Here is a 72,089-nt window from a genome sequence, read left to right as displayed (position 1 = left end):
ACGATTTATCTGATAAATCAAATTTACATTTGTAAATAAGTGTAAAACTTCATAAAAAGGAGAATAGACTGGCCATTATTTTCGTGTTTAAAGTTACATTTATGGGATTAAAGCCTTTAAGGCCCTTTTGAGTGTACATTTACACACTCAGAGCCACTGAAAACTCAACTTTGGGAAAACGCTCGGACTCCGTCTCTGCAGACTACGAAAATACAGCTACTGCACATGCGCACCACAGCCGTAATGAATACCGGTAGTTCTTTTGCAAATGTGCAAGTAAGATGAGCAATAACAAAAATGGCGGCTTCCAGAATGTCTGTGTACTTGCTATTGTTAAAGTTTATAGTGTATTGTATTCTGCATGCATGTGCCATGACTGAAACAAACAGCATCCACTCATGGCCTGGCATGCTCACTACATCCTCTCAGCATTTCTGTAAATGCTAAACTTTTCTGAAACCAAAAACGCGAAAAGAATGCATTTTCACTTGAAATGTGTCGTGTAAATGGGGCTTCAAACAAAATATGAGATAATAAATAGGTTGAAGAACAATATTATTTCTGTCTAGTCTAATATTTTGGACAAACTCACATAATATCTCTCACCATGTTCAGCCATGATGATGTTTATGGAGTATCTGTGGAGTTTCCCTCGTTGGACAAATTCAGACTTAATGAAATCATTCAATGTCGATAACATCATCTGATTGTATGTGTGATGTTTTCCCCTCAAAACAATACAGAAAGTACAGTCTGTCATGAGAAAGCCGAGGGGCATTTCCACCTCCAAATCTGCTTTCCTGTGAGGAAAATGACAAAGTATTGACCTTTGGAATTTTGAGAATGTGCATAAACAGGATGGATTTTCCTTCCTCAGAAGGTAACAAGCATTTTCAGTAACAAGGTTCACTTAGAGAGTCACCTTTCCCCCAAAGAGTTATGCGTACTCCTGATGACTGTTTACAACACTGTGCGTTTCCATTAGAAACACCTCTTCCTACAGACATTGTTCCTCCTCAACGTGTTATGCAATAGCAACATGCAGTCAAACACAATACTCATACCTTCTCATCTCCTAATATAGTACTTTATTCTTGCAGAATCTGACTGTAAACACAGCGAAACAAAAAGAAACAAGCATGCCGGTTAATATAGGCCATGTGCAAGGCTCAACTTCATGACATCACCACTAACATGGCACACATTTTAATCTGCTGAGCCAAACACGATGACTCCGTGTGGTCACGCTTAAGCTGCCCTCGGACCAGTGTGACAGCAGCCGACCGGGCTTTAATCCGCTGTCCGTCGAACAGGACGCTGGACTCGCCGTCATCAAGGTGAATCAGAGATTGTGGGGGACAGGAAAGGGAGGAGAGTTACCATCAGACCTGCACCTGTTTCATGTCGCAGTGCAATAGAGGGTTTGACACAGAGGGGGACTCACCTGGAGTTCCAGGAACAAGACAAGGGGAAAGATTATAGACTAAGACGGTGGTGAAGACATCCTAAGCAGTAGTTTTGTAATCAGCAATGGATTGTTGTCAATCCGGCTGATGTTTCTTTAAACTAACACTGAGTCACTGCTGTCTGGATAATAATGATTCCATTAAACAATGTTTGTGGTCTGCAATAAGGCTCAGTAAAAGTGTCAGTATACTACTACTTTTACAATTTACATCAGGCAGAGCGTAGCCTCTATATAGTCCCTTAACTTCCGGAGGTTCTGCATTGAGGTTGTTTACGCCGCCTTAATACTGGGATCAGCTGCAAAACCACATGAAACTCGTTGGTAGTGTTCATTTTCTGGTCATAGTGAACAATTTGGAACAAAGTGCCAGTACAAAATAAATTGATGAACATTTACAGAAATCCAGCGTCCAATCACATAAAAAGAGATGTGTTTGAAATTGTGTTCTCATAGTGTAAAAATCTAAACAGCAAATTGTGAAATAATCACGAATTAACACGAACCTGCCTGTATTTTAATAGGCTCCCTTCAATGGTTAAAGCAGTATCGGTGTTCATAGCATAAAATATCAGACATTACCCAGTTTTATGAGTCTATAGCCTGTATGTCTGAATATAGGACCGAAGAAAATGTGAGAATTGTGACAGAGTCTGACCGTGTGTGTTGTTGAGGCACAGGAGTCCCTTTCAGATGCTGTCACTTATTAACCAGCGTCTTTCTGTCATCTCACCCGGGGGAATTCTTCGTCTCTGACATCAGGTAGTGGACGCACCGAGAATGAACAAAGGCACAAATGTTTCAGGAAAATGCTCCATAAAAGGACATCAGAGTTGCTTTCTGCTTCAGGCTACTACCATTAAAAAAAACCAAAAAACAACTTCACCTCCACTTCCTCAGATTGTCTTGAGGATGAGTAAACCGGACGGTCAGTGCCGGTCACCTCGGTATTATTCAGACTGGGAAAATAATTTGCCTTTGTATTTTCAATTTGACACAAGAAGGAAGTTCAAGTTCACTACATGTATTTTTCTGGGCTGTGATAAAGAGTTTCGCTGAACCATTATGTGAGGCATCAGTTTCACAATCCCTTTTTTCAGAACAATTAAATAACTTTTTTTTTCTTTTAATTTGCCAATAAGGATATAAATATGACATGTTTAAGTCACGGAAATATACAATAATGAGGACACATTTCAGTCTTTAGGACTAGTGTCACCCTGAGGAAAGAGGTATGTTGCAGTTTGAGCCGTCATTCCCTCTGAGAACCGTTTACAGTCTGATCTATGAGAAATAGCTTTGTCCTGAGTTTGATTACCATTGTTTAAGAAAATCCAAAACTTTTGTCACATTTTTGGTGTTGATTTAGAACAAAGCATTGCTCAGAGCCACTGACAACACAACTTTTTGGAATGTTATCGTGTAATTAGGGTCTAATATTAACTCAGACGCATCTATTTCATGCGTCAAATTTGTTAGGTTTGTTGTCCGATGGTTCTACTATAATCAATACACCAGGAACTGGTGTATTGATCAGTGCACATTTTCAGGTGCACTGAGGAATGTACCAAGTTAGACTGTCAAAATAAAGATTTTATTTTTTAAATGTACCATCTCTCAAAAATATATCATGTCATGTTTTGGGAAATTTGCATCATTTCATACAAAAGGACTGGAGCAATGGTGTATGAAGGAGTTATTGAAAACTGTTAAAAGATGTGTTCATGCTATAAAACATTAAAACACTGTTATGCTGACATATCACACTGGGTGTGGCCATATTGAAAATTAAATTTGAGGTCTTCAAAGTTCATCCTCTGGATTTTACCTCGGGCTGAGAACAGCTTGCATCTGGCATCTGGACAGGATCAAAAAATAGACTGTGAATGTGCTATTTCTCTTGTTCGAAAATGCAGAAATGACATTGACGTGTATTACGTAATATTTAATCCCCGACAGCCTTTTTGAGGCTTCATATTAGCAGTCTTTAAAGACATGAGGAAGCGTCAACAATCTCAGTATTTCTAGCTGTATTTTAGATTCTCAAGAGGAGAAAATAAAATATTTGCAGTTGTTGTGTTCACCAGGACTCCTATTTCGGGTATCTTCCGAAGATTTAGTGTTTTTTATTGCTGTTTTGTTCCTCACTAAGGGCATTTTCACTCGATTCCTACAATCGTAAACTGTCAACTACTTTGACTATTACATTTCCTTACCAGAAAAGAACCATTGATAAATTCACCCAACTAAAATCACGTAAACAGACATGAGTAAAGTCTGTCTGTCATTTCTTTTGTGCAGTAAAGAAGAAAGCCAGATCTTATCTTCCAATTTGTATTGTTGCATTTCCATGAATCACTTTATGATAAGACTGTTCTATAAATAACAAGGACTGTGTACTATGTAACGATAGATACGACCACATCAAGAGCGATTTAGACATCGTAAGAGGTTGTAAAAATGCTTTTAGACAATAGGCCTTCTGAGGGAAAATTTGACATATGTCTGTATTAAATCTAACCAGACAGGCTGACTAAGACCAGACGGTTCCTTCTTTTTTTCCCTCCACCATAACCCGAGGGAATGGAAATCACATTATCACCAGGAATTTGCCAGCAGAGATTTGCTGTTAACCACCAAGCAGCTGCTGGATCTGGTGTTTTTTTCTTCATTTATATATTTATTTATTTATTTTTTAACAAAATGGGACTTTTGCAACTTTTCTTGACCTCATTTAACTCTCCCTTTGGTTTGACTTCACAACCTTCAAGCCTTAACTTGAGCTTTCTTGATCGAACGCACACACAGATGCAAGTGGGTGTGTCAGCGAGCTTCAGCTGCAATGGCTATGTATGTTCATGCAGCTATGCATCCCCACCTGGGTGCTGCAGACACCGCAAGTCTTCACCTCTCACCTCGCGGCTGCACCAAAGGGAGTCTCCCTGTGAGCTCATGTCTGGAGCTCTGCCATGGCCTGTCTACAACGGGGGAACACCACATTGTTTTTGACAAAAACGGCCTACCAACAAACAAAAATAAAAATGAGAAAAAAGTATAATGAATCATAATTTGAACAGCTTTGACACTGACTTCTGTATTCAGGAGCAGATAGTTGAGTATTTTTTCTATTTGTCAACGTGTTCTTTTTCAGCATTTACAGTAACTTGTGAAGTCGTGCAAACCCCTTTCAGTTGGTGAAGCATTGGTGCAGGATACCAACCACATTTTACAAATGACAAGAGCAGAAAACCTGCAGCTTCAGGAGCCACAAGCTCCATGAAGCTTTCAGAAAATGTAAATGAGCATTATTTATTTATTCTTATTTTTTAGTTTATTTACACATTGAACAATGTTTCAAATGAACTCATCTGGTAAAAAAAAAGATGGTAAAATAGTCAGAAGCTAAACTTGTTGTTGCTCCAAGAAAGGCTATAATACCTCAAATCATTACAAAAAGTCAAAAAGTTAAAAGCTGAATCAACTTAAAAAGTCTGATAAAAAAAAGAGAGATAGATAAATAGATTTTTTACTTAAAGTACAGTATATAGTGCCTTTTCACCCGCTAAAGAGTGGTACACTGGCAATAAAATCCAGCTATTCCCAAACACGCCGATGGAGGCAGCTGCCATGCAAGGTGCTCAATCCATTCATTCGGGGCGAAATGCCAAATGTACTATGCAATGTAGGGGATAGATGGGGAACTGAACCTGCAACCTTACAACTCAAAATCAACCACTCAAACAACCAAGTCACAGTCACACCAGGCAAAACAGGTAAATTCGCTAAGACATTGAAAATTGGTAAACGGCTGAAATACCGATACAATAGTTTAAACTGCTGGAAAAAGTAGCCTGAAATAGACAAAAACAAGCAAAATGACTAAAAAGTCAGTAAAAATGGGACAAAGTTGGAGTCGCATGAGAAATCACAAGTCGATGAGAGAAGAACATGCAATCTTCACATGGAAAAGGTCCTGAGCCTCAAACCGAATGATGGTCTTCTTAATGTGAGTCAACAGTGCTCACCACTGCACCGGTGTGGATCTACACATCACATGGAAAATGACAAGCAAAAATAACAACAGTCAAGAACATTTACCTGACAATAAACGTTACATATTTGCTTGTTGGTTGAATTGAACTTGTGTTGTCAGTACATGAGCACATGCAGACAACATGCACATAAAGTTCCATACGACGTTTATATCGCAAATATTGCTATTTAAATCAAATTGAGTTGGATGGGAGAGTCTGTTTGTGAGGAAACTCAAGGTACTGACAGAGGGCCGGACCCGGAGATCTGGATCCACCCAGAAGGACTCACGCAAGCCTGTCAATGGGCCCATTGATAGATGAAAGGCCACGATGGATGGAGGGAGAGTGTGAGAGGGCGCGAGCGTCTGAGTGCATGAGGGTGAGTGTGTGTCTGAGGGTGAGAGGGGAAGAGATTTACGAGAACAAATGTGCCAGATGCGGAGTGCGAAGCGAGCTCCAGACATTCGTGTTTGTCCCGGGTCACGACCTCCAGGGGAGTTTGATTTTTCCATGACATCCAAACAATATTCACAAGCCTCAACCATCGCAGCTGCTTTCCTCACCAGGGCAACTTTAATCATTTCCTTTATTGTTCTGCAAATGTTAAATCTAAATGGCATCGATAAACATGAGCTTGTTGGGCTAAACTGGCATGCAGATACTTCAACAGATTTGCTGTAATACTAAACGTTGTATAGCGCCAAATTGGAAGCATAACAGAAACATTTTGGAAGCATAATTTTTGTTGGTAATGATCTGAATGAAATCCTGCAATTGAAGGTGTAAGAATGTGGAGCCATTAAACAGTAAATAAAATAGGCCTAAATAAACATAGTAAATGGGTGAAAGTTGCAAAAACGTAAGAAAATGTAGGTAATTTTTTTGATTTTATGGTGTTTTTATTGTACTGAAAGACATTTCTAAGTAAGCCAATGTCCTATTTGCAGTTTGTGGTGTCCATGGAAATGAACGTAAATGTAATCATTTGAAAACTCTACAACTCCATGTCCTTGGAGACAGGGGAAAAGGCAACATTTCGAAAATGCTCAGTTACCATGGAAACAGGAAAACACAACCTTTCGAAAAATGCAACTTTTCTGAACTGCTGCTACATGCGTACCATGAATGTAGTAAATAGTTCTTCTGCACATAAATCGCAGATGGACGACTACAGCCACAGTAATACTACTTGGTTTGTCCCTACAAATGTCTGTGTACCCGCCATTGTTCATGTTTACAGCGTACTGATCTCTGCGCTTGTTTGTGTGGTTTCATTACAAAAAAAACAAACAAGAGCACCCACTTGTACCTTGGCATACTGACTAAATTGTTTTCACAGAAGATTGTACACAGAAACGATGTGTTTTCACTTGAAATGTTGTCGCGTAAACAGGACCTCTATCAAACCGCACTAACATAACAGAGCAATTACAGACAACATGTTAAGAGAGGAGCCGTGGAGCCTGAATATTGGTGGTGTTGGACTAAAGAATGAGGTCTGGAAGACCATTTCACAAACATATTTCAAGAATGAACGACTGACTGACTTTGGCAAAATGTGAGCAGAAATATAAGTAGACAACAAATAAAGGATAACTTGTGATTGCACGGATAAACAATGTAGTGAGCAACACAGAGTGGCAAGAATGTGCTTCACTGTCCATATTGGGTCTGGACATGAATTAACAGGTCTTTTTTGATAAGCTCCAGAATAGAAGAGTATGATGTGTAAATTCATCACACTTGAAGACAAGGTAGAGCGCATACGTTTTGATTTCCGACACCCTTTTTTGGGGGTTTTTCTGTCCTTATTTTCCCGGTTGTTCCTGTCAATATGAGTATACCTATTCAGTATCGTGTTTTCACCTTCAAGTGAAATCAAAACAAACTTAAAGACTGACTATTGCTCAGAACAGATACTGGTCGATCTAATCTAAGACCATTTAAACAGGTTTTGTTCGATCACAGCATGCATTATTATCAATAGCAGGGATCTCTTTTCTACCTCCTGCTCTTTCCTGTCTGGTCTGTCACCTCAAATCTGTCTCATCTGAGTTCCTTTTGCACTTTGTCTGCGCTCGCTCTTCCACAGTAAACTGTCGGCTCGGTGTGTGGAGTCAGCTGGCTGTGTTTTGATTTTCACTTGTTGCTCAGTGTTTCAGTGCTACCTGAACTGTGGCTGACACTTCATTTTTGTCTGACATGTATGCACGCACGCATGCACGCACATACACACAATCTCCGCGCTCACCTGACCCGCCCCCCTTTGCCACTCTCAGCCAATCACAAGCCAACTCGCTCTAACGGTATGTTCAGGTAGCAAAAAACAATTGGAACTAACACAATATCATCAATAAACCTTAATGTTGCAACAATAACAACCACAGAGGTATTACACTATATTTGTATTTCCCCCCCTCCCCCCTTTTTTTTGCAAGACTGGTTGTGATTTTTACATTGAAACGGTGGGAGATGCTGTCAGCAGATGCTGAAAGTAGCTTAAAAAGTAAATGTTAATTTAACTTAGTTACTTTTAAAGCCAAGTAATCTGTAAAGTAACATTTACCTTAAGGAGTAACTAGTAATCAGTAATCACCTTACTATTTCAAGGTAACTGTGGCATCACTGATCAGAACAAACAAAAATGTATCAGACTACAAAAATGCTCAGAAATGTAAAGTCCCCTGTATTATGGAATTATGGTATGTGTTTGTGTCCAAGTCTGTTCTTGCTCTTATTTATTTCAACATCAGTTGAGGTAAAATACATTTCAGTGTATACAAGTATGGTTAGGGTTAACTTAAGGTTAGGCTGCTTCAGAATCAATTTGCAGGAAATGATTGTCTCTCAATGTCTGTGTGTGGGATTGTATTTGTTATATTTATTTGGTGGGATTTGAAACATCCCACCAAGAAAATATCAAATTTGCTAGACTTAAGTTTAATGAGCTCCCACTATGAATCAGACAAGCCTCTTCACTGTCCATTTTTAAAAACTAATCTAAAAAAACATTTTTATTCCTTGGCTTTTGACGTACCTTGAGACTACTCGCAAGAAAAGTATCTGTAAATAATTATATTAATATTGGTAGAAGTCTATTCAGACACTTCCCTGTGATTCTTCTAATGTCAACTCACTGTTACATTCTCATAATATGGGACATTTGAAAACATTAGTGTCATTGATAACATTGTTAAAACAAGCATGCATATCACAGCACATCATAAAATGATGTTATAGTTAAGTTGGAATGTGGAGTTACTAAAAAAGATTAGAAGATAGATTGTGTTGGATCATGAAAATATGAAACAGATTTGACCCTATTGTTCTACCCAGTCATGCAAAGACCAGAGTTTAATTAAAATTAATTACATGGGAGCTGTAACTCTTTCATTTTGTGATCCAATAAGGTTTGGAAAATCATCACTTGTATTAGCCACCGGTTTGTTTCTCTTCTGCCCCAACTTGTCCAAGCATCCATTTACCCTAATGAACAAATCACTCGTGCAAATACTCCTGTCATTGCTCGTCTGTTATGCTGGAGTCTTTTGTTACTTGGGGGCATGCATGTTGAGTTGGAAACCACTGATCTAAGATTTCAGCTAATAATTTCAGTGTTTTTTTCTTCTTCTTTTTTTTTAAACTAAGCTTCTTAAGTATCACAGGTGGAGTAGAATTGATTAAAAGTGATCCCTTTTTAAGCCTGTTGTACATTGTAGGTATGTGGCTGTGGCATTGACTTGAAATCAAGTTCAAACACATAACAGCTCAACCTCTCTTTTTCTGATTTGGACGTAAAAAGTCTGAAACCACCAGAGACTCTTCACATACTGTATCTAAAAACGGATCCAAAAACTCTTTCCAGCCATTTGAAATGGAAGTTTAAATATGAATGGGTGCTGACGTTTGCTGTGATTGGACTAAAACATGGTTTTTGTGAATTATTTACATAATCCGGAACTTCAGCAAACTGAAAATGTTAAAAGTGATGAAATGCTTTTGTAATGTAATTTGGATTCCAGCCAAACAGCTCACAGATAAAAACGGGACAATTTCCAAGAAGAATCAGATTAGTTAGTCTGTGCTCGGACTGAGAGTGGAATACATGGCAAGGTCAGGGATTAGGTGAGCAAAGTGAAGGATTTCCAGACAAGAGAGTAATCTAGACGTGTCAATATTCATCTTCTGAGGGTAGAAAAAAAAAAAAAAAAACAAGCCAAGGAGATTATCCGGATGGCTATTGCATAATGTCTGCATATAAGTGTGAGTGTGTGTGTGTGTGTGTGTGTGTGTGTGTGTGTGTGTGTGTGTGTGTGTGTGTGTGTGTGTGCGTGCGTGCGTGTGTGTGTGTGAAGTCACTGCCTGTGGGCATGACTGAGTGAGTGACTAATTGTGTCGTCTGCTCACTACGACACACACACACACACACACACACACACACACACACACACACACACACACACACACACACACACACACACACACACACACACACACACACAGCAGGCATGTAGCTGCAGAGAGCTCCTGCACATAAGGACACACACTGAACCGCTGATGAAAGAGCTGAAACTTTCCCAGTTCAGGTGGAGTTTTTACTGGCTTTTTTTTCTTTTTGCCCTCAATCCTTTTCATCCTCTTCATCATCTTTAGAGGAGAATTGAACCGCTTAAAAGAGACTGACGTCACATTCACACCTAGAGATCTACATTTAGAGTCAACAATTATCCTCAAAAGCATGACTTGAAATGTTCACATACAGGAGTAAGCCCACTCACAGGGAGAACTCAATAAAAACGACTGGAAAAAGGAGGAAATGGACCTTATCCAAGATTGAAAGGACAACACTGGACTATGAACAATGAGAAATGTATAAACCTTTAAGGCAGGTATAAAAGTAAGGCACTTGTTCTCACGTTTTGAGTTGGTATACATGTTTACATATGAAAAAATGTCTGTTTTCTCAATCAAGATTTACAGTAAATTGGAATTTTTTTAATCAGCGGTTTGTCACTAAGGCCTGAGTAAGCACTTTGATTAACTATATTACTGCCTCACTTTGTGGTTTGCCAGTGTGATTGTACAGCAGATCAGCAACACTTAAAGGTCTCATATTATACAGTTTTTCCAACTATTTCGCACAGATGTCAGAGGTCCAACAACATTGTATTCAAGGTGTGTTTCCTCAAATCCAGCCTTGGTCCTGAATTCCAGCCAGTCTTAAAGTCCCTCCTGTGAGTTCTACTGAGAGCTTCTGTTTCTGTGTCTATCCACGTCTACTCCAGCCCGTCTTGGGGAGGAGAGCTTTCCAGTGTTTCAGATTAAGTGGTTTCCCTGTTAACTGGTGACCCTTATTGCTGCTAACAACAGATGTTAAAAAACTCAACAGAAATCCCTACCTCTCCCGATGAGTGCCGTTCAACAGCATTCAGATCCTTTTCACCCTTTTATCAACTTTTATTTCTACTTGTACACTGAACTGCCTTGATTATTATGTGCATCACCATTTCGCTTCCATAATGATGTCATCTTTTTCCAATTACCCATCTTCTCCTCATCTTTCTTTCTTCTTTGTCTCACATGTTCGTTTCTGGACCTCTGACAACCTCAGTTTGTGGCTTTAACTCCCTCCTTTGCCTCCATTGTTTCAGTGCTGTGGATTCCCCATCTGTCATGGTGGAATAGTCTTTTCCATGATATACAATACCCCATTAAGTGTGTGTGTGTGTGTGTGTGTGTGTGTGTGTGTGTGTGTGTGTGTGTGTGTGTGTGTGTGTGTGTGTGTGTGTGTGTGTGTGTGTGTGTGTGTGTGTGTGTGTGTGTGTGTGTCACTGTTATGGAGATTTGTTGTAATCCGCAAAGTCATTTGAGGTGAAGTAATGCCGATGTAATAATTCAATAGAAGGATCTCACAGAAAAGGCATACTGTACATGCGTGCGTGTGTGTGTGTGTGTGTTGCTTGAGATCACTATTTCTTAAGGTTGCATAAAAATGCTAAAACACTAGAAGGCAGAGATGCCCTTGTTACATTCTAATGCTGGTAAGTATCCATGACTTTGAACATTTTATGGGTAAACTCTTGTGTTAATTAGCAGTCATGGAAGTTTACTTTTTAATTGCATTTAAATGAGGCGTAAGATAGTCACTTGGAAATGCAGCACTTCTGTGTGGGAGTTCATCAGAGCTTATCAGCTTATTCCACTCTGCACTGCAATCACAATTATGTGCCACTAAAATACAGTTCATCTAGAAAAATTGTAAATGGATATTTTCAGTTTGGTGGTAAAAACACATACTTGTTAAAAGAGGATTATTTGGCACCGCTTAGGCTGGTTCCAAGATAGGTAGAAGGTTATGTCAAACTCGAAAGTAAACAAATCAATTTCTTTTTACAAAGATGTATTCTTTAATGTCAGATAACTTATATTGTGCTAATGACCTTTGCAAAGGTTTTTGAATTGATGTTTGGAGTCATGTTAGCTGTCATGTTGTGTCTCCTTTCAGGACTTTGAATTCTTGGTTCTGTCATTAAATCACATCTTCACAATTTGTTTACATCCAGTGTTAGAATGAACTCATATTAAGTGATACGTGACTTGTTACTTTTAAAGTTTCAGCAGTGTTTAATGTAATTCCATGACTTTTCAATGTGAGTAATAATGAAGTGTACATGACTCATATTCATGATATTAGGGTTTAAGAGCCTAAATAAAGAAATTAATCAGGATTTGTAATTTTTTTTATGGAGAACAAAAGAGATTTGAAAAGTCTTTTTTAAATAATAATGCAACATCCTGTATGGCAAAATACAAATTACTCAGCAAGAAATGGACAATGGGGAACCTCAAATCTCCTGCTGGCTACATTAACAGCCGTGCGCAGGACTTTGTTTTAATCTGTAAACACACACCATACAGCTGCTTCACAGAGCTCAATGGGACCGTATGAAGATCTGGACTGCCATTATTATTGGATTTAGAGGATTAGTACACACCTGCATGGCAGGACATTAGAGAGCTCTTGAACTGAGGTGTGTGTGTGTGTGTGTGTGTGTGTGTGTGTGTGTGTGTGTGTGTGTGTGTGTGTGTGTGTGTGTGTGTGTGTGTGTGTGTGTGTGTGTGTGTGTGTGTGTGTGTGTGTGTGTGTGTGTGTGTGTGTGTGTGTGTGTGTGTGTGTGTGTGTGTGTTGATATGCATTATGTACTAACCCATTTTGAAAGGCAGTGAGATGAAAGATAATTTGGCCATTTGAGCCACTCTGACTTTCAGCTTCCTGCTCTCTGCCATTGATCAATCCCTCCGCAGGGACAAAGAGCCAAAAAGAAAGCCGGTGCTGCTTTAATCAAGCTCTGGCGTTATTTATGGACTTATCTGGATCCGAAGAGACACAGAGAGGGAACATAAGTCCAGCCAGAGTTTGGGCGGAAGTCTTTTCATGTAAACAGGAAAGAGTGAGGACAGTGGCACTGTCAGTAGTGTGTGTGTGTGTGTGTGTGTGTGGGGGGGGGGGGGGGGGGGGGGGGGGGGGGATTGAGACAGGGAGTGGAAGTTCATCAAATGTCCAATGTCAAACTTGGACTCATCTATATTGAATTATCAGAAAACCTCCAAAGCTTTATCTTTATCTTTATCTCGCTGAGCGGTGACGGCTGTGCTCTGGATGCGTGTCTGCGAAGTCCTTCACACAGAGATCCAAATGGCTTTTGAAGCTCACCCGGGCCTCTGGTGTCTGACGTGAAGGAACGGCGTTCCATGCTCGTGATGGTGCAACGTTCACCCGAAATACTTGAAAATCTAAATTAAAAATGTATTCTGGTACTATTTTACTGGTCTGACCCACTCAAGATGAAGTTGGAATGCATGTCTCTCCTCACCTAACATGTGTTTGACAGTTCTGCACTAAATTAAGGCCATGTTTACACATAGACAGATATTTATAAAAAGCAATATTTCCCCCTCTACACTTTCAAAAATAACATTGTTCACATCAGTTCATTTACACAAACCCAGACAAAAACCTCGTTAAGAGCTACCACGAGGATTCCAAACCTATAGGGGACAGTGCAATGAGAAGCATAAAGTGAGGCGAGCCAATCAGAAACCTGGTAAAAAAACACAACAAAGAATGGTATGAATGACGAATAATGCTGGAGGGTCGTTTGTTTGGATGGATAGAGGATTGTAGCTCCTCCTAAATGGAGCATTAGAGGACAAGACAAGTAAAATACAAGAGAATATTGACTGGGAATCATGTCAATCAAAGTTTAAGCACATATTGGCAGTATTTTTTTTTTTTAACAGTAACTAAACGCCGGCTGCATGCACATGATGCTGATGATGCTTGTGTTGCATATCATGTTGTTAAACTTCATCTATCCCTGTCTACATACAAATGCAAAGACAGTTTTCAGGTAGAATCATTTTCCGCAACTTGTAGCTGCATTTCCATGTCAACGAAAAATGCAAACGCTTTGAGATATCACAGTTTTTACTTGTTTACCTTGTTACATAAATTAATGGTCAGTATCCTATAATGTACACACAAACGGTCGTTCAGGTATATTCTTTAAATAAATTGTGCTGCAAGTAGCAGAGGAATGAAATACGTGCTCTAATGCATTCATAGAAATGCATTAACATGCCAACACTGCGACACACCCAGCAACACAAAACATTTATAAAGTGTATATAGCTCCTGGCAGGAGCACACATGAATCAGCATGCACTGTAAAGTATTAATATCAAAGAATGAAGGGAGCAGGGGGGCAGAGAGGGAGCAGGAAGTCCCCTACATCAGATAGTGTCTGTGGAGAAAGACTGGAAACTCAATGCTCCTATTACCTTATCATGCCGCGTACAACACAGCTCGGTCCTGCATGTGTGCGCAGTCTGGTTACACTTTAAGTAAAGGTGCATACCAGAAATAGTTTAACCCCACAGTCATTTTCTACTTTAGTTTCGGCAAACCTCTTACATCTTTCACTACCCCCCTTCACCTGCCTTCCTGTTCTGACCCAATTTTCCTCCTCTGGGTATCAAAGAATTCATGATTATTGTCAGGCTGCCGAACCGAAACCATGGCTATTGATCTGTTCTGCTTCTACAGGTTATACATCTCTTCTTCCTGTGTTTTCTCAACATTTCAATGATTTTATCGGAAATCTAAAGCACAGATTTCCAAATACATACATCAATATGACAAATATGTGACCTTCTCCAAATGCAACACCCATATTCAGAGATCAGGTTTGGGTGCAGTTATTTAGCTCTCCTTTCTTATGAGCATCATGTGATGTTCAACCCTGTGCTTAAATAGGAACTTGTAAATATAAACAGGGTGCGGATATGTTCTCTTCTCATAAACAGCACAAAGATAACATAACAGATTTCCATTGATTTATTTTTAGTGTGATATCAGCAACACACCACAAAGTTGGGACAGGAGCAGTAAAAAGCAGGGAAAATGTTATTGTGTTGAAAAAAAAAAAGTGAGTCGGATTAATTACACAAGATCCATTACATGAGAGGGACTATTTTAGTTTGATTTAAAAGACATGATTTGTAAAGAAAGACGCGTTATTAAGGTCAAGAAATAAATTCTCGGTATGTTAAATCTGTGCAGTATACAAAGAGAGTTGTTGAGTCAGGTACCACAGTGATGCAAAAGAAGCATATCAAACACATTTGAAGAGAATCATTGGCTCAGGCAAACAAAGTGAAGGACATAAAGTGCACAGCTTGTGTAAACACAAAAAACACCTTTGTGACAGCACAAAGAAACAACTTTTAGTAATCACATGTTTTCCTGACGAGTTGTTTGAAAGAGTAAGACAATGACCCTGACTATACAGGGTCAGACACACTCTCACACACACTCGCAATATACGGCCGTGTGTGTGTGAATGGATGAGTTTGTCCTGAGAGTTTAGTCTTCCCTCTCGGCTGACGCATTTCCTCATCTCAAAATCTCCGTTCACATTTCTCTTTGCAGCCCCAGTTGAAAAGCCACAACTGTGCAAATTTACACAGAAAAACCACCAGAACTTCCACAGATGGCCAGTTTGGGGAAGTGACTTTCCTTCTTGCTCTGCAGCATGTACAATGCGCCCCGAGTAAATGCTACTTTAGTGTATGTCTATCCGTCTGTGCCCATCATTTGCACCAGATTGCTTCTTATTGGGGGGGGGGGTATGCTTATTTCTAAAATTAAGAATTACAGTCAGAGGTTGTTTTCCTGGTTGCGCTCAGGCTGGAAATAACAAACCTCAGCTGGAAAGACCTGTGGTCACATCTCACTGAGAGCCGTTCATCTTCAGAAAAAGCTCTCGTACAGGAATCATAGACATGGGAAACACAGGTGCAGGAGTTATTTCAGGTCTGACCCAACGTTCACTGTCACTCTTTCAAACAGTCAGTAAATCAGAGCATCCCACTCGCGGGTCTTGACCCTTCTTGAAATGTTTGGGGGCAGTGGGTGTTGTAGTCCACAGCCTTTCTTTGGGGGCAGTCTGGGAGGGATGTAATGACTGGGAAAAATATGTTTAGATTTTTGTACAGGCACTTTGAGACATATGTTTCTGCAGAGTTTGGACTTGTTAGACTCTACATATAATGATCTTTAAGTGCAATCTTAATCCTGATTGTTTCTTTAGAAGGATAGGTGTCACTTAATGTCAAACTAAAATGTCTCATGACAAATAACTGTGTGTTGAAGTTGTACAGTTTTTGCTTGCGAGATCAAGGGTTCTTAACACTTTCAAGTGACACAGGAAAACTTTTGTTGCATTTGAGTGTCTGCTTCAGAGTCACTGAAAAAGGAAACATTTGGAAAAACAACTCCCAACATAACAGTTTAACAAAGTGCTTTCACTCCAAGTCCATGGAAATGCAGGAAAACGCAACTTTTCCAAAACACTGCTACTGTGCAAGCACACTATGGCTGTAGTAGACAATTCTTCTGCACATGCATGAATAGATGGACAATAACGACAATGGCGGCCTCCAGTGTCATGACTCCCAGTCTATATTCTCCTGGAACTTGGTAGTTTTAGAGTTTAGAGTCACTGTGATATAATAGCAATCCAACTTCATCTGTCCCGATATGAATGTCTGAGTACTCGCCATTCTTCATAAAAAAAAGTAGTTTCATATTGAAATAGGACTTTTCTAGTGTGTATTATTACAAAAGTCAATGTAATATGAAATAATGTTTCTACAGTATTACCTTTGTTGTTGTTTTTGGGTGCAAATGACAACATACATCAGAAATGGAATAAACCCTTGAGAAACATCTTCATCTCTCACAGCAGATATATTTTCCAACATCTAGAAATTGTACCTTCAAGAATAACATAACGTAGCCTGCATCCAGAAGGTACTTCCTCTTTGTTTTGACAACACAAGATCCTATCAAATTATCACTGTGTGAATTTGCAGAGTACTTTGAAGCCCCGCTGAAAGCTCCTCTCTTTACCTCTTCTTTTAACTCTTTGACTTCACTCGAGGCCACTTGAAGTGACAAGGACTCCCATTCACACTCGACAGCTCTCCTCCTTCGACATCACAGTGAAACACGTTATGGAAATGCATAAAGGGGACGTTTGAAGTGTGACACCGAGACCTCATGGAGGACCCTATGGAAAACAGTCGGTGGGCTTGAATGTGGAAGGATCACAGGGCAGCGAACAACGAGGGGATTGAGTGTGACTGCAAGAGGAGGAGAAAAGGAAGGAAAAAGTGATGAGGAGGAGTGCGTGAGGGTTCAACCCTGAAGGACAAGCCTTCATACCCGCTGGCAGAAGAAGTTAAAAGAAATAAAATAAGACCTTTTTTCTCTTTCTTGGAAGGTAGAGGAAGCTGTGGACCCTCCTACAGTGATATGAGGGGGAATTCCCACCGATAGAGCAAACCACAATACAGATCAAAGTATGTGTGTGTGTGTGTGTGTGTGTGTGTATGCACACATACATTAATGTGTTACAGAAGCTTCACTCCTTAACTACTGAGAGTGAAAGAAATTAAATCAATTAAATTAAAAGGTAGCATAGAGCAGGTAGTACAAATAAATAAATAGGGCAACAACAGACTATAACTACATCTCAGGGTAAAGATATACCAGTAATCATAGAAATCTGATAATAAAACCATGAGTCAGAAATAAATTCAGAAACAAAGAATGAGAATATGTATCAGCAGGAGGCCAGGCAGTGATCAGAACTGAGTTTTTGGGAAAAGCAGTTGTCATTTTTATGTTGAGATCAGGGGGCGTGTTGTGGGCAGCTGCTGGAAGTAACTAAAAAGTTACTTGTAATGCAACTTAGTCACTTTAAAAAACAAGTTAGGGTTAGGGTTAGGGGTAACCCTAACCCTATTTTACCAGCCTACTCAAGATGAAATCGGGTTGTATGTGGGCCCTGAACCAAGTGTCTTTGACACTCTAAACTGTAAAAGAACCTTATTATGAGCAAACCTATTCGTGACAACCTCAGAGTAGGCACAGTATTGGCCACCTGAAGCGCCCCTCCAAAGGCTAAAGGTCACTAGGTTGGGAACTTTTGGAATACAGCATCAGACTCCAGGGTGAGTTCTTTAGCAGCATGCTCTCCCACACTGGTTCCCTAGACACACAAGTGCTGCTCCTTGATTGAGTGTTTGAGATGTTATGTGCCTGATCGTACTGACCCACTCAACCGTCACTGAGTGTCTGCTTCAGAATGCCGCAGCAGTCGAACTCTGGACAATGTGCAGCCTTAAGTCTCAAGGAGTCATTTCAAAGTTGAGAATTTTGCATTGAGGGTTTGCGACAATACAAAAAAAAAAAATCAAAAACACAATCATTTATATTCCAATATGGTGCTCATTCGGCTGTGTTCACACATGTACCAAGAAACAGTGCATTTGTTGGTTTCAGTATTAAACAATAAGCTGTCTATAAGCTACACACTCAACGTGGTTGGATTTTCTCAGAACGTGTAGCCGGTCAATGATAGCACATTGCGATCAACTGAACCGTAAAGGAAGAAGCATAAAAATCTGTGATGCAGAAAGACCGAGGAGAACATGAAGGGTGGGTTTGTACTGTCTCAGATTAATAAAAAGCTTAACTGTCTAAAACAACAGTGATCATCCACCTTCACTTCATTAACTGGACTCTTGAGCTTCCACACCAGGCTCTCACTCCCACACTCCCACGCAAAGCCGCCGCGGCATGTCTGCAGATTTTATACAACACGCAACTGTGTCAATCCGTTTTACATGCGACTTTGTGATTGCATAATAAAAAAGTAAAATATTACTATTTTACACTTATATTACTCTTTTTTTTTAAAGTTGTTCATGCATGTGAGAACATGTGGCTTTGTTGGTGGCCCTGAGAGTTGCTGCATTTTTATTGTGCGTCAGTTCTTTTTCCTCTTTTATGTCAGACTTTAAGAAGTCCCCCTCCAATCCCACCCCACACAACCTAACCCCCATCACACACACACACACACACACACACACACACACACACACACACACACACACACACACACACACACACACACACACACACACACACACACACACACACGCTCATGCAGTCTAATTTGCTGACTGTCTAACAGTACAATCGGTAACTTGGCTGAGGATGCCATGACAGCTCAAAGCGAGCACTCCGACAACTACTGTGCTTGTCCTGAATTAAGTGGGATGAAAACATGTGAATGAAAACAATTAGGTGGTGTGACACAAGTCAAAATACAAAGAGAATCAGATGACTGTTTTTAGTGTTTATGTTTACATTTGGTTGAAAGAGAAGCCACACATTTTAAGCCAGCCTTTGAACCAATAACTAGTACAATAAGCTGGAAAGGACATGGCACAGTGGACAGACATTTGACTGCAGATGTCTTCTGTGATTTACTTACAGCAAGCCTGATTTACACTAAGAAACATAAGGGTTTTAAAGCCTAAACAAGAGTGAAAGTAATCAGTTGATGACCGAGTGAATGAAAATGACATGTTTGACTCTTTACTTTATTTCTATTGCACCTTACATTTCTCTACCTCTGGTTACATCCTACAACAATCCATATACAAGCTTGCCAGGTCTTTGGTGACTCAAAATTCTTCAAATTTGATCAAAAGTTAAATGAAGTTGACCAAAAATACCAAGGACCTTAACTCAAGACTCCAGACAGCAAAGCAATCATAAATGAAGCAATGAGACAAAATCAAAAACCAGAATCAAAAGACATGAAAAAAACCAAAAAGGGTAGGACAGACATCTGCATGTAATTGGCTAGTACTGCATTCGCTTATCTGATTGACTGACGAGCCAATCAGCGCAGGGCTAGTCAATACGAGGCAAATATAGCTAACTGATCAATTCTATTCAAAATTATGTGAGAATGTGTGTGTGTGTGTGTATGTGTTGGACTGTGTGTGCAGGTGATCTTTCCAGGATGTACCCTGCCATTTGCACAAATCCTTGCTGTGATGGGCTCCATGGTGCAGGTGGAAAAACCCAGACAGATACTACACACCATTTAGGAGCTACTATTTGACAGCTTTAGTAACCTGTTAGAGATTTGACACACTGGACTTGACGCATTGAGTTTTATAATTACTCCACAAGTAAAGGATTAAACCAAGAGATTTCCAGCACTTCTCACTTCTGAAGTCAACCTCAAGCTGTCAGGACCGCACTTCAGCCATCTGGTGAGTTAACAGCGCCACCGAATGTGTAAAATGTGTTCCCCCACCTCTTATAATATCACATAGATTATTCTCCACAAAGGTTCCAAAGAATACACTTTTCTCCTTATACAACAAACATTTCTATATCTCTTTAATGTATTTACAATTCTTGAGTTGATCATGCCAATTGCTCAAAACTCTTGTGGTTTTCACTGTGAAATACTGCTTATTTAAGGATTATCTGTCACCAACAAAAACCTCCAATGGGTCTGTTATAAGAAAACATCTTACCAGAGGTCAATGACATTAATGCCCCACCACTGAACTGGACCTCCCTGTGGTTTGGTTTCTTTATACGAAACATCAATCACTGCGATTTAAACTGCAGTTGTATAAGTTTATAGTTGGATTATGTTCATTTTGTCATTCTGACTACGTGTGATTTGAATTGTTTTTGAAACGACAGATAAATGAAGGGAAATGTAATATGTGTACAGATATTCAGTACTGCTCTTTCTGTATCGCTTGTAACTTTGTTTTTAAGCCAAACTGTGATTAACATTAAAAATATGATGCAGAGTCAGTATTTTACCTAATGAAGGAAATTGTTCAATCATCTGATTGCACTGGATTCATGTAGAATTAGAGAAGCAGCAGCTGTAAATTCATCTCTTTGTCTCTTTGTGAAACGAATCATAATTCTTATATAATTACGGGAACAAGCACAGCTGCTGAGTGAAGACCAGCACCACAGTTCATTAACTCGGTGAAAATATCAGCAGTGACATGACTACTGATCGTCCTACAAGGAAGGCTTCAGTCTGCAGTCAATTTTGGGAGCAATTCTGATGAACCGAGACATATCATCTACGTGAAAGACGCAGAGTTGTAATACAGGTAAATAGGATTGCTAAGACAAAAGACCGAGAGAAAAGAATGATGCAGCTGAGAAGAAGGGCAGAAATGACACACATACTGTAGGCCAACCGAACAATGATGTTGTATAGTCATGCTGCAGTCATGTGTTTATCACTAATCAAGTCACACAAACAGGTCCGTAAACAGTCATAACTGCATCCGCTGTTGCCAGGACAATGAGGGAAAATGTCTGCCGCACGTCTTCCTGTTTTTCCACTCACTTACTACATGAGCTAGACGGCCAATCATTGTCATGTAAATGGGGCCTGACAGCGGGAAGTTACAGTATAACCCACCCAAAACAACAAGGTTATCACTTCTGAAATGCTGCTCCATGAACCTGCAGCCTGTATGACAGGGCGACTGTGGCTCAGTTTGCAGAGTGGAAATGGAATGTTGCAGGTTCGATCCCCCACTTGTCCATATGTTGTCCAGGACTGTCCTTGAGACATCAAACCTGTTTTGCATGGCAGCTGCCTCCATGAGTCTGTGAATGTGTGCATGAATGGGTGAATGTAACTGGCATTGTAAAACCCGTTGGGGGTCAAATCAGTGGAGAAGTGTGACAAAAGTGAACTCCATTTACAAAACCAAGGTGCAGAGCCATCTTGTCAAAGTGCAAAGTGCAGTTGTTTAGCTTTCTGACGCTAAACAACACACCAACTGGTGGAGCATTGCGTGTCCGTAAACGCTCCACGAAGAATGTCTTGTACACGTGATGAGGAAAAGAAGAAAAGACGAATCGAGGGAATGAAGAAAGAAGTGCGCAGGTTTACCCCGACCTGAACATGAACATTTTCTGAATGTTGCAAAACCAATACAGTTAAAACTTGCTCATATCATAATAAAATTGTCTTTTCGGTTGAATTGAGAGTTTTGTAGAGTGCGAATCCTCAATGAATAAATATGATGCACATCTCATCCACTGTCTAGTTTTGATATGCAAACCTCACAAAACCTGCAAAATAAAGCTTTCTTTCTTTTGTGATTCTCTTAATATTAAAGAATCTCCAAATTCATCTCAGGTATTATGTTATTGGCCGTTCTTACAGTATTTGTTATGTTTTGGAGTTTTTAATTATTATATTGGACCACTTTTAAAATCTTAACCGAATAAGCCACAAGTCATAGTATTTTCAAGTGAAACTTGTGACTACGTGAGGCAGCTGGTGCACACTGCAGTGGTTTCTTTCACCCTACACATACATGACAGCGGAGACGAGGACCACCTCTTCGGGCCTTGCCACCCAACACGCCTTTAGTATATGAAGTGTTTACGGTGTGAAATGTGACTGTTATTAGGTGAACTGGCTGTATATTATGTAAAGCCGCTGATGTGTTGTCGAAGCGGCCGTGCCACCTGTCTGGATGTGTGGGCGTATTTAAATTGCGTCGTGTACTCTCCGTCAGCTCTTCCTGTGTAAATAGAGGGCGGTCCTCGGCGTTTCGCACACACCCGGACCCGCTGACAGCCATGTTCCACAGCTGCTCCGCACTCGCTTGCCTCATTGTGCAGTTTGTATATTTAGCTGCTCTGTTCCACTTCCTCTGCTGTTGATGCTGGGAAAACACACAACAATACAGCTGTGAGCTGCACCCTCCCATTTGGAGTCCCCCTACTCCTCCTCCTCTTCCTCCTTCAAGCCTTCCCCGGTGTCCGTGGTTCCCTCGTTCGCTTTCCATCTCATCAAAGTGAGAAAGAAAACGTGAAGTGATTCACAGAGGCGCAACAATGCCAATGGGCGCTCATGATTTCCTGCTCATACTTTCATCCCATCCAATTCAAATACAATACGGCGGCACAAAAATGGAACAGAAGGTGATAAATTCCAAATCAGGACCAAGAAAGAAAACACCATCATACTCATACTCACAATCTGGTGAAGTTATATCCTTTTCTATCTGAGTGTTTTCAAAAAGTTGCATTTTCAGTGGCTCCGAGCACCGTTGTCATGTTGGACACCCAAAATGCAACATAAGTTTTCCATTTCACTGGAAACATTTTGTAGGGTCTTAGTTACACGAGAATATAAGAAGTATTTATTTTTCCATGTACAAAAGAAAGAAACTGCACTACTGATAAACCTCAGCCAGTATCTGTGAGGTCCGCTCGTCTTTTATTGTTGAACTCACGATTAGCTCACATTTCTCACAACCTGAACATCTTTCTGCTCTGTTTTTGATTTTGGCTGCATGTTTTATTTTGTTAAGCTAGAATTATGTTTTTCACATGTCCGTCACATGAAATCTGGCTGATGTGCAATTTTTGACAAACAAATTCTAGTACTCCAAAGGAGTTTGGAAGGAAAAACTTGACTCAGATATTTGTATTTTCTGGGTCGATTCCTGACATGTATTCTAGGATTCCGCTCATTAAACTCATTTGTTTGGATCGATATAACACTAACATTTGTAGTTAATACAGATTTAATTCTTAATTTCTTTTCATTATTCCTTGGAAGGACTGACTAAGAGATCTGGCCAGTATACTGTATATTATGTGTTTTGGTATCTGCCTGTCAGAAATATTTCATGAGGTGTTATTTACATCCTGACAGCTACTAAATAGATATGCGAAGTGAAATGTACAACACAAGAAGATGCATCTTCACACTCCGTCTGTGGAAAAATACCACAATCGGTCAAATATGTCAATCTAATGAGGATTGACATCGCATGCGTCCTAAAATTGAACAAAAAGACTGTTTTGTATGCTGGTATGTCAACATCACCAAACAAACCTGCTGACACATCAGTGAAATAAAAAAAAGAAAAAGAAAAATTTGATCAATTAAACTTGATTTGTCTTCAGATGTACAGTAAAACACAGGTTTAACTGTTAACACAGCATAATGAGGGGACAACCTACCTGATGTGGACAACGGACAGGTTTTCCTGGCAAGTTTCAAGCTGAGCGACACTAAAACGGCCAAAATACTTGGGCTGGACTGGATTGTTGAAATATTCAGACATTGTGGTGTCAGGATATTGGTTTTGAGATCTGAATAATCGCTGCTTCCCCACAGCACGGTGCTGCTCTGTGAAGCTCCTCTCTGTCAGTCCCAAATTAAATCTTATTTAATAATTATTCTGTATACATCTTATATACATGTGTATATATGTATTTATATTGCATGCATATTTGTATTGGTTCAGTTATGTGCTTATAAATAGCCATAACATATTCGGTGTTTCTTAAAAACTTTGGATAAATCCTATTTATACACCCCCACCCCCTTTTTTTTTTTTTTTTTTTTTTTTTTACGAGTCTGACATTCAGGTTTTTATCTTAAACAGTTTCTGGTCAGTTTGATGAGTCTGGGTTCAGGGAGTAGTTTAGATATTCCAGGTCTGGGCTAAAGAGTTTCTTTGGGCTACAGTCTGATGAAAATACAAACCTAAAATTCCTTATGAAGTCTGATATCAAGTGAAACTTCCTCTCAGAATATACATGCAGCAAATGATCCCACAGTTGACTTTCACTGTCGATCTGTGTGACTTGGCAGCTCCGCTTCACTTGGATTTAAAACAACAAATATTTGATGCGTTTTATCCGACCTGCTGGTAAAGCTTTAACCAGTCAAATTTTAAGTGTGAGTGGTAATTCCCATCTCTCCATGAGACTCCATCAGCCGACATTTGTGTGTGCTTGGCACCTTCGATCAAAAGACCCTTTATATCCTTGTGTATTTCATTACCTATGGCTCTTCTCTCATCAGACTGGCTGATATAGTGTAAATAATCCAAATCAAAGCTCGTTGGCTCGTAACCCAATGGGATTACGAACATTTGCCGAAAGATTTGGTGAGATCTAATAAACACTCGTGTACACAGAAGCGCTGTGGAGACGCTGCCGAACAAGCTGCAGACGTCCTTCGAAGGGTCTGTGACCCGAGTTTGAACCCCGGTTAGAGGACTGTTTGCCTCATCCTGCAGCCGTGGCTGTGGTGACAGAGGAAGTAAGCAAGATGAGAGGAGGGAAGAAATTCAGTCCATTAATTAGATCAGGATGTAGGACAGGAAGTTAATTAACACACTCGCACACACTCCCATGGACTGCAAGGTTGAGCAAGGGTAAAGAGAGAAGTAACAGTGAAGAAACAGGATTCAAATAACCACAAAGTTTTGGGCTGAACAAAATGGAGAAACATGACTTCCATTTGTCGAATCGCTGAAAGTTACGTACTTTTCATGTTGGGCCACTGCTCGGTTGTGCCGTTCACCTTGCCCTGTGATGGGCAGTAAAACCCTCCTGTCCTCAGACCCTGCTCTGGGTGTTAGATTATAGCAGAATAGATTGTAATAATGAGATTGTTTTAACAACGGTGCAAGACAACATCCAAGTAAAATAGTTGATTGATTTGAATTGTATTTGAATTCATTAAAATTAATTAAGATGAATTAGAAACTGGTTGAGCATGAATGTGTCCCACACAGGGCCAGAGTGGGACTCATTTTCAGCCTTGGAGTTTCATACTGCAGGCCGGCCCACTTCAGATCATGGCTTATTAAAATCATCTATTTCTAATCTTACATGTCTATAGTGCTAGCTATAGCGCTGATCTCTAAAGCCTTGTAATTCAGTGTATTTTACTAAAATATTTCCAATTCAATGCAAGAAAGGGTTGCTTCATGATGGAAATTTATTTCGACATAAGTACATCAACATTATACAATATTCCTTCCTTCCTTCCTTCCTTCCTTCCTTCCTTCCTTCCTTCCTTCCTTTGCTCTGACATACCAGGAATTCCACGTGGTGGATGGAGGACTGACAGCAAAGCAACACTATAAACCTGATATGTTTTCACACACTCGCTGTGCCGCTGCTCGGGGTCACGCTTCATCCTGCCAATGACGTCTCTGCAGAGCGTCCCTTCAGTCTGCCACTCACACTCTGCACTGCGAGGAAGTGAAAGGTCAGCATTTGAACTGGTGGATGTGTGTCTGTCTTGTCACGTCTTGAATCTCCGTATCTGTGGTTAAAAGATTTTGTGGTTGAGACGCAGTTGAAGGAGAAAGTTGAAAAGGTTTATCTGACGAGTCAGGTACAGGTTATGTTTAAGGGTTAAAAGAAATACATGTCACTCCCTGTAACGTCCCCTGAAGGTACGAAGACATGACACGTGTGTATGTGTGTTTGTAGTCCAGGAATAGCTCATGGGGATGCATGTTTCCTCTGTCTTCCCCCTGCAGGGACGAAGATCCATCGGTGGCGACCCGTCTAGCCGTGACCTCGGAGTGAAACAGGAAACGTCCTGGAAAACACTTGCTGTCTTTCTCTGGAAATGAGAGCAGATTGGTCTGGTGATGCTGTAAGGTCAAAATAAGGTATTAAAGAAAGAAAACTGTGGCTTGTCAATAAGCAAAGCAGAGACAAAGGTTGATAGGAGGTGTTTCTGTTTTTCACATGCATGATGTTCAACTTGTAGTGGGGGGGGGGGGGGGGGGGGGTGGGGGGGGGGGTTGTTCTGACTGACACTGTCTACTGAAACAGTTGCTCGTTGGTTGGTTGCTGGTTTGGTCTGTGTCTGTCCCCTTTAAGGGCAAAGGGGGATACAAACACTGCATGCAAAACATACTGGATTAAATTAATTCAGTAAAACTACTGGTTAAAAACACAGCAACTTATAACAATATAAATGTAATAAAACTTGCAGCAAAATTATTCAAACATGAAAAAAATAACCCAGTCGCATCTAAAGCCACATTTACACGACAACGTTTTCAGGCCGTCTGTTTAGTGCTTGGAGCGACAGAAAACACGATTTTTTGCAAACAGCTCCGAAGGTGGAACTTCTTGAAAACACTGATTCCTACTGGAGACGGTGGAAATGTTGCTACTGCACATGTGCACCATGGCTCTATTAAATAACGCTTCTGTACATGCATGAGTAGATGGACAATAACAATGTTTGCCTCCAGGGTGTCATGACTCCCAGTCCATATTCCCCTAGGATAGTTGAGAGCCACCTGGAATAGCAATACAAATGTTGATGACATTTATCAGGATACATCATGAAGTCTGACCTTCAACTGAAAATGGCTACTATAGTAAGTGTTGTGTGATTAAAAATCCTTCCTTACGTCGAGAATATCTCTGGTTCAAGTACATAATTTCTGAACTGGTTTTGCATGTTTTCATTGTGTATGTTTATTTTTAAGAATTCTGATTCTTCCCACAGTCCAAAAACAAATGCTTTAGTTGAGTTAGGAACTGTGAAATTGCTCGTAGGTGTGAATGTGAGAGAAAGAGTATCATGTGTGGCGTAAACCTACATTGAGCGAACAGAAGTCAGTCTCACTTCCACATATAGATCCTCAGTGATTTAACTGTCTTGTCCACAGTACCCACGAATACAATCATTTGCCGACATGGATCTACTAAAGATCCGTGTATATAGAAGTAATGTTTCTGATTTACTTTGGGGACACACTATGGATTACATCTAATTCATGAATGAATAATTTCTCCCAGATTATGCAAAACATTGTGATGACTTTATGTTAGTAGATTCAATTACAAAGCAGTGTGTGATTCATTACCTTTGAAATTTGCATTTACTTTTATTTTATATTATATTATTTAGATTTATGAAAATTATATAATTTAAAAAAAATTTTTATGAATTTTTATAAGAAGGTGTAAATCACCTGTCTTTAGCAGAGGTGCTGCTCCTCTCAAGTTTCAAGTTTTAAGTTTCAAGTTTATTTGCCATTTGTGGTGTGGGAATGTGCAAAGAGTTCAGAAGGTGCGCTGTCAACATTTAAAAGACAATTCATGATAAGAAAACAAAAAACAACAAACAAACAATCAGTGCCACATAAAATTTCAATTGTTAAAATACTGTGCAATAAAAGTCCCTGTAAGATAAAATCCAAGTGTCTTAATGAAACCAATCAAACAAACAATCCATCAAAGCCTTATAAAAAAGTATAAGTTAAAACTCCAATAAAATGTCCATACAAAACTAAAGTGCCTTGTTTAGAGTCATCACTGCTTGTCGGGACAGATGTTTTTATTTACATGTATTACGAGTTATTGGCTTTAACTTTAGGAATGATCATTTTGAATATTACATCTTTCACAGATTTGCTGTTGTGTTCAGAATTTTTACCTACCTAAGATCTGATCTGTTAACTATATAGCTCTGAGGCAATGCTGACGACGACATTCGTACATATCAATATAATCAGTATAACACACACACGCACGCACGCACGCACGCACGCACGCACGCACACACACACACACACACACACACACACACACACACACACACACACACACACACACTTGAAGAAGCAGAGCAATCAGTTATTACAGTAGAGTCTGCTGAAAAATACAATCACGGGATTGGTAAAACTTTTTAAGTATCTTTATTTTGTCCTTTTCCCCAAAAGCCTGACCTTCATCCGAAACAATAATCCAAGCAGATTACATAAAGCTTTGAGTCTTTGTTGTTTTTACTGTAATGGCCATTTGACTGATCTCTGACTCATACATTTGTAAAACAATATAAATTAAATTATGATGTAAGGTTTTTGTTTTTGTTTTTTATTTAACTCTCAAGACAGAACTAGAACCAATTTGTTTTCACAACTAAAAAGCATCACACTGGATGATTTATACAGTGAAGTTGGCCATGTGGAGGGAAATCTTTCACAAAGATTTGTTGAATTTGTGCAAGCAGATACTGGAAAGCTAATGCAGCTGCCTCAATATGGCAAAAATGTACTCACTTAAATAAGATTCCTAACTGACTGCAATGAAAAGTGAAAATGGTGGCGCATGAGAAAGTACAATTTAAAGCAGAACTGTTGTTCTGGATGGATCACATGAGACTGTATAAAAGTCCCAAATGAGTGTCTCATTGTTGTTATGGAAACATGTACTTTTGTAAATTAATAATAACATACTGTAATTACACAGGACTGTATAGTAGTTCAAATAAAATTGTGGATTCAAGAAAAAATGTCCAACACAAACTAAAACAATATCTTTATTAGCATCTGTTTAAATTCACTGCATACCTTAAACTGTATTGTGGTTATTTAAAAATGATATTTCTTTAAAATGCAGACGTATGTGAATCCAGATTACAGATCCAATATTTCCCTTTAAGAGCACCCATGGCCGTTTAGGTTCACTTACATGGAATACAGAGGTGGTAAGACCTTCCTTCCTTCAGGGAAAGACTTGGAGCAAATTCAGGGACCAGAGTCAAGTATGCACAGTGGAAATAGACACTTCCGGGCAAAACCGACCAAGTAAAGTCACTTTTTACTATCAAAATATAATTTACTTAATGTATTAATCTGCATAAGATGTATTATAATTTTTTAGTTGATTATTAACATACTTTATTGACAACATGATTGCATATTTAGGTTGATGTAGAGTTAATAATTTGTAAGTAGTGCTTGGGTATTGCTCTTCTCTTCTCTTCTCTTCTCTTCTCTTCTCTTATTACAATCAACATGCAACACAGTTTAAGTGAACTGGTTTAGTTAAATTAATTATTTAAATAAATAATAGATACATTAAACATATTACATTTCTTAAATAATACCTTATAGGATAAAATGTATGAATTACTGCGTTTTATTCGTCTTTGTATTCTTCAAGTCATTTTAGGATCAGTGTTATTTTAAAAAACGGCAGTTCAATGGCAGTGATTTTCTTATTTTGAAGTTGAAGTTCCGGTTGGACTCGATCTTTCACACTCTGGCTTGATGCGTAAAACTTGAGGAGGGTGGCGGTGCTCCTGTTAGGAAAAGCTGCATACTGCTCCAGACGCAGCCAGAGAGGAGAGACGAGAGTGGCGAGAACGAGCTGAACCGAGCGGATGAGCTCTGAGACGCAGAGAGAGAAACGACAAGAACGCATATGCAAGTGTGAGATACACAGGAAGTCGGTTATAGATATAGAAAAAAGATGCGTAGATTACGCACGCAGGCACTTCGCTGTTTGCTGGGATGACAAGATTCTGCGGAGTATCCGGAGAATTACGCACGGAACTCCTTCATTCCAAGGTGAAGCAACTTTTGCGCAAGGAGCTTTTGGAGATGCAAGGTGCTCGTGGTCTCCAGAAAGATGCATTTTTATTTTCAATTTTTTGTGTAATTTGAGTCGGGAGCGTACAGTCTGATCATTCCTGAGAGGGATGTTCTGTGGAAACATTGAAGCATTTTGGCACATGTTGACGCACGGTTTTGAACCAGGGGCTCGTTAGGAGTCTTCTGAGCTGAGAGGACCTTACGCGGCTGTGCGCGCCGTCGTGCGTCGGGACGCACTGTGCTTTTACGCACTTGCCGCGCGACCCTTCACGTCTCAAAACAAGTCGTGTGGACGGAGTTCAGACGTCTCGCCTGCGTGTGAGTCACCCGTGAGCAAACATTTGGACAAGCGGCGCTCGTAGGCAGTGACACACACTTGAGCGGTGCGCGCAGTGCACGGCGGGCTGAGGACGAGGCTCGGTGCTGCCTGCGGGGGATTGGACGCCGAGGTGCTAAATGCCCAGCCGGTCGCTTGCGACTCCTCAGGCTGGGCGGCAACATGAGGTCCTGGGTCCTGCTGCTGCTGCTGCTGGCTGCGCTTTTGGCGGCCCGTCTGCGGATCGGCAGCGCTGAGGTAAGACCCGGAGTACGCACCGGAGAACGTGCGTGACCTACAGCCGGTCAGGGGACACCAATCAGCAGGGATTCAGAGTGCACAGTCCAATTTAATGCTTATAAATGAATTAATAACATGGGAGTTAATATTTAGTGACCCAGGAGGGGAAGTCACCGTAATTTGTAAGGACCAGTTTTCACTACTGCATCACTCTCGAGGCTCAATGAGACCTGTATGTGTAAAATAATTGCACACGTGCTTATCTTCATCATCATACAGTTTAAAATGGTACTTTCCTCATTTCCTGCCCCCCTCAAGGATTTCACAGTAATGCTGCAATTGCATTTGATTTAAAATCAACAATTTCATCTAACTTTTGCTAAATTTGATATCATGAAATAAATATGTCACCTTGTTTGGAAGCCAAAAAGCCTGCTTTTATTTTTATTACATCTCTAGTTTACCTGATAGAAAGATGTATGATTAAAGAAAAGGACACATACACATAAGCTTTGGTCTTAAATGTCTGATAGAGATGGTTTGGATGCCCCTTTCTCTTTACATGGATTCTGATCTTCTCTCACTCAAACACATCTGGATGAAGCGCTGTGAAGAAAATTTATGTTGACAGACCATGGAAAAAACTGCTGTAACTCTGTGTTTATTGTCAGATATTTCACATTTACAGTGACAGCTACAAGCTGGTGTGATATCCAGCTTGGTGAGAGTTTCCGCTCCTCATTAGGAGCATCTGACACATCTTCCCCTGAGGTGATTCCGCACAGTGTTGTGGATGTGCGTTACAGTTTAACACATCTGACTGTGTGTGTGTGTGTGTGTGTGTGTGTGTGTGTGTGTGTGTGTGTGTGTGTGTGTGTGTGTGTGTGTGTGCGTGCGTGCGTGCGTGTGTGTGTGAGAGAGAGAGAGAGAGAGAGAGCGAGAGAGAGACATAGAGGGAGAGAAAGAGAGATAGAGAGACAGACAGAGAAAGAGAGAGGGAGAGTTTAGTTTTCCTTCAGTGATTCTCAAGCTTTCTCTGTAAATGCAATTTGTTTATCTCTGCGGTTGATTTTTGTGTTTCACACCAGTGATTTTCACCTGAGGTGTTTTAATGGAACAGCCCTGGTATAACAGGGGGGGTTAGACAGGGCGTATTGGCTAGTCGCCCAACATCTAGAGTTAAATGTCTGGAGCAGAAATCCATCAATCACTCCTTGGGGCTGTTTTGACTGTCACACCAAAACATGGAGGTTTTGTTGTCGCCCCAGTGCTGAAATCGTTTTTCAAGGATTTATGTGGTGCAGTTTGCAGACTCTCGCCGCCGCTTTTTACGTAAACAGCAATGTAGAGAAGAGAACAAGCTGCATGTTCACACCAGACGAAGGTCAAGGAGAGCTGGTAAAACATTCAAAGGTATTTGGCTGCATTGTACCAGTGATTCGGGTCATTTGAAAATTTCACCAAGACACAAAGTTTTGTGGTTTTTCCTCTGCAAGACTTTCACACACTCTAGATTTTACTATATTATTAAACACTTGTTGGTCATGTGGATGAGTGTTAATCCAAATAAACCCTTATGCTTCCATCTAAATCACACTAAATGTTGCTGTTCCCTTCCAGAAACCCAGGTTGAGGTTTTGTAATGCATCTTTAAAAAATGCATTTATATAATATAACCTTTGCATTAAAGTACCGAAAACTCACTGATGGATGCTGCTGTCTATGACATAAATAGCCATGATTTAAATATCACAAACCCTTGTTTCTAGTGACATAGATGTACAACACCTTAATGCTGCAGAGAAAACCTCATACAAATAGCTGATCATTTTCTTCAAAATTGTTAGCCATTTTCCATTTTTGCAAGGCAAAGAAGAAGGAAAACACAGATTTCGACAAATTAATTTTACTCAAAGTGACGTACAGCTGGTCGACTACCATCCAAACGCTTCACTGACTTTATAAACATCAGAAAAGCATTTGATTTATTTAAGAAGACTCTGGCTCAGAGTCTTTCTGTGTGGAGTTTGCATGTTCTCCTGAAACATTTGTGCCTATTTTCCAAGTCCTCCAGCTTCCTTCACAGTCTAAAGACAAGCTTGTTGGTTGAATTAGTGGCTTGAGCTCAGGGAGAAACCTCTCCTAGAAGAGAAGGGCAAAAGCTCTATTGATCCTGATTTTCAGTATTCAGACTGTGAGAGCGGTGCCTCACGATCCTTCTGACTTGTCTTTAAGCAGGATGTGTCAGAGAAGTTACCACAGGGATAGCTAACTGGCTTACTCTCATAAGACCACTTTTTCCAGTAACGAGTAATCTAACACGTTACTATTTCCAAACCAGTAATTAGATTAAAGTTGCTTGTGCAAGTCAATCTGCCTTACTATTGTAGTGTCCCACAAGACGAGATTCTTGTCTGCAAAGCCGCTTTATTATTAAACAGAACTGGCCGCTCCTCCATTCTCCTCCAAATGGACAAAGACACACCCACACTACGCTCACCTGACCCGCCCCCTTCTCCACTCGCCAATCACTCTAACAGTGCGTTCAGGTGACACAAAAGAATCAGAGCTGATAATGGTCATTACTAAACCTTAACATTGCATCAAGGACAGAAATGAAGAGTGGTAACACTATTTATTTTTGTAATTTTCCTCAGTAAAATATATATTGGCAGGAAGCCCCTCCTTTTTTCAATCAATCAATCAATCAATCAATCAATCAATCAATCAATCAATCAATCAATCAATCAATCAATCAATCAATCAATCAATCAAATACTTTATTGGTCCCTGGGGGTGCAATTAAAAGGTCGCATAGAGCCGTGGAATATAATTTACAGTGCAAATAAATATACAGATGAATAGATAAGTAGTGCAACAACAGACTACAACTACTTCTCTGAGTAAATAAATACCAGATATCTGATAATAAAAGCAGGAGTCAGATATAAATACAACAAAGAATGAAGGTCAAAGGTTAAATATGTATCAGCAGGAGGGCCAGGCAGTGATCAGCTCACAGATTTTGGCAAAACCAGTTGTCATTTTAATGTTGAGGCGGTGGGGGGTGTTGTGTTGTTGAAAGTAACTGAAAAAGCAACTTGTAATCTAAATGAGTTACTTTTAAAAGTAAGTAATCAATAAAGTAACAAAGTTATTTTTTAAAGGAGTCATGAGTAACCAGTAATTGGATTACTTTTTCAAGATAACTGTGGCAACAGTGGTTATGAGACATATGGTTATGAGGTGGAAGTTGCGTTTTCAGTGAACGTTTTCAGTAAACTGCAACAAAAGTTTGTGTTTTCACTCAAAAGCTTTGTGTAAACGGCGCCTGAACCAACTATCAGAGGCTGCCACGTCAATGTGTCGTTAGACAACATCCAATGAACCTCAAAAGAAAAACAACAAAAAGATTTGACTTTCTGATGCCCGCTTTTATTGATTCTAAATAATACATTGATGCTTTTTCTGACTTATTGATATTATTATCACTCTATTCTATTTATTTTGGTCATTGGGTTGACATGAGATGTCAATGCAATCAAACCGTTGACCCTTCAGTTTGTGTCTCCAACAGGAAAGCCATTAGCACCCTCCTGTTCGTGCACACAGTAAACTCAGCTGCAGCTTAAGGCGTTGCTGTGGACGTCTCGGTATGTTTTAGATGAACACTGACCTGCCATCTGACCCGGGTGTCGTCAGGTCGATGTGCGAGTCCTCTGTTACTCTCTAATCTTCGTCTTGTCACGATGTTTTGAGCACTGGTGGCAAACCCCCCCCCCCCCCCAAAAAAAAAAACCCAAAACAAAACAAAGACGTCATTTGACTTGTAGCTCAGCCGCATCTGTCTCACAGAGATTGCTCAGCACATTTGTGAATCTGAAGGGTCACCAAGGTCAGCGCAATAAGTACAACCAGAAAATATTGTCATGCTTTATGAGGCAGAACTCATTTTACACCAGCAGTTGTGTGTAATCCAGTTGGTGCTTACACAATACGTCGTAAAATACGCACGCAACACATTCACAGCTGGTGACAGTTCATTTTTAAATCCACTTAAATGGATCTGTAGCGGGATACACAAAAGCACTCACACATGGGGTCAGCTCATCCGTCATCTGCTCTTCTAACCAGCAGCGCTGCTGATGGAGGTTTTTTTAACGGGTCTCTGACTATTGTCTGTGCGAGAGAGCCGGGATGATTTGCTGCTGCCTGGTGGCTTGATCCATTTTACATAAGAACAACAACTAATCTGCCAGGGATTTAAGGGACTTTGTGCCTGTGTAGCTGTGTGTGTGTGTGTGTGTGTGTGTGTGGGTGCACGCGCACGCACATTTGGATGCACGGCTGGAGCGTAGCTGCGTATGTGTTAGTGGACATATGTGCTGCAGAGGTTTAGGCCTCTGCAGTTAGAGCTGCGCAGTTGCGCATAGTGCTGATTCAGTACAATCCTGCGAGAAACGTGCTAAACTGCACGTTAATGCAAGTAGATTGCGCTTTGAGTTTGCATGCATTTTGCAGTTGCACAAACAGGTGTATTTAAACGAAGTCTTGGGCTTTTTTCATCGGAAACAAATGTGTTGGAAATTGAAAAATTGCCAGGAAGTCATCAAATATACCAGAGCAATATAGCAAATAAATCCAAAATGTATGTACAAACTCAATTAAGGAAAATCATAATGTTAAAATTTGAGGGGAAAAAAACCTTTTTTCATTTTATGATAAAGTCTGCAAATATAATCCAGCTGAGTAAATGCCTCTTATCACAATACGAGGCGCGTATCTGCAGGGAGCTGCGCCGGTTTCTTTCATTTGCAGTAAAAACGTGCAATCTTAAACATAGCATGCATTTTCAGAAGTACTTGCACATTTTAACTCCTCACAGTTATTTGCATGAGTTTGGAGACAAGGCCCAAGGCTTTTTTCTTCTGTTTATGCGAGCAGTGAACTGCTTACTTACAGACTCCTCATAGTCAGAAGGGGTTTTTGCTTGGAACTGCTGCAGGTATGTAACTTAACGGTATCAGCTGGCTTGGAATTCTAACTAGTCTCTAAATATAGCAGGTGATAGTTTATCCGTCAGAGACTGTTTTCCTTATTAATTATTGCGTCTGTTGGCAGACAACAATGACTTTTTATCATTGTGGAAATGGATCATATAGTAGCCTTTATTGTAAATTGGATTTTCCATTTAGATTTTATTTGAGAGTGGGATTCCATGAAATATTCTTGTGTATGGCAGTCATTTTTACATTATTAGTGAATCAGCTTGACAATTTGCTAGTTAAAACCATGGAGCCCTGTTTACACAACAACATTTTCTTGTGAACATGGGAAACTTTCAATGCATTTTCGGCGTCCGTTTACACGACAAATATAACTTATTGGAAATGCTGCTACTGCATGCGCACCACGGTCGGAGTAAATAATTCTTCTGCAAATGTGCGACTCGAGGAATAATAATAACAGTTCCGAACAGCTGAAAAAGCTCCCGTAGTCTAAAGTGAAGAGGATTAACATGCATGCAGTTTCTACTTTGCATTGATATATTTTCTCAAACTTCAGCTTCTTTTCATTGTGGAACTCCACATTTTGCATCGATTGAAATACAAAAACAATAGATCTGTCTTTATTATTACAGTCTTGGTTCCCAATAGAAGAGCACCCCAAAGTTTTCTTTTTTTTAATTCTTAACACCGCTTTGCACTGCACGTCCATTGGGAACTATATGGGAGTTTAAAATAAATATTCTTCAAAGATTTTAATTTGTTATCATAGTCCATCCACATAAGTATAGCTCTCCCTCATGGAGATGTGATGTTGTATCAGTTGATACCAGTTTGGAGTCGCACAAAAGCGTGTGAATATAAAGTGTGCCGACTACAAGAGTTCAAAGTGTTACGCAAAACTGAATTTAATGCAGTAGAATTAAATCGTGACGTGAGTGTGGGGATTGGGTTTGCCATGGATGTAGCAATTGTGCAAGATCCATATGGATATAAAACAATCAAAGTGTGAATCACAAACTTATAAATTCTAACGTCTGGATTCCCATTGGCTTATTTTGTTTTGGTCTGATTTGTGGCTGATTGGCTAAAATTACTATAATGGTGACATTATCATGGAAAATTGTGTGGAAAATCACTGACTTAAACCGTCCCGTCTATGTTCTGAATGGATGGTTAGCTGATTCATAGCTTTCACATACGAGTACATAGTTACACACATGATTTAGTGCTTTACTTTAAGACACTCTGAGTTAATTACAACTGGTGTCCCCACTCTTCTCCTTTCCTTCGTAGCCCCACCCCTGCAGCTCGTTGAATCTGAATCTGCTATTGGTTTTGTGTTTAAACCCACCGAGGTGCGTGTGTGTGTGTGATGCAGCAGCCGTACGCTGGCAGTGCGCCACGTATTACAGAAGAAGGCATGTGTTGTGACAGTGCGGTATGATTATGAGTCACACAGATACTTAGATTTACTGTTTTTTCTGTGATTATTGTATTGTATTGTAGTGTGTGTGTGTGTGTGTGTGTGTGTGTGTGTGTGTGTGTGTGTGTGTGTGTGTGTGTGTGTGTGTGTGTGTGTGTGTGTGTGTGTGTGTGTGAGCCGTCAGCTGGCCCCATAATTACATTCCATTACATTTCACCTTTCTCCTCAAACATTCCAAACAATCTTCTTGCCTTCCAGGCTTCCTCCAAGGCCCCATGCAGTGTCGGGGTGTGTTCTCATGAATGTGTGTGTGTGTGTGTGTGTGTGTGTGTGTGTGTGTGTGTGTGTGTGTGTGTGTGTGTGTGTGTGTGTGTGTGTGTGTGTGTGTATTACCTGCATGTAGATCATGACATCTTACCAGACTGTCCTTATGACACATATACTCATTTACACACCTCATGCAACATCTGACATGAAACATGTTAAACCCTCTGAGAGCTCCACATGAAGAGCATTCTCCTCAAACCACTGTTTTTAGCAGGTTGTCCATTTCTTTTTCTTAACCAGCAATTTGTTGTTTGTTCATGTGGTCAGCTGTTTCCTGTCTTTGTGTTCAACTCTCTAATTTATATGTATGTGTCGGTTCTGCGTGCATCCATGCGTGTGTCCACGATCAGCACTGTCAATGTAATGATAGCTTCTTGCACAGTGAAAACTGTGTGTGTGTGTGTGTGTGTGTGTGTGTGTGTGTGTGTGTGTGTGTGTGTGTGTGTGTGTGTGTGTGTGTGTGTGTGTGTGTGTGCGTGCGTGCGTGCGTGCGTGCGTGCGTGCGTGCGTGCGTGCGTGTGTGTGTGGCGAATTGGACAAATAGTTAAGTGTTTAAGCATCCGAATGTGAGGGATAAATGGGAAAAGAGGGGGCGTGTGTGCGTGTGTGTGTATGTGTTTGCTTAAGTAGGTCAGCCAGTGGCTCGTGAAAGTCACCCAGGTGTTCTGAGCCATTGCCGCCCAGAAAGCAGACAGACAGATGAGAGGGGAGAAAACTAGATGGGAAAATGTAGCGATAAAAAGATCCTCAGAAAGAATAAAATAGACTCATTTTGATTGTCTTTATTATCATATTTGAAATTACAAGCTCCGCACGAGCACAAGAAGAGTTTTTATAACATGAAAAGCACAAGAAGGGTGTGAGACAAAGTGTGTGGAGGTAGAGTTTAGGGCTGGAGGTCATCTTGGATAACATTTAAGTTTTTTTTTTTTTACCTTAACTCATTAGGTGACAGATTCAAATGGATGATTAAATGCATGTATAAGCACTGTTGAGGGTAAGATTTCTGCTGTACTCTTGTGACATTGGTAATTATGATGTGGCCCAATGTAGGAAAACATAATACAAAGTTTAGCAAAGGTCTCAAAGCCCCAACGTTTTGTATCGTAGGAATACATATAAAGTAGATTAGCGCCTCACCTAGTGTATGTGTTAATTGCTGTCAGTGAATAATTATTATTCCAACCATTTGTCATCATATAGTAAATGTCCTTGTTTTTGCTGATGCTTATCATGAGAAAGTCCCTGCACAGCTCACAAGGATCTTTAACGTCAGTTTAATGAATGTGTTGGATTTAGGAAGTGCTCATACTACCTTTGCTTTATGGTGAATATAAAAAAAATGATGTGGTTAGGTGATTGCTATACGTAAACTGTTTTCAACAAAAAGTTATTTATTAGGACTATCATCCATCTTTTTTTTTAAACTTTCACCAGTTCAGGGTAACATCACGATGCCATGAGTCACACACACTCATATTCACACAAGTGCAATTCACCAGCTAATGTTAGAGGAAACTTTACTACATAGAGAAAAGAAACCACACATGCACGGGGGAAAACATGCAAAGTCGAACACAGCTAACCATTGCAGTCCATATCTAGGTCTTTCTTATTTAAATTTCCTCACATTCTCTACATTTAATGCACCAAGGTGGCCAAGGTAACTCATCTTACATGCAACATCATTTGAGTTGTCGTCACATTGCGCCAGATAGACGCTACAACTGTCACGGCCTGGAGAAACGCTCTCATCTGCTGACACAATAACAGCAATATACAGAACAATGGCTCGCTTGATGAGCTGCACAGAAGTGAGGAATATTTTTTGCCCTTGGTGCAACACTGTGGTGTAACACAAGTAGAAATAATCCACCCGGACAGACAGTTCTCCTCTTGTAGATCGCCAGAAAATGAGAGCAACAGATTACCATCGCTATGACGTTTTAACTGGAAGTGAATTTTTGCAGTCACATTTGAGGGCTTTAGTATTAAGTTACTCATATTTTTGAAGGTGATGTTTTTTGGCTTTTCGCATAAATAAAACAAGAAAATGATATCTTTATGTTGTTATCTACACAATGCTTTTTGGCACAGCTGGTGAATTCATGGCTCGCCAGAAATTGGTGCCAAATCATCTTTTGATACAAGACTAATGCCATTTTAACAGTTTCTTTTCCAAAGATGTCAATTTCATTGGATGGTGTTCTAATTTCCAACCAAACCGCACCTATAGTTGGGTATAATCGCACTGCAGGGTCACTTTTCCAATTAAATAAATAGTCGAATCATATGAACTTGTGTTTCGGTCAGAATGACTGTTTTTGTATAACTGAATTTATACTGCTGGTATTAAATTCAAAATAAACATTTTATGTCCAGGCAAATAAACCACACACAGCCACCGAGAGACATTTACGAGGTGACACGCAAGTCCATTTTAGTACATTTTCCTTGGAAATATTTTGAAACTTGGAACATTTGGAGACATAAAACCACAGGAGGAGAAACAGTTGAGCTCTGATTAAAACCCCTCCAAAAAAAAAGCAAAATTAATTTGCATTTGCATCTATAATCAGAGACTTAGCTTGAGACTGCAGGATATAATGTTCACTCTGCCCGTGGCTTCATATGGATTTAAAAATTCTGTAATTTGATGTGTTTTGTCCAGAGGGGGCATGTCTCCCTCGCCCTGCTTATAACTCCCCTGAGTACCCACGTTTATAAGATTAAGACCTGTTTTTATCTGCTCTACCTACCATCACTGCTGCAGGCAAAATGTTTACTCAAGATAATGTAAAGATGTTACATCCGTGCTCATAAATTCTGTATGATTATCAAATTGAGAAAATCACTCATTCTCCTCTCTCTCTCTCTCTCTCTCTCTCTCTCTCTCTCTCTCTCTCTCTCTCTCTCTCTCTCTCTCTCTCTCTCTCTCTCTCTCTCTCTCTCTCTCTCTCTCTCTCTCTCTCTCTCTCTCTCTCTGAGTAATTTCTTCTCTCTCGTATCCTTAACCCTCCTTAATTTGTTTTGGCATCTTTCTGGCATGTGACTGTATCAAGTGTTGTTCCAACTGCTCTCAGATCGTATCAACTTACAGCCAACCAAAGCAAAATGTGCCACAGCTTTCTGAGTCATCCGCCTTTGATCTGGATGAAGGAGTTTCCCAGAAAAAAAAAAAAAAAAACGACCACCCTCAATCCTTGCCTCTGAATTCATTAAAGCTTCATTAGATTTCACATGTATTCTGTCATGAGTGATAATCAAACAGATTACAGGACTTTTATTTGATGATATGGCATTTTGGAAATTTTTTGGTTTGTGTTTTTATACTTTATTTCGGAACTTTCTTTTTGCTTCTTCCAATTTGTTTGTTTTGTTTTGTTTATTTGGAAAGAGCAACATTTTCCTTGATGGTTTCTCTCTTAAGCACAATTCAGGCTGATGAACTGCAACTGAACTGGAGGAACAGATAGATAGAAAGTGAGAATGAGAGAGGGAAATAGAGAGGCTAATTGCCCTCCCTCACTTCAGATGGTGTTTGTGGGTAAACAGACGAGAGGAGGGTGAAAACAGCGGCAGAAAAACACCAATCACAACCAGCATTTCCTTTGAAGGAGGAAGTGAAACTGGAGCAAGTTTTGACTGGAGATCAAGGACTCAGATAAAGATAATACACACAAGAACTTGGCTGTATTTTTTTGTCTTTGTGCTTTCTCCTTTTCAAATCTTTGCATATTCTCAGTTTGCTTTCAACACTCCAGAATAATCTTAATTGGAAAAAGAAATCTTGCAAAGATTAAACATTTAGTTTTCCTAGTTTTAATGGCTTCATCCTCATGAACCCTATCAGTTCACTCATGTCACACTCTTTTGGCAACTTCCATGAAAAACCAACTAAATTACTTACATTTCCACTTTGTTCATGTTAGTGATGACCCTTGAGCTCAGATTAAAGTTAAACATGGATTTCCGCAAGGTTCTATGTGAAGACCCATACTTTTCACATTATACAAGCTCCCTGCAGGGAATATTATTGGGAAACTATTAAATATTTGTGCTTTTTTTTTTTTTAATGAAAGTGTCTTCAAAGCATTTAAGCATTTCCCCCCCTCACGAATGTTATTTTCCCAAGAAACTTGTTAAAAAAAAGTCTGATCCAAACTCATAGACCAAAGTTGAATTTACACTTGTGTAGAGATCTTAAGCTACCATCAAAGTCTCACGAGACTACCTTAGACAAGGACTCATGTCAAGAATCTGTGGTGTTTTAATGTATTTGGGCCCATTTGTCTGTTGTTGTTTCTCCGAAATGACACCCAGGTAGAAATATTGAAGAGGTCTTGAGATAGTCCTCCATGATCATTCTCATCATGATAATAATAAAAAGATCAGTGGTTTCTAAATTGGGGACACTTTTCAGAACATGTGCTACCATATCAACAAAAACCACAATAAGACACTTCCTTGAAAAATAAAACTCTTGGAAACTGCAGATTGCTTTTATTTTCAATGCTCCTGCTTTTGTATGTTGGTGAAAGCAGGTTTGCTTGGATTCATTTTTATGTTTTGGCAAATCGGGCTTCATAAAAGGGGGTTGGCAGGATGATTAGGAAATGCAGTTGCCTCCATTGAAAAGGGGTTGAGGTCATATATACTATCATGTCAAGTATCGTACATTTCTTTACATACTGTACATACCCTTTTCAAACTTTGTGCTTGCTTTTGATTTAACATTTGTCTCAAATGGTCACAGGAAGAAAAATCTTGACGATAGTTCTCCCGCCGACCTTGTTTTTGTCATGTTTTATATTTTCTCTTCACTGGAATCTGTCTGACTTGCTTTGCTTTTACTGAAAATGCTTGACTTACTAGATTTCTTATTATTATTATAACTTAAGACAGTTTATCAAGTGCTAGGATCTTGGGGTGTGCACAATTGCTGAAATACTTAACAACGAAGAGCTGTTGTTTGATTGACAAAACCAAAGATAGGACGGTTGTATTTGCTGTGCAGACTGTGGCAGATCCACCTGCTGGACTGGGACTTTGCTACAGTTTCACCTCACTTCAAACAGGCCCAAATATCTATTGACTTAGCTCACTGTAACAGCTGTATCCAAATGAGATAACAGCACATTACAACTGTCTGTGTCTGCCTCTTACAGGGCGATCCGCTCCCTTCATCACTGGTGGACCTGGTGAGGAACTCCCCCATCTCCTCTGTAGAAGACCTGAAGCTGCTGCTGCAGCAGGAGACCAGCACAATAGGTACTAATGAACACATGCACACACGCGCACGCACACACACACACACACACACACACACTCACACACAAATAAGACAGATGTGTGGGAGGTAGGCATGTGGGTGTGACTACTGAGCCCTGAGGAAGGAATGTAGTGTGAGAGCAGATCAGCACACATGCCAAGCACCACGCTGAAGCAATATTTACCAGAGGCACCAGCAAGAGTGATGAAGCAGCCTAATGAGAGAAAGTAACACTGACCTTGAGTGTTGGTAAAACTAAACTGGAGGGAAAGAAACTCCCAGCGCAAGGTCACCGCATTGTTCTCCTACTCTGGATCCCTGAGCCGGGGTTTGAATAATGGAAGCCTGCATTTCTGTGACAGAAAAAGCCCTGCGTCCGTCTCTGCACCGCCGCCCCAAAACAGAACCCAAACAAACCTACGCACGCTTCATCGGCACGTCGGTAAAAATTTTATCTCCGTATCTTTCAGAGGAACCAAGTCACACATACATATATTAATAGACAACCCTTTGATCAAACCATAATGCATAAATAACAGGGTGACATAACAGCGGCCACAGAGAGGAACCAGCAGGGGGAACGAGGCTCAGAAGCAGGTCACAAGGAAATGACTCAATGTGCGTTTTTATACAGAATAGAAGTTTTCATTTGGGCTGTAGGCTGGTTGTTTTGGAGATGAAGCAATTTCATTGAGAACTGAAGGGCATGAGTGACTAAGGTATCAATTTAACTATATGAATGGGAGTGTTCTTTAAGCCTGAAAACCTATTGGATGATGTAAATAGATAAAATACAGCTACGTAAATGCATTAGGAAGTCTAAGTCTGCCTTTTTTTTTTTTTTTTAAACCTGTTGGTTTTTGTCTGTATGGGAACATCTCCTCAACCAGTTTAGCCACTGCAACATTGTGTGTTTGGAATTTGGAACCTGCATTGTACTGAGTTAAGTACATAATTGCAATCATTCATTATCATAATTTAATGTCACATCATTTTATATTAGGTTTCTACCATTTATTCTTAAAGAGAGATTTTGTTCTCCATGTTGAAAAGCACCTCAAAATCTGTGTATTTGGTTAAAAAAAATGGAATTTCATACCCATGCAGAGGACATATTCTATAAAAATTATACATTTATGAGGCATACATTTTAAGGAACCATTTGAGTATCTTGAAGCTGGTTCAAATGTCCTCTTTTTAAAAATTATGAATTCCATTCACATTTGAATGATTGCCATCCATTGTAATAATCTTTCTTGGCCTACTGCTTTTTTGGTCTTTTAATGAATGGGCCACATTATAACACATAAAGGAGGCGTGAAGGAATCAGTCCCAACAAACAGTTAAACATCAATAAATGCACAGATAAAATAAGAAAGTAGCTATTGAGAAGAATAAGGTTTTGCAGTAGGCAGTTAATTAGAGCTATCAAGCAGCAAATAACACCTTACACACACACGCACACGCACACACACGCACACACACACACACACACACACAGTGGGTATAATTAGGGCCGAGGGGCTACAGTATGAAATGATGACATGTGAGAGTGCAAACACACATGCTCACAGATCCATGAACAGTCTATATTTAACAACTCATGTCTCTCCTCAACAGTGTTCTTGACAGCGGCGAGACAAATTGTGGCAGAAAATAGCCTAATTGTTTTAGTGGGAGGGGGAAAAAAAATGGCTTCCTTATTGCAGTTTTTCACCAAGCTCATTGTTCACTGCACAAAGAGTCTCACATGCTTTACAGATTTGGGTTACACGTAAAAGACTTTCTTCAGTTTTTCTTAGTTTTCATATAAATTGTTTGTTGACTCATAATTCTCATCTTTAGAAGAAGAAGAAGACGAGCACGATGTCTTCACAAACCACACCCATGGTCGTTACATTCGGAGTCTTGGTAGGTTTCCATATCTATTTGTGTCACTTCCTGTTTGCATTTATGTGTTTTGATCTGTCTATTTACGGCCACCATGCTGCCCCTCTTCTCTTGTAACAGTGGAGGCGCAGCCGGCTCAGCAGGCGGCCTGCAAAGTCCGAACAGAGGTAATGGAAGTCACGAGGTCCATGCTGGACCGCCGCAACGCCAACTTCCTGCTGTGGCCTCCGTGTGTGGAGGTGCAGCGGTGTTCAGGCTGCTGCAACACCAGGCTGCTGCAGTGTGTCCCCACTGTCACCTCCAGCAGATACCTGCAGGTATTTAGTCATCACATCGTTTTTGCGTTTCCGTTTCAGAATAGTTTTGCTTTCACGAGGCAACATTTTGAAAGCGACGTGCGTTCGCTCATTTTTTGACATCTCTGTATCTGTTCTTCAAGGTGATAAAGATTCAGTATGTGAACAAGAAAGCGCATTATGACAAAGCCATCATCTCCGTGGAGGATCATGTCAGCTGCAGGTGCCAAACCTCCTCCTCCTCCTCGTCTTCCTCCTCACCTGTCGCGATTCCTCGCTCCTCCAATTCCCCTCCACTTCCACCTCCACCACAGCTGCCTCCCACATCTCCCCACCTGCCCCGGCCCCTCCACCCAGCCTCCACCAAGACGCAGACCTCCAAGGCCGACCTCCATCGCCACGACGACCTGAAGCACAACCAGCAGCATTACCACCCCGAGGAGCGTGAGCCGGTGGCGAAGCAGTGGCAGCAGGGCAGCTACACCCAGCTCGTGCACTGGACGCAACCCAGAGTGCATCAAGGGGTGCCGCATATGCAGGCGGGGGTGCGGCAGACCATCACGGGACTGCTGGGGTCGTCAAACGGCTGGCCGTCTGAAGCAAGGGCGGAGCACAGCATCATGGGGAGCACGCAGCAGGTGGGACACGGCAGTGGGTATGACGGGAGCCGGGAGGAGACCCACACATCAAATGGCGATGGTGAAGCGCATCATTCAGATCATGCACAGAGGCAGCAGCAGCTGCTGCAGCACCAGCAGCGGCAACAGTACCAGCAGCAGTATCAGTACCATTATCAGCCACATAATCCCCAGCAGTACAGCCGATCAGGAGCCGAGGACCAACAGATGAAGACGCAGTACCGACTCAACACTCCTCAGTCAGACAGCGCCTCCGCACCACTCACCCCAACACAGCCTCCAACAGTGGGAGAAACCCCCACGCCGCCCCTGACCACCATTCAAAAAGACTCAGTGACCAGCCCGAAATATAGGGAGGTCACGTCCCACAAACAGACTGAGACTGAGACAGTCAGTCAGAAAGAAGGGAACGAGCGGGAGGAGAGTGGCTCGGCCAACAGCGGCGACGCGGCCGGGGGGGATCAGGGGTTAGTAAAAGACTCTAAAGTACCGAGGGAGGACGGTCGTTTAACAGAGGAGGAGAGGAGGCAGAAACTTCTCGAGATGGTACAGAGGGAGCCGGATGTACAGACTCATCCTCATCCTCATCATCCTCAGCAGAGACCAAAGCCCACCACATTTAAAACAGGTACTGCTCAAACATATTAACAGCATGTGTGTGTGAGTGAGAGATACATGTTTTTGAGTTCTGTGGATGTTGAACTTGCTGTTGAGGTGTTGGAGTTTGTACCAAAATATTACATGTTATTTCTTGAAAGTGGAAATATGTCCTCAAGTTCTACTCAGTTCTTTCATTGGGAGCAAAGTGACAGATTGCTTGTGTCAGTAGTGTGAATAATAGATGTGCATGTTTGATCTTCTTATGCGAACATCTATGGGACCTGGATGCAGGCAAGGACATTATCACACTCACGAGAAACTGAGCTTTCATTCATTCTCCACTGAGCTCAGGTGCTCCACATCATTTAAATGACAGTTAGACAGACAAAACAGAATGCAAATCTAAATTCAATCCGAAAGAAACACAACCAGAAATCATCATACATGCAGCCCTATTTCTGGCATATTAACAAGCATGAATTACAATAACACCCATGTATTTAGAGAGAAAGCAAATTGAAGTACACAGAGAAAACCCACTCAAGCACAGGAAGAACAGGCAAGGGCCATAACAGCCTGAATAAGGATGTTGATGGACACGAGATGCAAATCAGAAACTTTGTTATTATATGCTGTAGTGGTCCAGTGGTCTAATGGTTTAGCTTCCGGAGGTGGATATTTAAAGGTCCACCTGCTTCAGTACTTTGACGAATCAAAATAAAAACACGCTTGAACTAGTGAAAAGGGGGGATTATTGGCAGTTTAATCAATACATAGATTGATCAGTTAGTGCAGATGAACCACTTTGGGTAAAAACACTTTATATAGTAGTGACAAATTCTGATAATTGACTAAAAATATTGATATAGCCTTTAATTGTTACTTTCACAACCTGGAATTTACAGACATTTTTGCTAAAACAATGTAATGAAGTCACTTTTAAATCAAATGAACAAATAGGCCCAGTTGGAGGAAAAAGTTTCAATATACAGTATTGTGTAAAGAAAACTGAAATGACTGTACATACAGTACAGACCAACTAAACATACAATGCCTCCAGCTGCCACCTGCTCAGAAGAATGAAGATACAGTAATCAAGAATACAATCAACAAAGAATGACGGCTTTAAGTGAGACGAGCCCGACTGCTGTCGTCACACTGTGAAAGCTGTGCTCACACCAGCAGTGAAACTGACCTGGAATTTTAATTAGAATTATTGTAATCAATTAGCATTAGAAATGCTGGGCATCACTAAGTCATATTACTAACTGGAATTATGTTACTTTTCCATGTGTGCGCTGTAGCCCCCAGGCAAGGCTGAATTACTCAGCAGGACTTAATTAACACGCTGTGGATGAGAAATGTCTCACTACAAATTTAGTGAGGCAAACTACTCCTGCTGCTGCTGCTGCTCACTGGATTTCGCCGCGTTGTAATTTTAACACGTCAGACGACGAGATGTGAGCTTCTGAAGCAGGAAGACGTTCGCTGGAGACACATGACTAACCAACATGGCCACGTATGTCCTGCCATTCTTCGTCGCCCCTCAGAGTGACTGGACTTCCCACTAATTTCTTAGTTCGACGCAAATCTGAATGCAGGTTTCAAGGTCATCTGGAGGCCTTCGGGGTACAATTAGAGCCACGGAGAAGCTCCGCACCTCATGTTCATGCTTCACTCTATTTTTAATTTGTATATGACACGATTCCTAAAATGTTAAGTTTCTTACTGTGTGTATGTGTGGCAAGTCAGTATCTTTATTATCTGGTTTCCTCATTGCAAAGCATATGGATTCATGTATTTGATTTTTGTTTGAAAACTTCAGCATATAAATTTTTTTTTATTTGAAACTATAGAAAAATAAGGTAATATAAGAAATATTAACAATAACAGTCATGATATTCTGTTATATCTATGTGTTGGGGTGCATGTGTCGTTAATGAAGTTAGAAAACTAACTCGCTACGTCAACACTGCAAAACTAAAACTTGGGGACTTAGTAATTAACTTAGTGATGCACAACTTAATGCTCTTCTTGCATTAAATGTTACATACTGTACCTTCGATGGCTGAAAGAAGGTCTATGGTCTTTAATTATTATATGTCAACATTTAGAGGAACATAAAAATGTGAGAAACTTTATTTTTCCGGCTCTCTAGACTTCAGAGTCTAAAGGGGAGAGAGTTTATTAAAATAGTTCACCTTTATGTCAAGTTACATTTTGGATGCTTGGTTAGCTTAGTTCATAGCCCCCTGAGGCGATTCTAATTCGGTACTAAAACTGTCTCGAAAAAGGACTAAACTGCCGTTCTGTATTTAAAAATGATATTGTTGAACAAAGCGTTGAACCATTTTGTCTTATTTTCCAGCAGTACATCTTGTAAAAGACAACATATTGTGTTTGTTCAACAGAATTGGGACGAGCCAAAATATATGTATACAGTACCAGGCTTTCAGGCAGCAATTGTCAAATAACACATAAGTGTCACTTGTTTTTCAAATGTGATACATCAAACTTAAATTATGACTGTTTTTTTCCAGTCATACAGCTGATATTTTAATAGTAACAGTTTCCAAGGCTGTAAGAAAGAAACAGGTACATCTGCAACTTGGAAAATATTGAATTTTATCTCTGTCTCTTCTCTTTCAGCGTTCTCAACCGTGGCTCCTGCCTCGCCTCTGGCTCGCCAAGCCCCGTTCAGACCGGCTTCCCTGCGCCGCAGAAGAAAACACCGCAAACGCATCAGCAAAGCAGCCATGAGAGCCATGATCATGTAGAGCTGAAGGTGAGAGTGAAGCAGATAACTCAAGGTCTCCTCAAAAAAGTTAAAAACACAGGCGAAGTTCATGACTATCAATCAGATACAGCTAATGTGCTATAAATGTTTGGTAACTGAATGAGTTTATTAGCAATCAATAGTTATCTTTTTTCTTGGTTTCATGGGCTGCATCATCTAGAATTCCTCTCAGTAAATTATCTTCCTATAAACCACAAAATTAAGTATTAATTCTACTTATAACTCACGAGGAAGCAATGATAAGCCAAGACTATTGTTTTTTTCTTTCTGGACAAAGCAGATTTAAATTGTAATTGATTAGTTTTTTTGAGGAGATAACATTTTGTCAGCTTAAAAATGTAATATATGTGAAGGCTAGTATTTTGTGTCCACAGACAATGCAACTAAATTCAGCTAACACAAAAAAAGGTCATAAGACAAAACAGACAAGTGCATGTAAATAATATAAAGTTTAAACAACTTCTGGAGACCCAAGTAGACCTCTTATGTATTTCCCACTTCTTAATTCCACAACAATTGTATTTAAAGTGTTTGAGCAGAATTGTCTTTATTTCACGCCATCAGGCTCTTTTGAATATTCTTCACATCATTTCTATTCACTTCACCATAAGGCCCAAGACTTTGATAATTACGCCCCATTCTCACAACGTTGTCAAGTGAAATCGCAAGATTTTCATGCATTTTGGGTGTCCGTTTGTACAACAGCGTTGCTTGGAGCCACTAAAAATGCACATCTTTTAAAACGCTCTGACTCCATTTCTGTGTAAACAGGGGGAAAGCACAGGTTTTCTGCAACACTGCCACTGTGCATGCACCACAATAACAACAATGGCGGCCTCGGCAGTCACAGCGATCCAACTTTTTCGTCTTTCCATTGTTGATGTTCATAGCGTATTGTTTTCTGCACGTATGTGTGCGCAATATTTACAAATATATACAACAGCTCCACTTCTTGCCCAACATTAACATTACATAATTTTCATGCAAACACATAACTTGAAAAGGTCACTGTGTAAATGTGAAACTTTTCAAAAGTAAAAATGTGAAAATGTAAAAGGTACTTGAAAAGTAATATTATATTTTAATGCTAAAAACAAATTGGAAAATGAAATTGCTAAAATAATGTTTCTATTGTTTTTCCCACAGGAGGGGATTAAGTGACTCAAAACATTTTGGCCTGAAACGTTTCTCCAAACGAACACGGAGGCACAAACCAAAAGAGGATTCTCCAGTGTGGAACAGTTCAGAATCTGTGGATGGAGCCGAGGTGGCGGACAGCGCTGCTGCAGACACCGTTAAGAAAAAAGTCACCCGCTCCACGGGTGTCGGAGAAGATCCAAGCAACATGGATTAAATGAAAGTGCAATCTGATGAACTCCTCGTGGACTGAAGGACATTCGTCACACTAAACACTGGAATCGATTGACTTGAGCCGCAAAGTCCTGCTAAAGGTGGACTGTTGGAAGCGCACTAAAGAACGCTGGACTGGGGGGGGGGGGTTCCTCATGCAGCCATTGATTGGCTGCTTTGGAAAATCTGACTGTGCCTCTAAATGTGGAGCTCAAGGACTGAATTTCTACACTGGGATGATAACTGGAAACTGTAAAGTTCATCTCAGGCCTCAATGCCAACCCTTACTGTTATCCTAAGACGTCTAACATTATCTAACACTGGAGTAGCCACACACTGATCATACTACACTGACCTTAGAAGAAGTGCTCGACCGTGTACTGTAGCTAAATGTACTGGAAAAGTATCAATAACCCACTCATTTTGTACTACTGCCAGATCAAAATGGAATGGAATAACAACTAAATGCCTGCTTAGATAACATGCTATGAATATCCACGTTGAAGCAAGTCTTAAAGGCCTGGCTTTTAGAGATCGCTGCGAGCCAGTTATAGCCAACACTGTATTGTATAAATGCTTTTAGAAAATGATTTCCAGGGGAAAAGAACAAAACTTTATTTCTTAACTTATTTAAAACAAAACAAACAAAAAAGGAGGATTTGAAGTCCTCTGGTTCTCAAATGTAATTATTGTTGCAGAATATAATTATTGGTCGTTCAGTTGTTACTGTAATGAATGTTATTTTTAATATAAAATAAAAATGTTCAAGTACATCGACTGTGTTTGTGAATGCGTGCTTGCGTAACGCAGGAGGTCTCGGTGTGTTTCGCTGGGGCACATGCGGTGCTGCAGGACGTGCAGCCGGTGGGGCAAAGACCAGCAGGTGAGTCCACTTGCTGTCACGCAAAGACAGGCGGCGGTCAGCAGAAACGTACGGTCGCCATAGCGACCCGTCATCGGACGTGTCAACACAGGCGTATCATATGGTGAAAGAGAGACGGAGGAGGGACGGGGGGGAGGGAGGGTGTCAGCCCAGGAATGGGCAGAAGATGAACGAGGGGGAGTGGGTGGGGGAGGCCCAGGCAGGGGTGAAGGAGATGAAACATCACAAGCAGCACACAGAAAAAGATCCTAATTATTTGGAATTCCTACAGTAAAGGGTCGACGGACAAGGCTCCTGTCTTGAAGATATGATCGAAGAAGGAGGCTGTTCGCATGTCATTTTGTTCCCGAACAGGGTTTCCCCTCCAAAACTCACAGTCAGCAGATTCTGCTCTGTCAGAACGATGACTCAGCACACTCCTTATCAAGACTTGAGATACATAAACACACACGGAAAGAAAAAGGAGTTTCACATGGAGATTTGTTGTGGATTGAAGTCACTTTTGTGGCTCAAATAAAATCTAAAGCCCCGTTACGTGAAACTTTCATGGCATTCTGGGTGTCTGTTTACGTGACAACAGTGCTCGGACCTACTGACAACACAACTTGGCTTCTAAGACAGAACTTTTCAAAAACTTTCAGGCTTTCTCCGTGTAAACAGGACAAAATGATACTTTTCTGAAACACTGCCATTTCGCATGCGCACCACAGCTGCCGCAAATTGTTATATATGGAAAATAACAACAATGGCTTTCAGAGTGTCATGACTCCAAGTTCATATTGTCCAACTTTGTCATCTGTCCATAAGAATGTCCGCATAATCGCCATTGTTAATGTTTCTAGTGTATTGTTTGCTACTCGCTGATGTGTGTGGTTCCATTACAAAAACAAACTACAGCACCCACTAAGGGCCCAACATGCTCAACACATTGATGGACAAAATTTTTAAACGTTGCCATTTCAATGCAAAAACACTGGCTCGAGAGTACTCGCCACGATGCCACTGTGAAGCTCGACTACTATCTAATGATGAGTAGCTAAAACTCTAGCAGGTCGTGTTTAAAACACAAAGATTGTGATACATGAATGCTAGCATGTAGTTATTAGGGCGTAAACCTTGTCAAAATGTAAATATCTTGCATTTTAACCTCCATCTTTATTGCTAATTGAGAGATCACCAAGGTTTCTCAGAGCTGTGAGGGTTTCTACGTTCAAGTTATCAGTTGGTTGAGTAATCCTGAGGATGGGGGTGTCCCCCCCCACCACACACACACACACGTTCATGTCTGAAGTGTCATTGGCAAGACACTCAACCCAGTGCCAGCTGCTCCATCTGTAGTGTGTGTATGTGAAATTGATTATATAAGTAATGTCACTTCATTACTACTCCTGCTATTCGAGGAGACAGTTGAATTGGCGTGTTTTTTTTTACCCTGGTAGGATGTTGATGTGCCAGAAAAGTGTTGTAAATTTCAACAAAAAGTTGAAAAGAAGAAAATACATCCTTCAAATAAAATGTACAGAATATATGGAACCACCACCCACCCAACAACTGTGTATTTGCGCACTACAATATAATATTGTGAAGAATCAAACAGATATTTCTAGTTTCCTTCAACTTGGCTCCTGTTTTCAGGAACTTTACAACAACTTTTATTATTTTCTCGTCTTGTTGCGCTCTACAGAGTTTATTCTAAGAACAGTGGACTCCATTCAATGGCTCAAACTAGTAGGACAATAGGAAAAGGTCACGTACAAGCCAATCATACTCCCAAAACTCATCTGGGCGAGTACAATGATATTTTTAGTGACGGGAATGAAAATACGCCTCGTGTTATAATAAGCAGGACAGCCTGTTCCTTCGCTTGTCCCGAGTTGCTCTTTGGAGGAGAGAAAATTCCAAAAGTGCTTTTGCTGAAAAACATTTCTCAGCCATGATTGGAATGAAAATGAAAAAGACCAACTCTTCGGGATCCAGATGTTTTGTACAATTTCCAAATGGAAGGACAAAAACTATTCCATCTCTTTCCATTGAGTCTTGTCTCATCTTCTCCCCCTAATTCTTTCCAACTTCTCTCATCTTTTTCCATCGGTTCCCAACATGTCTCATCTTTTCTCTTCCCATCCCATATATTTTCATCCTGAGGTTTTTCGTTTCTTCTTCCCAATGCATCTTATCTCGAGTCATCTCTTCCATCCCTTCATCTTTTCTCTTACTCTCCTTTTGCTTCTTTTCTTCTGTTCATTGCGGTCTTATTTTTAATGTAAAACTGACACATATTTGACAAAACATGCGGAAAGATAATGATAATCATATGTGGTACATAGAATAGAATAGAATAGAATAGAATAGAATAGAATAGAATAGAACTGTAAGCATTAGTTTTGTATCCCTCCTACTTGAAGTCATGACCCTGCAGATTAGTTCTGCAGCCAATAGGCATCCAGGTGTGAGGTCTTGTGGTGCAGTGAACCAATGAGGGTGAGCCAAAGTTCAGCTGGTTCACCAGGGCCAGCTACAGTCTGAGCCAGCTGTGTGTGTGTGTGTGTGTGTGTGTGTGTGTGTGTGTGTGTGTGTGTGTGTGTGTGTGTGTGTGTGTGTGTGTGTGTGTGTGTGTGTGTGTGTGTGTGTGTGTGTGTGTGTGTGTGTGTGATGTCTCCCTGACAAGTGCGTGTGACTGTGTTCGAGTGTTGTGAAACAAATGGAGAGTGTGTCTGCTGGCGCGCTGTCCCCATACGAGGTGGTTAATGAGCTGGTACCTGGCAGCCAATCACGGGCACCGGCAGCCTCCGAGGTCACACCGAGGCGGCGTGTGTAAATACTGCGGTTGGTCCTCCTACATTTGACACACCTCTGACAAGACGCACACACGCACACACTCACACACTGTAAGGAGAGGTCATGATGGTTTGGACACAGCTTTTCACTTGTTCTGATGGTTACATGCATTTTTTGGCACATGCACGCATGCGCACGCACGCACACACACCTTCCTGACTCAGGCCTCCGTGTGTGTTTGTGTTTACCTGTGTGAGGTGTCATCAGCCCACCTGAAGGGAGATGAGACTTGACTTCCCCGAATGTGATTCACTGATTCACTATGAGCCCACTGCACTCGATCATTATTTACAGCACACAATCACACTGACACACCCACACCCTTTTCTGAATCTCACACTCACACCATCCTGTGAAATCAGCAGAACTATACATCTTCTATATGTTTTGTAGAAATGAGCAGTCTTTCTTTTGAAAAAGAGGACGTTTTTGTACAATTTAAAGTCCATTTAAACAAGTGAAAATGACAACGCTTCTTTGAGTTTGTTTGGTGTCACAACTGCAGTGTTGGAAGCTAATAAAATGGAACGGTTTGAAAACGGTTTTCAGAGTGAAATGTTTCTGCTCTCTGCATAAACAAGAAAAACACAACCTTTCTGAGACGTGCATTATTCCACACACTATGCACATTCTAAAAAGTGTATTTCACAGGTAGTTAACGTAAAGTTCAGTGTAAGTTTCATTCAGATTTCTGCTGGCTCGTGATGTGAATAGTCCACCTGCAGCTGAGTCGCTATTTTCTCAGCTCCAACAACTTGACAAAGACACTGAAGTATTACTTTCTCCATCATCTTTGAAGGTAAATCAAAGGTAAAACAAATGTTTTCATATGTTGGGTATAAACTAACTATCTTTGCAGCTAATAGTGTGAGTAGATCATTAAAAAGTTTAAAGGGGTTTGAATGTTTACATCCTACTCTTCTGTCTGCACACAACGGTGGCTGTATTACAAAAACACAGCACCTACATGTTGCCTGACGTTTTCAACTAAACTCAGCACAAAACCATGCTCTGATTGTTTTTTGTGAAATTCTCCAGTTGTATTAAATGTCTGCGCCAACTACACTAACTTTTAAAAATCAACATTTAAAGCAAGGTAATGTAAATCTGGTAATAAAATCCGATGTTGGCAGTGTTCAAAAGACATGCAGTCATGCAGTCTTGAGTCCAAATTGTAGGTTCCCATAAACTGTAATCGTGTTGCATAAAACAAGTGAAAAGTGCGTCACTCTGTTGCAAAAGTGATAATATGAGTAATACATTTCTCTCAGCTCCAAACATTTCGTCACTCCTCTGTAGGAAAACAAATGCCAGACTGAACACGCCACATGATGTGGTTTTTGACTTTGACGGATCTAAAACACCCACAGCACCCAAAAACCCATCAAATATTCCCTCCTGCTCAGTGTGGATGCTTCAAACCCCGAGAGGATTGAAATCCCTTTTTTTTTGAGTCGGCATCTGTTGGTGCCAAAGAACTATTTATATGAATATATGAATCCATAGCGGCAGCAGGTTTCTTTGGTATCCTTTCTTTTTTTATTTTACACCCATAAAGTACATGGTGTCTCTGATTACAGTCAAAACAAACTGAAATTCAATTAATATACTTGTATATCATAATAGATTTTTCGAAGTTTGCTTTGAGCATACCACGCCTTGGGATTCAGTGTCAGTGACCAGATTTAGTTGAAGTGCATTACATTGTGCCAGTAAAACCCTCCGACCTGACATTTCTTGGCGTTGTCCGTCTCGTATTGTGTCAGACTGAGTCAATATTATCTGTCTGTCCCAATAGGGAAGTGAATCTCCCTCAAATCGTTTGTTTCACTCTCTGGAGGAAACCCAAGTGACCACCCCACCCTATAGACACACACACACACACACACACACACACACACACACACACACACACACACACATACACACACACACACACACACACACACACACACACACACACACACACACACACACGGTCTCCCGCTGCCACAATGGTGTTGTCTTATGGTGAGAGTGAGATTGTATGGACTAGACTGCTGGTTTGGTCTCCATGTTGTTTGCTGTTGGGGGTGTTGTGGGTCCACAACACTCTCCCCACGCAACCACACGCACATACTGAACACACCCTCTGTCACGCACGCACGCACGCACGCACGCACGCACGCACGCACGCACACACACACACACACACACACACACACACACACACACACACACACACACACACACACACACACACACACACACACACACACACACACACACACACACACACCAGCAGACATTAATGCAAGTCTTCATATTTCATAGTGGTTTTTCTGCACATAGATGAACTAATCAATGCAGTGTCCTTTATGATGTGTTCACTGTCTCAACGCAAAGCTACATAATTGACAGAATTAAATGTAATTTCAATTCAAGACTATTATCGTGAACAGCTTTTCTTCAGTTCCTCAATAAACCAATCCAGAATCCACAAATATCAATTCCAATTTCAACATTAAAAAAGACATTTCAAAACCAAACATTCCTTTTAGAGGTCATGGCAATAACATCACTTTCAAATACTGTGCAAATTGAAATGATCAGGCCCTGTCAGAGATGGTTTCATTAAGTATAGAAGTGCACACATTGAGTTCTCCAGCTGCCTCTTTCGCTCTCTATTTGTCATCACTCAGCTTCTTTGGGCAAAAGTTGAGTATTCAGACCGCCTGCACGTCCTCCTGCACAGTTTCCTGTTATCATTCAGCACGCTCAAGTCATAATTATGGACTGTTATGTGTGTGAAAGATAAAATCGATAAAGAGAGATAATTTCCTGCAGCATCCATCCATCTCTCTCAGAAATCAATGTTCACTCCCTCAACATTTCTGCACATCCTTGGATGTCATCACGATGAGTAATGTTAAAAGCACCCAGGACTCACATTTCTACCTGCCTTTCCAACACCATTGCACAAGGTGCCATGATTAAGCTTTTTTTTTTTTTTTTTTTTTTTCCGTCCTTTGGGAAATTAACTTCCCTCTACATGAATTTGAGTTCACAGGGTCTCAGCAGGGTGCTGACCAGACCCTCATGCTTGATCTGAAAAGGCTTGAAGTGACTTTATTTGCTGTGGGACCTTCAGTCGGTTGTTCATTAACCCTGATTTTTCGACCCCGGTAGAAAATAAGCTGGAGTAGTGCCTGCAGATCCCCAGAATGGAAAAAAAAAAGTATTTTAGGAAGTGGTTTATTTGTCCCTGGGGTCTTGGTTACAGTAACCAAGCATTAGCTAATTTCCAGATAACCAGCGAGGTTTACAGAAGTGAAACGAGAAGAGCCCATTCCCCCATTCCTTCTCCTGCATCTGTTTTTACCGACAGTGCTGAACCTCTTTTCCCTTCCGACATCTTCTGATCACGCTGCTCTGCACTCGTCCTACTCTCGTCAGCAGAAGGGAAGTAACATAGAAAGAGGAACCGTCCTCTCTTTCTAACCAGAACTATCTTCGTCTCGGCTTCCCTGGGCAATATGGTGTAACATGTAACGTTGCAACATTAAAGCATGTACTTTCCACATATTCTGTTGTGCATTGACGGCCATTGAAAGTTTTAAGTGACCAAATGCCCGAAAGTAACCTCAATAATGGCAGCATGAACTTTTTGCCCTCTATTCTCTCTGAAGAAGTTGGCTCATTATGTGACCATAAACAAAACAAATCTGACTCACTGTGGGAAGCTAAATGGGGATGTGTGTCAGTTGCCATTTTGCTGCAAAGTTTTGTATTTAAGTGCATGACATTAGATATCATAAATCCACTTGATCCATCTTAGGGTACTGGATCCGATCCCAGTGGACTCTTGAGTCAAAGGCAGAGTATACCCTGGATGAAGCTGACACACAAACACACTCGATCACTTACTGAGATATTCACAGAGTAAACACATAGATCACTGTTGAGACTTCCTGCACTGTTTGCAATATGGTACGTACAAATGTTGTCAGCCTAAAACAACAAATGCAGTTTTCTCCACCCTGATATAAAGAGTCGTGATGCGCAATTGCATCCATTAGATTTACAATGTAAGATTATTTTCTCATATTCCCCGTAAAGGTTTTACTAGTTAAGATCGAAGCAATGTGAGAAGGCAGAACAAAGATACTAAAAGCTCACGTTAGAATGTAGGAGATGGCAAAGGCCAGAATTTTGACCTTGTTTATGACTCAGTTGAAATCAGAAATTGATATTTCTCAATGCTTTTTCCAATGTAGCGATTTTTAACTAATCTAGTTCCATTGAACACAGCGTGTTCAGAGCTTTTTTGTTTGCCTTTTCATTTCAGAAGTTCAAAAGTTTCAGGAGTTTAACTTTTATATGGCAACTTTTTGGAAAGGGTGAGTGGAAAGTCTCCTCATAAACACAGTGATGGAGGAGGAGCTTAAAAATTCAAAAATTTCTAATCAATAAAGAATAAAGGCTGGGTGACTCATAAGACAATTGGCAAGTAATCCCGACAAGCAGGAATGATTTATTAATTAAAACACACATTTATTACAATTAAATTTAGGTGTCTTTAAACCTTTTTTCATTTTTTTTTTTTTACACATATACAAAAAGTTTAAAACCAAACTATATATGGACATGCAGAAAATCTTCTTTTACCATGTGAAAAACGTTAGGGGTCCAGCAGTCAACCTGACGAGAGAAAGCATGTACCTGCATGGGACGCTAATGATTAAACTTGCATTAAAATACAGAACCTGCTATAAAACACAAATCTCAACCACATCCACCTCTGGGATAAACCCCCCTGTATGTTTGATATCACGATGCTGGTGTTTCCTATTGGTCCTGCTGCTGGCACCACTTCTGTTGTTGGAATAAGTCACAGTCTAGACCACAAGTATTACCGCCGTACATAATCTACATTCTCAAAATGTGTATTTCATCATGTGAGTTGGCTGACTGAAATGCTCTTATAGCTGAATGGGAGAAAATCACTGCAGCCAAGTCCTAAAATCTTATGAGAAAGCAACAAAAATGTAAAAGAGACAGTGCTATATGAGTTGCACTGTTATAGTTCACCGTGTCACATATATGACTGTGCGTCCATATATCTGTACATTTGTGGAACCACAAATTAGCGGTAACTAACATAGTGTTGCATTTCCTTCCCTCTGTTTTTCATGCCCTCAACTCATCATCATTCACTCTTTGCTCTGTCCAACTCTCCATACCCTTGCTCTGTAATGACCCTGATCTCTCTCCTGCACTCTCTGTCACTCTCTAATCTGCTGTTGTCCTCACTGGCCGGCTGGTTATTATGCCGTGGCTCACAGTTGCCCTGCTGTAGCTGTCCTGTGTGTGCGTGTGTGTGTGTGTGCACACGCGCGCGTGTGTGTGTGTGTGTGCTGTGTCCTATTTTCAGTGCTGTTTTCTCGTTGATTAAAGAGTGCTTAGTGCTGATTCAGCACATCTGCCTAGTAAAACATCAACTATGAAGTCACATCAACATGGCCAGCATCTCTCCACACATTGTGCCAAACAATGTAATGTACATATAAATTAGAGTAAAATGACCCAAATAATGCTTACTTCTGTATTTAATATGCTTCTGTGTGTGTAAGTCTGAACCTCGGAGGCTTCCAGGTGTGTCGGTTTATTGCTCATCCATGGACTCAAACACTAATGCAGTGTGACGCACACCGAGCGAAGGAAGGATGTCAAACATTTTGTCATATTTCGCAAGTGACTGACAGCCAAGAAACACACTTCCTGTCTATTCCTGTCGATGTGAGACCTGAAGTGGTTTTACAGCTCAACCAAATGCAGTGTGAAAGAGTGCCACCTCCACTCAGCCAAAACACTTGATTGATGTATGTAGTTGAATTCACACCATTAGGTCAGACTGTAATATTCAATAGCTGGGTTAATTACAACAGATACGATTGATAAAATGGTCTCCCCAGTCTCTGTGTCAACTATGATAGATTTCAGCCTCTATCATTCCGATTTGACTATACCATGTAAAGTATATCTGCCAGTACTCAGTAATACTGGGCCTTTTTGTTAGGACTGAATAGCTCATGGGGTTGATTTTAATGATCATTATAACCATGAAGCTCTGTTTACAAATGTTCTAGTAGTTTTTGAATTTAACAAACGAGAGCGATAAGAGAAATATCTAGGACAGGTATTTTCTATCCTGCTCCTGTGGGACTGTCCTGCATGTTTCATGTGCCTCCCTGTGCAGTGCACTGAGGAGCTTTCCCACACCTTGCATTCTTGATGATAAAATAAACAAAAGACGAATGTGTGGTGAAGCAGGAAAACATCTAAAACATGCAGTACAAGAGTTGGAAGTAATTGCTGGGAGGGTCGAGTCCGACATGGCTGAAAGGTATCAGTGTGAATTAATGACACTCACATTTGTTCCAGTGATAATTGGATTCCATTTCTTTCTTTTTTCTCTCTCAAGAAATCCTTTTTGTATACAGCATAGTTTAGGCAAGTTAAGTGATTGACTGCCTTTCCATTTCACTGACTGAGACAATCATCATTGCATTAATCGTCAGTAGATTTTCAGTGAAGGACAACGACTGGCTCTCATAGACACAACAAGGTGACTTTACAAATTCACACCACTGCAAACAAATTCACTGATTTAATTTTACTGTGGCGGAGCTCTGGCTTATCTCAAATCCTCCCTCTCAATCTGCTGGGACAAATTGAAAACACAAGTCACATAGAAGAGCCCAATACGTCCCCAAATGCGATTTCTTTTGCATGAATTTCAGAACCTCTCAAATATGCTGCATACATTTTACAACAACTTTTTTCTTTTTTCTTTTGGAGCAAAAACCTGATGGTGATCGAGGATCAGTTTAGCTTCTGTGGGTTAGAAAGAGTAAGACTTGAACTTTTAGCACGGGTTTAATTCCATTTTGCTTGATGAACATGATCATAACTAGAGGGTTTCTCTTGATTGTAGAGAAATCAGAATTCAACACTTCAGCTTATCGCCGCTCTCCCTCTCTCGCTCCAGTTTGTCATTTCACTGACAGCTGAAAAACACAAGGAGATGCTTTTCACAAAGTCACCAGTCAACACTTAACATCCTCTCTTTCTTTATACCCGCCCCCCCCCACTCCCTCCACCAGTTCCTCCACACACACACCCTCCTCCATCTGTTTCTCTGGATGTTGACAATGGCATTTTCTGTGAGCAAGTGACTAAGACTCGAAGAATGTGAATCTGTGTGCCACTTTGTGTGCGTCTCCTCTCCGTACTGTCACAGGCTGTCAGGGCCACGGAGCGTTAGAAAGATGAGTCCGGCAGAATGACAGCGGGACTGTATTCCAGCCTCCCATTGTGGCCAGGCCGGGAGGGTCATGAACCTGGTGTGACTGTCAGAAGGAGCACAGGGAGGGACACTCAAACACAAAGAGGAGCTATTTTAAAGGCTGGAGTGCCAGAAAGGGCAATTCAGAATCGTGTCAAGCACCAATAACGCGAGATCGTACAGTTTGCTTTTAGATGCTTCGTCTTGAGGTTGAACAAAACCTCCTTTTTGAATTTGTAGCTTTCAATTTATTTTATAAAAAGCAGAAGCACAAGAACAAGTGGAAATATAAATTCACATTAAGGAAACAAAAAGGATTTTTTACAGTAGGTTTATGCTGGGAGAAGAACGAAATCGCATCTTTGGTTTTCAGTTGCTTCCAGTCATAACAATGTTATACAAGTTACACTAAAAGCTACTAAGGCTCTGCTCTGCTCAATGAAAACCGTTTTGTTGTGTTTTGGTTGTTTATTTGTACAACCACAGTGCTCGAAATCACTGAAAGTGCAATGCCTTGAAAATGGCTCCCAAACTGAAACTTCTCGAAAATGCTCCAACTCTGTCTCCATGGAAACGGCTGAAAATGCAATTTTTCAAAAAATGCATACACATGCTCTGTGTGCATTATGTGATGCATTCAGGTGCACCACATAACTCCAACCTTTCTCTATTTTCCCTTTTTTTTCACTTTTAAATTTGGTGGATGCGGCTCATATTCAGGTGTGCTCAATAGTCCAGAAATCACAGTACATTGTTTTCAGCTGTTCTGCCATTTTTTTGCCATTTCCATTGAAACATAATTTTTTTTTTTAATTTTGCTGTGTAAATGTGAAACTTTTCTGAAACAAAAAGGCAAAAATTCTGCATTTTCACCTGAAATGTTGTTACAGTAAGTAACTGCTTTTTTTTTTTTTTTTTAAAGAAGTTGGGCTACTTTACGTCACTAACTGATTCACTCAAGCTCAGCAGCTGGGAGGATGATGCTCTACGATGTGTCGTTCCTGAATAAAACATACATATTTCCAAACAGTGAAAACCTCTACAATAAGCTAGAGATGATAATAGATGAACACCAAAACTACTCTTTAACCCAAACATTAATTAGGGCTGCTTATGCACCACCTTTGGTTCATGTTCATGTCATAGGATCCAGCAGGAAAAAAGAAAATAATTCTAGCAAATAAAAGAGGTAAAAGTGGTGAAACAGGTTGGTAGTTCATGCTTATATCTCACCCTGTCCATTCAGCAAAATGTCCTTGTGCAAGTCAATTGATTTCAAGCAAATAATGGGAGCACCTTGCATGACTGAATGAGAGTGATCATGTAAAAACACAGACTCGTGAGGTGGTAAAATTATCCAACAATCATCATTACAATAAGACATTTCAATACAGACAATTGAAATAATAAGTGCCGTCTAATAAGTCTATATAGTCCATGTTAGTTTTGAGAAATCTGTTTATATTTGCAAAACACTATGACAACTCTTTCAGTTGCACACGTTTGGACACACGTACGTATTTGGCATCGGACCAAAGTTTCCGAGCTCCTGAGACAGGAAGTGCTACCTTAGCAACCCGAGGAAAATACAGGAAGTACAAAAGTGCGTGCCTAGAATTCCAACGTTTTCTTATACGAGTGATGGAACGAGAGCCAAAACCAGCTGGGGAGAGAGAGAGAACAATGAGCGGCTCACAAAACGACACAAAACGTTCAAACTGTAGAGCTGGAGTCGCACAGATGGCTAGACACAGACAAAAGGTCAATTATGAAGCCATGGAAAGAAAAAGACAATTATGGCAGATATGGTCAAATACTCGCATATCTGCAGAAGCGGTCGCAGCAGGAATGTCAGCCCAGTCTCACGGTCATGGCAACAATAACAAATATACATACAACAACCAAAATGATGTCGAGTCAAATATCTTAAATATAATTTACAAATGGGTTTATTAGTGGACCCACCTAAAACATTGCCCATGAGATATATTGTTTATCGGGCCTTATTTAAACAACGTTATCTAATTAATATTCAGTGCTTTCGTTGTGTTTTAAGTGTCTAAGTGTACCAAGCTGAAAATCTTTCGACAAATGTCGGCATGTGCAAACTGTTTCTTAGTAGAAGAAACTGACTAATAATGCTGTGTGAAGGAACTGTACACTACTGTTCCATATGGGCATTCTTTTGTCGGCTGCCAGGAGCATTTGCTCAACAACTTCGGCTCTTTATACTCTTTCACAATTTCTCATTTGAACAAGCAGTGTATATGTTTGCTTGGCAATAAGCATCAATGTAACATATTGCATAGAATTATGTAATTAGGTGCTCAGTTGCATCCATAATTTCTGCTGCATCAACACTAAAATGCTTAACCGTTGCTCTTAACAACAACTTATTCTTGCAACAACACGCTCATGGCTGCCCAAATGGTGCAAGAGAATCTTTTATTTGAACTGTGTCGGTGCTGGACAAGACAATGACCACTGTGTTGGTATCAAACTTGCAAAGTCATCCACACATTGTATGATATCAGGTGTCAGACTGTTGCCTCTGGGCTCGCTCCACCAAACATTTTGTGACTAAAACTCAGTAAGTTAAAAAAAACTTTTAAAAGTATGTTTGTGCAAAAAAAACCCTCAAAAAAACCCCAACCTCATATTGAATGTATGAGCACAACAAATTGCATTTACCTCGGGCATCCGCTTGCATTTCTGACTCAATCTCCCGTGACCACTGGTGATTGGATTTTGCCTCCCAATCAACACAGTCAGTGCATCCGCTGCAGAACAGTCTCAAAACATTAGGTTGACTTTATCTACCCTCCTAAAAAACAATCACCTTTTATAGTGCCAGCGATAAAAGTACACTTTCCTCAGCACTGATTTAATGTGGTAACCTGCATTTAATCGTATATAGTGAATGGTTGTACAGCAGTGTAAACTCCTCATGAGGCTTTTTCTTCTTCAGCGAAGGCTTTAATCTTGTATATCAAAAAACAAGTGTATGAATTAGTGGGAACAATGTTTATGATCACAATAAGACTCAAATGTCCAATCTCGTTAACCATCTGAAGCCAGGTTACTCTGATCTTTTGTCACAGGAGGTAAATAATCACAATATTTCAAGGGAACTCATGTGTTGTGTCACAAAATACGCCACATCTTTGTTTATGTTAGATCTGATTGTGCTGATTTATTAAACTACTGTTATATTTCCACAGAAGATCTTATTCTCTCTCTCATTTCCTCGATGAGCTCCCGCCCCCTGCTCTTTTAATCAAACCGTTTTCCTCTTCCTCTTCCTCCTCAGTGTGGCCTTGTTATCGCCTCATTCACCGCACTGGCCTTCCACCCCTCACACCACCGCTCATTCTGTCCTCTCTTTGCATTCGCAGCCCTGAGGTGTTTCAGCCCAGCGCATCTGTGACTTCGCCGCGCCGGGCCGAACACCAGCTGGATCTATTCCTGTGCACCTCCCTTCTTTTCATTCTCTTCCTTCCCCTCAACCTTCTTTCCTCCACATGCATCTGAACAATTCTCTCTTCCCCATATCGCACACCGAGCTGGTTTCCAGTCTACACTTCTCAACTTAACCTTCAGTGTCTGCCGAGCACCTCTCCTTCATTATCTGACTTCCTACTTCACTCCCCGTGACCTTGTCCACATCAGTTCCTCCCTTCACCTCCCACTTTCTCAAATCCCTCAACCTCCTTGTTTCCCTTTTCTACCTCGACTTTCTTCCTCTCATATCCTTGTCAACCTGTTAGTTGCATTACATCCATGATTCCATTGCAAAAAACACGCAATGTACCACCAAAACTATCTTTTTTCTCCCCGAGGTTCTCAAAAAAAAAAAAAAAACCCAGTGGGACCCGTGTTCACACTTCTAAAACACCGCCGGGATCATGACACATTTTCATGTCTTGTGAATATCATATTTTACACTGACAAAAGTAGGTCACCGAAGTAGATCTTGAGTAGTTTTGTTGTTTTTCACGTCCACTTAGACACAGAATCATTGGTTGGTCATTGATGTTGGGCAGCAGGGTTTACATGCCGTTTCATAGACGTGAAAGTCAGTGATGTTGAGCGAAACGCAGCTTTCACGGTCTACTGTAATTGCTTATTCTTCTCCATAATCCTTATATCTTAATCTATTGTCCAATTTAGGTTATTAGCCCATGCGAGAACACATTGGTACTTTAAAACTCCTTGGAAAAGTTTTTCAACTTGTCCTGCTCTGAGTACCTGCATCCTCCCCCTCTCCTGTCTGCCACCCTCCCTCTCCTCCTCCTCCCCCTCTCACCCTCTCTCTGTTCTGACAGTGTGATCCATGGGGGCATTATCTTTCCATTATCTGTCCATCCCATAATCATTTCCCTCACCTCAGCCGGCGTCTCTCGAGAATATTAATCAGCTCTCAGACAAGTCTAATCGCTGCTCTGTGGCTATAACGGGAGCTGCAGTCCATCAGGCACAACACACACACACACACACACACACACACACACACACACACACACACACACACACACACACACACACACACACACACACACACACACACACACACACACACACACACACACACACACACACACACACACACACACACACACACACACACACACTTTCCAATTAGTCTATTAGTACCTCTCTCCCTCAGTTCACTACATCCACATGAATCACAAACTAAACAGTTCAGCACTTGGACATGCATTTTATTAAAAAATGTATATACACATCAGTGGAAACCATTTGTCAAGTGAAGCTCCCACATCCACATAAATAACATCCCAGCCAGCCATACATCACTCCAACATGGTGGTTAAGAATTTTAAAGCAGCATTGAGTTACAGGCTGAAGGTTTACACTGTTAATTTTCTAAAACCGGCTTTCTGCAATTGAACCCAAAACTATCATTCTAAGCTACTCCTATCTTATACTAGTCATACTTTTTTTTTTAAATATAGTGTGATACATTTAAAACAAGGTAATTTTAATAGCATTGTGAATCCATCCATGTTCCAGTGCATATAGTATATAGTAGAAGCTTTGAGATCAGGGGTGTCAAACGCTTCGTAGTTCATTTTAGTTCCAGGGCCACAGCCTAATTTCATCTGAAGTGGGCTGGACAGGTATATAGTGCCATAATAACCTTTAAATTTAAACTAAATGTTTTTCTTTGATAGTTTGGCGGACCGGATTGGAGCCTCTTTCTGGCTAGTTTTGGCCCACAGTGGAAGCTGATCTATTCCTGGAACCATTTATGTAATTTACTATTCAATATTTGCATTGTATATGATTGCAGGTTTGTTTGTTCATTTGAAGGTGCTGTTGTGGTGAGAAGCATTTCCTAATGACTAACTGTAGACTTTATTATAAGATATTTTCTCTATTGTTCCCCTTTTTAGCTATTGCAATCTTATTTCTCAATCTCTAAGGTTGCTTATGTTTTGTGACAGCTTTGACTTTTTGACAGATATTACATTTTCTATCTTTCTTTAATTTTGACATATATATTTATTTACTCGGTTGTGTTCGATAACATCTGTGCTATCACATTTCATTTTGTGCTTGTCGGGCCTCCATCCAACGGCATAGAGTTATTCAATGTCGATTACAAGCAATAATACAAGTAAAACCCTAATTTTAATGCAATCAATTTAAAAAAGATACCATTCTTTCTAGAACACCGTCAAAATGCACTCAAACCTAAAGTGGAATTAATAAAACAACAACAAAAAACCCATCCAATTTAGCTGGATCTTAGTCAGACAGACACTCCAAAAGAAAGTTGCAGTGCAGTTTCACACTATAGCTTGCTTTGCACTTTTAATATGTTGGACGTTTTAAAATTCAGCTCCTGACAAACTTGCTCTTTTTTTATTCATCATTTCTTCTCACAAATGGATTCAAATATAGCCCCAGCCCTGTATTTGCTCCATCTTTCCACCCCAACCTCCTCTCCATGCTGACGAGCTCATTCATTCATTTATCAAACTGCTCTCTGGTTCTGACCCCTTCGTAGTACCTTAGGTAATTAGGTTGCATTGTGGGATTAAAATTATTAGTGTATGTACAGTTTGAATCGTTAAGGAGCTGCTTGAGTACAAGAGCGATCCAGTTTGCTGTCATCGCTGCAGGCAACTAAACCGTTCGTGGAAATATCTGAACTTTAAACTCAGTCTAAATTGATTTTTTTCACACTGATACAACATCTTTTTCTGTAAGGGTGTGTCACATGTTGGCCAAACCCTGAAGCCCTTTGAAAACAAATGAAAACTAACTCCACTCCATAGCAGAACAACTAATAATGAGACTCAGTCTGCAAATACATCCAGGAACATCAGATCCCTTTTTATTGCCGTTTTGTTGCATATTTTTATAGGAGAGGAAGTGAATCTCATTGAGTATGTTGACAGGATTTATTTTGTGGCAGAGATCCAGGGGGACGATACTCAATGTTAGACGTACATGGATCAATTCTTAGCAGTAACAGTGTGTTCTCAGCTTCTCAGCAGTAACACAAAGTTGAGAATGAATGGGAAAAAGAGAACAAAGCTAAATGAGGCTGGTTTGTTAGCCGGCTTTGGAGGTGTCATATTGTCAGGAAGAATTAAAAGCTTAAGCATGACACATTGTGAATTCATCCAAAAAAAGATCAAATTCAATGTGCTTAACAATATCACACTTTTGTTTGTTTGTTAGTTTTGTTATTGTAACATTTAGACCCCAAAAGTTATTAGATTTGGTAAAAATGAAAAGATAATCTCAAAAACATTAAGAAATGTTAACAAAATATTTAATACAACATTGAAAATGAAAATAAAGAGTTTTAAAATGCTGCTTTTACTTCTGAAATTGTGACCATATATGTGATTAATTATCCTTATTGTCACAAAACGTTTCAAAACTCTCTATATTTTTTTTCCTACATTAAACAATCTTCCCATCTGATCTGATGTATTTTCACTCTGCATTTGAAAAGTCATTAAATTCCAGCAGATGACTTTATAACAGGGAGAAATATTTTTAATTAACTACAATAACATTTTGACTACAATATTCGCAAATGAAAGGGCTTACATCCTGGAGGAATGAACCTGTTCAACACCAGTTTGACTTGATGGTTCAAAACCATTAAAAAAAACAAAAACGATTATCGAATGTAACGAATGTTTCCAAAAAGTTAAATTGTACCCCGTTTCCATCAAGACGAGGTCAGACCATTTTTGAAAAGTTCCACCTTCCACCCCAACATTTGTTTGTCTTTTAAATACTTGTTCCAACATATTGACAGATTCTACCTTTGTAATAGTGCAGAATCAAGGTCAACATAGAAAATACACGTATAAAGAAGACACAGCTACTCCCAACCAAGCCAACTCAATCAAAATTATAGTTTCTTGTTTAAATAATCTCTTTTCATTCATTCAGTACTTTCTTTAGAAATTTCTTTCTGATACTCGAGTGCACACGCCGTCAGCATCATCCCAAATCCATCGGGACATCGAGCCAAGTTCATCCTGTAAAACATCCCGCAGCAAATTATCGAAGCCTATTTTCATCCAAATGGCAGTTGGAGAAAAGGGCAAAAGATGAAAGAATATAGTATTTCACCCCCAACAGACCTTTTTTCCCCTCCCCAGACTGATTATGAATGGCTGCCCCAGGGAGAATCAGGAGAGGAGGAGGTGAACTGAGGAGAGGAGGAGGAGGCGAAGGAGGAGGAAAGAGGGGGGAGGGATGAAAGGAGGCGCGGGGAGGAAGATCAGAGGCTGAGGAATGTTTGCCATGGGGGTGCACGAGTGCTAAACACATGGAACTTTGATTGTCCGCATGCAAGTGCTTGCAAAGATACACCCATAAAGAGGGATAAAAGGAGAGATGCAGTTGCGTACAGGCAAGTGCAGAGGCGAGCACACACACACACACACACACACACACACACACACACACACACACACACACACACACACACACACACACACACACACACACACAGAATGCGTCCTCATGTTACAATTCATCCCTCTACAATATCACACCTCATGCCATACCCCACTCTCCATGTTCTGTGTGTGTGTGTGTGTGTGTGTGTGTGTGTGTGTGTTATAAATCCAAAGGCAGACTGCAGCAGACACAGCTGTTTCACGCCCATCCAGATGTCAGCAAGGAGAGAGAGAGAGAGAGAGAGAGAGAGAGAGAGAGAGAGAGAGAGAGAGAGAGAGAGAGAGAGAGAGAGAGAGAGAGAGAGAGAGAGAGAGAGAGAGAGAGAGAGAGAGAGAGAGAGAGAGAGAGAGAGAGAGAGAGAGAGAGAGAGAGAGAGAGAGAGAGAGAGAGAGAGAGAGAGAGAGAGAGAGAGAGAGAGAGAGAGCGAAGAGGCGAGAGGGTGCGAGACATGCATAGACCTATACTGTACACATCAAAGACGGAAAAGCAACACGCATGCGTGCACAAACACACGTACAAACACTACAGATGGTGTCAGGATTCATTGAGAGCATCAGAAACAGCTTTGAACTCAGTGAACGCGCTCCTCTTCCTCACCGGTGTTTAAGTGTCGGAGGCTGCAGCCATAAACATGGACAGATCCAGCTGGACACCATCTAAGGATTAATTTCAGTTAGTTTCACTTTGTTCATGTAATTAATAATAATAATAAATACATTTTATTTGTTAGCACCTTTCATACACCCAAGGTCACTTTACATGCCATGTTAAAATTGCAGTTAAAAAAAATTGCAGTTAAAATTGATCATATTTAGGAGTATTCAGTTTTACACTTTAAATTTCGTTTTTCAGTAGAAATCCTTGATTGTAGGTAATGTGATGATTGAGAACTTTCATTGTGTCTTGGGCATATGCATGACAACAATGCTTTGAGAGATTGATTGCTAAGCAATCCATGGTGCGTGTATATTCTATGATGGAACTTATTGTTAATAGCTTGTACTGTACACAGTGTAACTCTATAAAAGAAGGTTTTGTATTTCTATTTGCATTCTGACATGGAGAAAACACATTGCCTGCGTGTATAAGATACACATTATGGGGTTTACTTGCATTTTGAGAGTGTATTGCACCTATTTTGACTTGTGTAATTGCAAAGGTGTTTTGTGCAGATGATGTTGTGATTGAGTTTGTTTCTCGGTGTACGTCAGTGTTTTATTTCACTGTATCTTTGTTTCTTATTCACTATCCCCTTTTACAGAAAGGCAATAAATCCAAACCATCCATAACATTTACAATTTGTTCTGGACTAACAGGTGTGAAATTCCCCTCACGTCTTCTCCTCCACAGGTCTGTGACAGCAGATGATCACAGGGCCGCTCGTACACCTGCCTTCTCCCGAGGAGCTCGTTCATGGTGCAGCAGAGCGTGCCTTCGTTCAAGTTTCGGCAGGCAACTTGCACAAATAACCTAGAGGAGAACGTTTCCATTGCACACCAACAACCAGCAGACAAGTGTCCACAGCATGTCATTACTCCATCCTTTAACACACAGGGCACAAGTACTTTTACAGGCTGCATGTTGTCATGCACTTTGCCCTCATAATAATACATTCTAAGTCAAAGAGATGACTTGAACATGTTTGAGTCTGAATGATGGGCAACACTGTCACCTCAGCTTTGTATAATCTTCCGTGTAAGAAAGTGTCCAAAATAGTTGTGAAAAGGTGTTTCCACTAATGATTTCACCATCTATTAGAGATACAAGTGTAGAGGTCTTTGCACTTTTAGAGAAAAACTGGCAAGATGTCATTCATTGGTACAATGCTTCTCAGAGGATTACCTCCCTGCACATTTGTCAACACAGTTTCATAAAATGATTGCATTACTCTCAAGGTGCAGAGAGGAATTTATTGAGCGATCATGTCGACCATGATAAGATGCTTTTAACAAGGGAAAAAGTAACTGCCACTTTTAACTAACTTGAACGTGGTCTGAGGGAAGTACCAGAGGATTACAGGTGCTGAAAGATGAGCAGAGAGAGCAGATTTTTATATAACCTGGGACTTGAAGATCTCGCTGCTATAAATATCTCAATACTTGGCCTGTGACATGAGGCTTGGCAGTTCATGCACCCTTTTGTGCAACGTGGGAACCTAAACTGTGACAACCACGAAACGAAAGAGATAAATTGTTCCTGGACTGACACCACAGCAGATCCTCCCACATGCAGCTCGCTGTTGTCAGTGTCAGAATCAGCAGCCGGTCTCACCATGTCCACTCTGAATCTGAAACAGTGTGAGTCTCAGAAGCTGGATGGATCCAATTGAGATGTGAGATTCGGTCTTCATTCGGCAGCTTCACTGTTCCATTTTTTCTTGCATGTAGAGTACAACCTTGGGCAGCTAAAGCACCCGAATGAGTCATGTGGGGTCTGAAAAGTTCACATGATTCCAATGTGAATAACATGTAGATGCTATGTGGTGGTATTGTGTGCAGAAGAAAATGAAGCCCAGACATTATTTTGGTCTCATTAGGTGTGCAATAAATAGGTCAGTGGAATCCAAAGAAAAAGATCAACCAGTTCACTGCTTGCCAGTTTTTTAACTCCTTCCTGTCATACAACCTAAATACAAATGACATAACTGCTTGACCTTCAGTTCTGTAGCCTGTACAACTTCACTCACACTGATTGAGAATACTTAGAAAAGACATTTAGATGTATCTTATGGTCTTTGCTTTTTTGACCAAAAATATCCACTTTCTTCACCCCCT

At 40.5% G+C, this 72,089-nt stretch overlaps 1 protein-coding gene across 1 annotated transcript; it reads left to right on the top strand.

Annotated features, from left to right (window-relative positions):
- The first annotated feature begins 29,916 nt into the window (after positions 1-29,916).
- Positions 29,917-51,017, top strand: LOC308149393 (uncharacterized protein). The gene is made up of 7 exons (XM_080521117.1): positions 29,917-30,727; positions 42,637-42,739; positions 44,586-44,651; positions 44,751-44,947; positions 45,070-46,192; positions 48,814-48,949; positions 50,108-51,017. Exons 1-6 carry the CDS (start codon positions 30,653-30,655, stop codon positions 48,939-48,941), a joined length of 1,692 nt encoding a protein of 563 aa, XP_080377243.1. The 5' UTR covers positions 29,917-30,652; the 3' UTR covers positions 48,942-48,949; positions 50,108-51,017.
- Positions 51,018-72,089: the final 21,072 nt, after the last annotated feature.

The sequence above is a fragment of the Blennius ocellaris genome (assembly GCF_963422515.1).
Source record: "Blennius ocellaris genome assembly, chromosome: 3".
NCBI lineage: Eukaryota > Metazoa > Chordata > Actinopteri > Blenniiformes > Blenniidae > Blennius > Blennius ocellaris.
This window is presented reverse-complemented; position numbering and strand designations above follow the sequence as displayed.

Coding starts and splice junctions, on each gene's coding strand:
- LOC308149393 (XM_080521117.1), top strand. CDS start 30,653: ATGAGGTCCTGGGTCCTGCTGCTGCTGCTGCTGGCTGCGCTTTTGGCG. Junction 30,728..42,636: donor TGCGGATCGGCAGCGCTGAG/GTAAGACCCGGA, acceptor TGCCTCTTACAG/GGCGATCCGCTCCCTTCATC. Junction 46,193..48,813: donor GCCCACCACATTTAAAACAG/GTACTGCTCAAA, acceptor CTTCTCTTTCAG/CGTTCTCAACCGTGGCTCCT.